This window comes from Hippopotamus amphibius, chromosome X (genome assembly GCF_030028045.1).
Source record: "Hippopotamus amphibius kiboko isolate mHipAmp2 chromosome X, mHipAmp2.hap2, whole genome shotgun sequence".
Taxonomy (NCBI): domain Eukaryota; kingdom Metazoa; phylum Chordata; class Mammalia; order Artiodactyla; family Hippopotamidae; genus Hippopotamus; species Hippopotamus amphibius.
In genome coordinates this window covers 4012862-4084069 of record NC_080203.1, presented here as the reverse complement: position 1 = coordinate 4084069, position 71208 = coordinate 4012862, and the positions used below count along the sequence as shown (strand labels likewise).

The 71208-nt window shown below is 44.4% G+C and overlaps 2 protein-coding genes across 4 annotated transcripts; one reads left to right on the top strand and one right to left on the bottom strand.

The window, feature by feature from the left end:
• Positions 1-31556: 31556 nt before the first annotated feature.
• On the bottom strand, positions 31557-35706 carry CETN2 (centrin 2). Of its 2 annotated transcripts, none has more exons than XM_057719354.1 (5): positions 35608-35706; positions 34561-34719; positions 34174-34302; positions 32625-32762; positions 31557-32198 (listed from the first exon to the last, which is right to left on the bottom strand). In XM_057719354.1, the coding sequence occupies exons 1-5, from the start codon at positions 35704-35706 to the stop codon at positions 32109-32111; spliced, it is 615 nt and encodes a 204-aa protein (XP_057575337.1). In that variant the 3' UTR covers positions 31557-32108. The 2 variants fall into 2 exon arrangements, with proteins under 2 accessions (XP_057575337.1, XP_057575338.1); XM_057719355.1 differs by lacking the exon at positions 35608-35706 and adding an exon at positions 35471-35603.
• A 155-nt stretch (positions 35707-35861) lies between these two features.
• NSDHL (NAD(P) dependent steroid dehydrogenase-like) lies at positions 35862-67308 on the top strand. 2 transcript variants are annotated; one of them, XM_057719369.1, is made up of 8 exons: positions 35862-36009; positions 46114-46225; positions 51899-52057; positions 58980-59126; positions 62022-62150; positions 64018-64160; positions 65371-65473; positions 66316-67307. In XM_057719369.1, the coding sequence occupies exons 2-8, from the start codon at positions 46154-46156 to the stop codon at positions 66646-66648; spliced, it is 1086 nt and encodes a 361-aa protein (XP_057575352.1). In that variant the 5' UTR covers positions 35862-36009; positions 46114-46153; the 3' UTR covers positions 66649-67307. The 2 variants fall into 2 exon arrangements, with proteins under 2 accessions (XP_057575352.1, XP_057575353.1); XM_057719370.1 differs by having other exon boundaries at positions 35912-36016; positions 66316-67308.
• The last annotated feature ends 3900 nt before the right edge of the window (positions 67309-71208 follow it).

Here is a 71208-nt window from a genome sequence, read left to right as displayed (position 1 = left end):
AGAGAAATAAAAGTTAATTCTTACTTCTTATGCCTTCTTTTCTGTCATTTCACACAACTAAAGATGTAAGTATATCTGATTTGCATAGGTTACTTAAGAAATAGCAGAACATTAATCTGACTGAATAAGCCCCTGCTCACTGGCTCATTAATTTCACAGACCTTCATGGAGCTTCTGCCCTCTGGAAGGCCCTGTGTTAGTAGTGGGGACCCTAGGAAAAGCAGGACCCAGCCACATATAGAGTGATGGTTTATGAGCTGCAGTCACATGAGGGAGATGCTGAGATGTCCCCTAAGTCCCACGGAGCGAGGAATCATGGAGGGTGAGGCTGTGGGACTCCAGAAGTGAGTGCTCACATGTAAGTGCCCTGAGCCAGCCCAGTTTGGGGCCTTGGGAAGCTGGGCTTCCTTCTCTGGGAGGTGATTGTGATGAATTTGGGTAATGGCAGCCATCAGACATGCAGATGGTGTGTCTTGAGGGTGAGAGGAGAGTCTGAAATGGGACATTGCTGTGAGATGTCCTTTTTGATCATGGATAAATGTGAGAGAATTCTCATCCCGGGGCAGGAAGGAATGTGTCTTGGCTCTTGTAACATTACAGTGGACCACAGTGAAGAGGTAGGTATTTTAGACCCATCATCTGCAACGATTTCTGGAGAAATGTGGTCACATTCCTTGGGAGTGATGCCCAGAAGTCCTTCAGCAGGCACTCTTCCCTGGTCTGGGAGAACCAAAGTCCATGGCATTAAAATGACATTATTATTAAGTAATCTTAAGAGTATTTTAGACAACTCTAAGCTGTGTATAGATTTTTGGTGGAGTGGAATGAAACAAAATCATGGTTTGGGTGGAAGAGCAGCTGGGAGGCAGTTGGTTGTTGACATAAATGCTAGGAGCTTTGAGTTGCATCTGGAGAAGTCTCCTCCACACCTGAATTAAACAGTAGATCCTCTGGGAAGGAGATTGTGCTGAGTTTTATTCACAAAGCAAAGTTTCTGGCTGAATTACTATTCCCTGTCCTATTGTGTTGCATGCTGTCAGAGATATCCGAGATAACAGCAACAAGAAAAATTCCCAGAGCCGGGAGTTGTGGGATATGAGGTCCAAATACTAATACAAACAACTGCTAATCATAAAGATGAGAGCAGGCCCGGTGAGGTGCTTTACGTCCCTCACGTACATCCCTGCAGCCCTACGAGACAGGGCTCATCACTGCCACCCGCTTCACAGGTGAAGAACCTGAGGCCACGGGCTGGGGAATCTTCCCAGGGTCCCGTGCTCGTCAGTGACAGGGTCGGGACTAGAGCCTGCGCTGTCCCCCCCACCCCCACCCCAGCCCTTGGGCGACCTTCTGACTGGCCATTCGTTTCTCTTCTCAGTGCTACGTGATGTCTTTCAGGTGTCAAAAAGCAGGCCCAAGAGAGGAAGGTGACAAAAGGACAATCAGACAGTGTGGGGCATGTCTGAGCTGTGTTGAGAGGTGCCTCTGCCAGGTGCCGGCCTTTCTGTCCAGTCCCAGCAGCTTCCCAGGGGACAGCTCCCCGTCCCTGCTCCTGCCCCGGGGCCCTCCTGTCCAACTGGAAGTGGGCCTGCTGAGCTGCTGATCACTGCTGCCCCTTCTGAAGGCTGTACCCTGCTCCTAGTAAAACTGCCCAGAATCACCTGCCCTCCCCTAACGGTACTCCAACTCCTTGCAAAAGTCTCCTGATGGTTTGTCTCTCACCATGGAACCCCTCTGATGGCAAAAATCCCTTTGAATTTACACAGTCACCTTTAGATGTTTGGTCATCCTACTGGACATCTTCAACATGCTCTCAATATTTTTTCCCAAATGAACTGGTGAGTAGAGTCTGATTTGGCCCATAATCGAACAATTCTTGGGATATAACCCTAAAGCGAGAGAGTTTTTGAAAATATCTGATATTTACAGTAAGATTTTAATGGGGTATCTTCTTTGAAACTGGCCACTGAACACATAAATGGATGAATCAGCTTACCTGGGTGACTAAAACCCAAAGCCTCGTGTATTAGTCTGCTCAGGCTGCCATAACAAAATACTACAGACTGTGTGTATCTGAAGCAACAGGCATTTACTTCCCATAGTTCTGGAGCCTGGAAAGCCAGAGATCAAGATGCCAGCATGGTGGGTTCCTGGTGTGAGCACTCTACCTGGCTTGTGGATGGCCACCTTCTCACTACATCCTCACGTGGCAGAGGGAGAGAGAGAGAGGAAGCAAGCTCTGTGGTGTCACTTTGTATAGGGGCACTGATCTCATATTGAGGGCCCCACCCTCATGACCTCATCTAGACTTCGTTAGTTCCCAAAGGCTCCATCTCCAAATACATCACATTGGGAATTAGGCCTCAACATATGAATTTTGGGGGACACTATTGAGTCCATAGCATCTCCCTTATAAACAGTAGATGAGGAAAGACCATGCAAACATCTACTAAAGCTGAATTTCTAAAACTTTAGAATACTCCTAGGAAGTGAAAATGCTTCTTCAGTTGACATGCTGGCTTTGATTTAAAAAGAGAAAGTAAGTAACCATCCTCCCACTGCCTCTTTTGTGTGTGTGTGTGTTATTTTTTTAAGAACTTTTATTGAGATATAACTGACATACAATAAACTGCATATATTTAAAGTGTACAATTTGATTTTTTTTCTTATTGGTAATGTATATATGGCAATCCCAATCTCCCAATTCATCCCACCCCAACAGCTCCCCCCCCACTTTCCCCACTTGATGTCCATATGTTTGTTCTCCACATCTGTGTCTCTATTTCTGCCTTGCAAACCGGTTGATCTGTACCATTTTTCTAGATTCTGCATATGTGTTAATATACGATATTTGTTTTTCTCTGACTTACTGCCCTCTGTACGACAGTCTCTAGGTCCATCCGTTTCTCTACAAATGTCCCAATTTCGTTCCTTTTTACAGCTAAGTAATATTCCATTGTATATATGTGCCTCATCTTCTTTATCCATTCATCTGTTGACGGACATTTAGGTTGCTTCCATGACCTGGCTATTGTAAGTAGAGCTGCAATGGACGTTGGGGTGCATGTGTCTTTTTGAATTATGGTTTTCTCTGGGTATATGCCCAGGAGTGGGATTGCTGGGTCATATGGTAATTCTATTTTTAGTTTTTCAAGGAACATCCATACTGTTCTCCATACTGGCTGTATCAATTTACATTGCCACCAACAGTGCAAGAGGGTTCCCTTTTCTCCACACCCTCTCCAGCATTTACTGTTTGTAGATTTTCTGATGATGCCCATTCTAACTGGTGTGGAGTGATACCTCATTGTAGTTTTGATTTGCATTTCTCTAATAATTAGTGATGTTGAGCAGCTTTTCATGTGCCTCTTTGCCATCTGCATGTCTTCTTTGGAGAAATGCCTATTTAGGTCTTCTGCCCATTTTTTGATTGGCTTGTTTGTTTTCTTGATATTGAGCTGCATGAACTGTTTATATATTTTGGAGGTTAATCCCTTCTCTGTTGATTCATTTGCAAATATTTTCTCCCATTCTGAGGGTTGTCTTTTAATCTTGATTCTAGTTTCCTTTGCTGTGTAGAAGCTTTTAAGTTTCATTAGGTCCCACTTATTTATTTTTGTTTTTATTTCCAGTACTCTAGGAGGCTCCCACTGTCTCTTGTACTTGCCCCACAGAGAAGTCCTGGCTTTCAGTGTACCTAATGGCACCTGTGCAGGTGCTCGGGCAAGTTCAGTCACGTGGAGGGTGAACAGAGACTCAGAGGGTTAGGACTGTGAGTTTGCATCAAAAGGAAGGAGAACATTCTCAGCTTAATGAAATTATTGAGGTTGTTGCAAAAAGTGCCCAAAAAGGGCCTTTGAGTGAACAAAGTGAATTCTCCCTGCTAAGATTTACAGAATCATTTGACAATTAGATGTGATCCTGTATTTGAAAGCATCTGTCACATAGTGAATGCTTGAAACTTTCAGAGAATTTCAAGGCAGCTCTGACCTCAGAAACTCCTGCAAGCAATGAAGATGGTTGTCATCATAGCAAATCATGATCGTTGCTTTTTGTTGAGCATCTACTTTGTAACGGTGCATGGGAGAGGCTCCAGTGCCAGTCCACATCTTGGCTTGCTCTCTTTCCTGCACACAGGGGACACTACGCTGCCAGTGCACTTGTAGTTAGGAAGGGTCACGTGATGACCCTTTGCCACTGAGACAGGAGCAGAAGCGTCGTCTGTCACATGCAGGCACTTGAGAACCAGGATGCCGGTTTCATGCTCTTTTCCTCAATTCACCAGCAAACATGGTGACCCCATGTTGAGGGGTTGAAACCACGAGACAGAAGCAGCCTGGATCCCTGGGTCCCTAGAGCTGAGGGCCCCTGCCAAACCACCCGAGAATTTAGCAGCACATAATCACACTGTTCTTGTGTTAGTCTTTCAAATGTCAGGGTTTGCCTGTTGTATCAGGTTGCAGTAACTTTAATGGACACAGCTACTATTTCTGTTGTTAGGTTTATATAAATATTTTAATTAGAAAGGTAGTAGTGTGTATGTTCCTATTGCAAAGATTTCTAAAACTACAGAAGAATCACAGTATCCCCTTTACAAAGTTTTTCCACAATTCAATCTCCTGCTCAGAGGTCACCACGACTAACAATCTAATGTGAGTTGCTTTAAAACTGACTATGGGCTTTTTCACAGATATGCATACTATAAAAATATATCAGTTTTATTTGACATACATAGATAATGATGTACATATTGATCTGCCACTAGCATTTGTCACTTAATAACAGGGATGCAGGATCTTCCCATGACAGCACATACAGCTCTATGTCGCTTTTGAAACTACCCCCTGAAATGCTAAAGTGTGTATTACCATAACTAAACAATTTCTTCCTGATAGATGCATAAGTTGTTTTCCCTTTGTTATATGATTAATAAAATGAAATCAATCAGGGCTGGGTAAATGTGGATGTTTTCTTGTAAGATATACATATTAACATAAAGATTGGGTTAGTGTGGAGAGGGTGCAAATAGTTAAATATTTTATAAATATTTCTCAAATTTTATTCCAAAACTACTATAGCAATTTACATTCTTATAAGCATCACAAATGATTAAGAGTCTGAGATATCAATGGGGAATTTCCCCTTTACTTTGGGAAGGAACAGTTTGGTCAGAATAACTAGGAGCCAGGGAAGAGGACCAAACAGGACACCCTCAGCCAGGGAGGGGCATTGAAAGCATCCTGGGGAAAGCTATTGCCAGAGACATCAAGTGTAAAGCCAAGTCCAGAGCGCCCCAGGCAGGCTGGCAGCCAGGGCCCTGAATCCAGAGTTCAGTGTAGGGGGAAAAGAACCCCAAAGGAGAGAAGTTGCAGAGGGGAAGGGATACAGGACAAGGAACATGAATAGGCTGGGGAAATCTCTGGACCCTCCTCCCCAGCTGGAAGTTGCAGGGTGGTCTGAGTGGTCAGGTCTATTGGATGAATGGACCAGGGGCATGCCAGGCAGCCCACCCTAACCTTAGTGTCCCCCTACGTCTGTCAGGAAGAGTACACCTGGCTCCCTGCATCATTCTGGGGAGCTTCACCTCTTGACTATACTAGTGGTGCGTGCACCCTTGCCAGTGTTTCAGGGCTGGGCTGGGAGCTGTGGTGATGCCTGCTGGAGGCTAGGGACTTTCCCCCTGGGTGCAGGGCAACTCTCCACAGAGGTCGGGGCCACGTGAGTGAGTGGGGTTGGTGACTGGGGACAGACAGCTGAGATAGGCGAGGAATACCCATGAGCCGTGGAAGGCAGTGTGCAGCTGCGAGGAGGGTGAAATTGGAAGGGAAAGCCATGGGACTAATCTTCTCAGACTCTCCAGCTAAAAGTCTGGGTGTGGATATGCTTTGAAAAACTGTCCAGATGGTGTTCCTTTCTCACACTGCTTCCTGGGGTTTCTGAGTTCTTGGCACACCAGAGGCAAGTGTCCTGTGCTATGATGGCTGGCCTAGGTTGCCGCTAGATACTGTCTGAGATACAAGACTGGCCCAAGTTGCAGACATTTGCAAGATAAATGGAAAACCCATGGAGATGACACCCTTCTTTATTAAACTGATGGAGATGTGTGGGGCCTGATGCAGGAAGTACCATGGACCAATCAGTTGAGAGCATACCCACCTCTAAGACGGTGTTTGTACCTGGAGAAGACGCACCCATAATGACACCCTCAGTGAGTTTCCCATGGGAATTATGAGTTATGTGAGCAGTTCTAGCACTAGATGTTTCTTTCATGTAGGCAGAAGGCCCAGGCAGGAGAGAAGGCAGCCTCCACATTTTGAATCAGTGAATGAGACCCTCCAGTAATTTGATTCATTCATCCATTCGTTCATCAAATATTATTGAACATGTGCTGAGAAAGAACACTAAGTAAACCAAAAAAAGAAAAAAAGGATAACAACATAAGGCACTTAATTCAGTCTGGGTGGGAGGATGGTGAGGTATAGACAGATGTGAGAGAGCTTTAGGAAGTTAAAAACCATGACATGGTGAGGAGAGTCTATAACGACCTTGAATTCTGAGGTTTCTGACTAGGCAGAAGCTGTTTCTCTCAGCTGAGATTGAGGAAGAGCTGGTGGTGAGTTGATGAGGAAAGGTGTGAAGGATGTGGTCAGTGTGGACCATGTAAACCATGAGCTTCTGCCAGCTGACCATGTGGGGCTGTCCAGTGAACAGTAGGAAACATGTCTATCAGGAGAGGGGCCTGGGTTTGACATTAGGTTAGGCTGCATCAGTAGGGGTCATTGGAGACCATAGGTTTAGGTTAAAAAGAGTTGCTTACATGAAAAGATACTGAACATCACTAACTATTACAGAAATGTAAATCAAAACCACAATGAGGTATCACCTCACACTGATGGGAATGGCTATCATTAAAAAGTCTACAAATAATAAATTCTGGAGAGGGTGTGGAGAAAAGGGAACCCTTCTACACTGTTGGTGGGAATGTAAATTGGTACAGTCACTATGGAGAACAGCATGGAGAGTCCTTAAAGAAATAAAAATAGAACTACTATATGATCCAGCAACTCCACTCCTGGACATATATCCAGAGAAAACCATAATTCAAAAAGATACATGCACCCCAATGTTCTTTGCAGCACCATTTACAATAGCCAGGGCATGGAAGCAACCTAAATGTCATCAACAAAGGAATGGATAAAGATGTGGTGCATATATACAATGGAATACTACTCAGCCATAGAAAAACAATAAAATAATGACATTTGCAGCAACATGGATGGACCTAGAGATTATCATACTGAGTGAAGTAAGTCAGACAGAGAAACACAAATATCATATGATATCACTTATATGTGGAATCTGGAATATGACACAAGTGAACTTATCTACGAAACAGAAACAGACTCATGGAGAACAGACCTGTGTTTGCCAAGGGGGAGGCGGGTGGGGGAGGGATGGGTTGGGAGTTTGGGGTTAGGAGATGGAAACTGTTACGTATAGAATAGATAAATAGCAAGGCCCTATGGTATAGCACAAGGAACTATATTCAATATCCTGTGATAAGCCATAATGGAGAAGAATTTTTTTAAAAAAGAATGTTGCTTAGATAGTGGCTTACATGCTATAAGATGCCACCTCTTCTCCTGCAAACACAGTTGGAAACTAAAGTTGCACAAAGATTAAATTTAGGAGAGACTTTAATGGGAGAATGTACTCAACCAGAAAATCCAATTATAAAAAGTTTTCCTGTACTTAAATATATTTTTCTGTGTACTTGTGGTTCACATATACAGTTACAATAATGACCTTTCAATCTTACATTTGCTACATCAGGTCACTTTTAAGACTTTACTCTTGACAGCCGTTGGCAAGACTGAGCTTATATTCTCTTTGCTTCCCCCAGTATCCAGACACTTATCTCCTCAAACCTAGTGTGTGAGTTTTAAGCAGTTGGCAGCTCTTTGGTAACAAAAGTTGTTCATGATAAACAGATCAAAGACCTGGAGGCAAGCTTGGGCTCAGATACCTGGAGGCTGGGCTTCCATTATACATCATTTATCTACTGGATAGCGGTTGTCAAAATTTTAGATTTTGGACCCCTTATTCCAGCTGAAACCTTCCACAGAAATCCACTCCACAAACATGAACGAGGCAGAGCACTCTGGTGGAAGTGAGGACTGTCATCCCAGAGTCCTGCCTACCCCCTTGAAGAAGTTGACACTGACACCCAGCCACAGACTTCCAAGGTCCCCCTGAGCACAGCTGGTAAAGCTCTGTGCTGGAAGACACTTCTTCAGACATGGAATTTTATCCTCTTGCCCAGGCACCTATCTGTGTGGGCTCCATTCTGCCCAATGCACTGACTCCTGATTTTTCTGTCTGGGTTGCCAGCACTGCCGACACATATCACCCTAACCTCTGCATTCTCAACATAAGTTATCATCCCCTTTCTTGTTTCCCAAACTCTTCATTGCCCAATGAGTCTATTTCTGGAGTCTCCAATCAGCAACACTGATCTATGTGTTTACCCTTTAGCCAATACCACACCATCTTGATTACTATAGCCTTTTCTTAAAATCAGGTAGTGTGATTCCTCCAAATTTATTCTACTTTTTCATAATTGTTTTAGCTATTCTTATTCTTTTGCCCTTCCATAAACTTGTTTTTTTGCCTTTCCATGAACTTTCTGAATCAGCTTGTTTATATCTACTGAAAAAATCCTGCTGGAATTTTGATTGGCATTGCTTTAAATGTATAGATCAGTATCATGAAAATTGACATCATCACTAAGTTGAGTCTACCAGTCCATGAACACAGTGTGTATCACTATTTATTTACTGTTCTTTTAGGTCTTAATTTCTTTCATTAGCACTTTGTAGTTTTCAGCATACAGATCCTGTGCATGTCTCGTTAGATTTATACCTAAAAATATTGCAATTTTGGAACTATTGAAAATGGTAAGCTTTTTTTTTCAAAGAGGAAATTCACATATTAATGGAGATAATTTGTGAGATTTCTTGTTACATATGAAATGAAGCTTGCGGTGGATATCTCTGGACACATAACTTTTCAACTGGAAGGAAAGCTTTCTACAACTTTAAATTTTTGTAATAACTTAAGAATCAGTTTGGTCACTATAGAAGTAACATATGCTCATCATAGAAATCAGTCAATAATAAAATCACCCATAATCTCACCAGAAAATGGTAAGTTTTTAATTTTTGGTTTCCAAGTTTTTTCCTGTAGTTGTATATAAATATAGTTAATTTTGTGTGTTGATCTTGTATCATTCAACCTTGCTGAATTTGTTGCAGTTTCCTTGGTATTTTCTCTGACTCCCTCCTAGGCTGCCAGATGTGAAAAATTCCACAGGATGCCAAGCCAGCAAATGAGCCCCATGCCTTCCTGAAGCTGTACCCTCACTACCGGAGGTTCTTCCAGATACCATGGTGCCAAGTGCTTCACCCTCTGAAGAGACCATGGGCTGGCCAGCCAGGCACCTGCCCACTCAGTCTAAGCCCTTCAACCCCAGAAAGTAGAGGTTAGAGTCATGATATGATTTTGCACCAGAGAGGAGACTAAAGACAGCTGTACCAGTACTTACTGTGTACTGGACTCTGACTGGTGCCCAAGAAGGCTGTTAGAGATGGGAGGAGGCAGGGTCAGGCCTACTCCTTGACTAAGGCAAGTTCTCTGGAGTATTCCATTCCCATCATTCTGGATCCACCGCAGCCACAGCCTCCACTCTAGTCACCTTCCAGGAGAAATAATGGAAAGAAAAAAAATGAGAAGAGAGAAGAGGAAGGAAAAGTAGACCTGATCTCTAGGCCGAATATGAAGACTGCAGAAACACACCAGCCATATAGAAGCGCTGAAGAAGTAAAGAAAGGAGAAGCCATTCTTTGTGTGTAACAGAGAGATCCTGGAGCTGATAGTCTCTGCTGTCATTTTATTTCAAATACAGACTTCTGATTTAGTAGTGTTTTAGGGTGTTATTAAAGGGAAAGTGAGGATCTCTGACAAGCAGAGAGACAGCAGGAAAGTCAGAACTGGACAGTCAGCCCAGATCTGGTTTCCTGAAGAGGACACCTCCCTAATTTGTGGGAAACACTGTTGGGGCAATGTTACCCTACAGAGCACCCACCCCTACCTAAGACCCCATGTGTCACCTTAGGACAATCTGCAATGGCAAGACTTCAGGCATTAATGAATAAGTTTCTCCACACCCTCTACCCACAACGCTTTCTCCTGAAGGTCTCTTCTCTCCCTCATTCCAACAGCTAGACATGAGTCACTTTCTAAATAATGAAAAATAAAGACTGTAAGTAAAAGACAGAGTAGTAAGGAGGAAAAAATAGCGGTCCTTGGCCCAAGCAGCAGACAGAGTGATTTAAATGCATGCTCCCTGATTTGAATATAAAGACATTCAGCAGCACTGAGAAGATGGGGGAAGGAGAAGATTAAGAAACCAAGAAGGTACATAGCCTCAGACCTGTGTGGAATGGTAATTGCCCCAACCCTCTCCAACTCTCATTCTTGTGTGACAACCTTCCCCCACCCCCTCCCAGATCTGCAATCCTAACTGCCTGGGGCTCGTAATGCAACCCCCAGAGATGAATCTGGCACTTTGAGGAATGATGGGGATTGAAGGGAAAGCCTGGCCTGGATTACAGTAGACTACAAAGAACCAATTGAAATCTCTCCCTGAGAAAATAGTAGACCTGTTTTTTAAAAACAGGAAGGAAAGTAAGATAGGAAGAGATGAAGGGATAGAGGAAATGGAAAAGGGAGGGAAGAAAGGAGGAAGGGAAAGAGGGAGGGAAGAAAGTTTTTTTTTTAAATCTATGAAGCAAATAATTGAAAGGGCTGTTTTGGAGAAGGGGTGAGCAGAAAGGAGGAGGAAGCAAAAGGAAGTAAGAAGGTTAATGAAAAGTTGTCCAGTGGTAAGAGCCTTGGACAAGGGGTTAGGAGATTCAAATTCTAGTCACTGCTCTGCCACTGCCTAAGTTGCAAGTGCCATCTTTCTCTGGGTCTCAGTTTCTTCATCTGTGCAATGGGGATGTGTGGGGACTTAGAGCTGCCAACAAGGTCCTTGCCTGCTCAGTTTTCACAGGAGAAAGGCAGACCTCACAGAATTAGGCTGTCAATAGGGATATATGTGACATTTAATTAATTTAGTAATGGATTCAGTAAATATAGATGTCAGCTGTTTATAAAAAGTTTCTGATACTCCCAAACATCCATCAACTTACATAAATCACATCATATTGCTCATATTATACCACAACTTGCTTTTTCAAAACAACAGCTTTATTGAGACATAATTCACATACCATGAAATTCACCCATTTAAAGTGTACAATTCAATAGTTTTTTTCACAGAGTTGTGCAACCACTACCACAGTCAATTTTAGAATATTTCCATCAACCTAATAAGAAACCCTGTATTCATTAGTATTCACTCATCATTTTCTCCCAACCCCGCACCCCAACTACAGACAATTACTAGTCTACTTTCTGTTTCTATAAGTTTGCCTATTCTGGACATTTCATGTAAGTGGAATCATGTATGTGGCCTTTCACGTCTGGCTTCTTTCACTTAGCAAAATGTTTTCAAGAGCTTCATCCATGTTTTCACCTGTATAATATCTTTATTTTTTATGGCCAAATAATATTCCATTGTATGGATATACTACATCAAGTTGAACTCATCTATTGATGAACATTTAGGTTGTTTCCAACTTTGAGGTATTGTAAATAGTGCTGCTGTAAACATTCACGTTTAAGTTTTTGAGTGAACATATGTTTTCATTTCTCTTCAGTATATTTCTAGGAGTGCAATTGATGGTCAAACAATGACTCAATGTTTAACTTTTTGGACGACTGTCAAACAGTTTTCCAAAGTGGCTATACCACTTTACAATCCCCACAGCAATGTGTGATGGTTCCAATTTCTCCACATCTTTACCAACACATTATTATCTGCCTTTTAGATTCCAGACATCCTAATGGTTGTGAACTGGTATCTCTGTGGTTTCGATTTGCATTTCCCTAATAACCAAAAATCTTGAGCTTCTCATGTAGTTATTGGCCATTCATATATCTTTTTTGAAGAAATGTCTATTTAAATATTTTGCCAATTTTGAAATTGCAACATTTGTCATTTTCTTTTTGAATTGTAAGAATTCTTTATATACTCTGGATACCAGTGCCTTATAATGTATATAATTTTTAAATATTATAATTTTTCAGGGTAAATTTTGTTTTCCTCTACCCAATACCAAGGCCATAATAAGCAAATTTCCTTCTCATTCCATCTATCTGTCAGGCTTATTATTATTTATCCTTTTAGTAATAGTGTAATGAGTTCCCAAACAGGGGATCTTCTATTAGACCTCCTATTAATCTCCCATTAGACTTCCCACTTTGGGCAGGCTCTAAACTTCATCTCCTGCCCTATGTATTTTATGGAGTCATCAAAATGGAAACGCAAAGCCTCCAAATTTTTCAGAAACCTCAAGGATAAAAGCTGACTTTGATACCCGCTCACCTCCCAGGAGTCCTGCTATCATTTCACTTATGGCTTCTATGAATTCCATACTTGAATACCAAGAAGTGATGCATTTAAGACTTACTTACTCAGTGTTTTAGTTGTTTTCAGTTGTTTTCATGAGGATGCTTATTCAGGGTATCTTTTTAAATATGTTATTAAAAATGGAAGTCTACATTCACTTTCTTTTAAATTTTATTTTGAAATAATTGTAGATTCAAGGAAGCTGCAAAGATAGTACAGAAACGTTCTGTGTACCCTTCATCCAGTTTCACCCAGGGGTTGCTATAATACCGTATCAAAACCAGGAAACTGACATTGGTACAATGTATTAGTATAGTTCTATCAATTTATCACAAGTATAGATAATCAAGATACAGAACTATTCCATAATCACAAGGACTTCCTTTTTGCTGCTCCTCTGTAATCATATTCATCCCTCTACTCTCACAATTCCTACCCCTGGAAACCAATTGTCTCTTCTCCATCTCTATAACTTTGTTATTTCAAGAAAACTATATACATGGAAGCATACAGTATGAGACCTTTGGAGATTGGATGTTTTCACTGGGCCTGCTTTTCTTTTGTGAGATGACGGACTTGCGCTATACAATTTCTTGGTTTTGACATACAGACATGCAGAATCTGACTACAGAAGTATACTAACATTGAGTCCATACCCCTTAATTGGCCCCCAGCTGGAAGCACAAATCTGTTGGTAATATCAAAGCTTCACCCAGGGACCTCTGAGACTTCCAGAGTGTGGTGCTCAGGAACTCACAAGCAAGTCTCTCACATACTCTTAGCTTGAAATGCAAGATATGTTCTTCCTTTGCCATTCTTGCCCCCGCTATGCACTTCCATGTCCAGGGAAGCCAGGTTAGGGCAGCCCTTGCACAACAGTAATGATGGGTTCACCAAAGGTGCTTGTATATTTACAAATCCATATTTATATAAATTATAGTTATATTATAAGTTATTTTTCTAAAAATACTTAAATCATACTTAGATATTATAAATTGTATTTATGTAATTAAATATATTTGTAATAGAATTTATTTTTTATATATATAAAACAACAAGAACAATTGTGGTGATGACAATAATGAATGATGAACAAGAAAATGCTTAATTTGAGAATAGACACAGGGCAAAATAACTGAACAACAATAACATATAAGATGCGAAAGGGGAGTTAGAATTAAAATGTTCTAAGATCCTTGTGCAGATTGAGAGGAGTGTAGAGATAGTGATTAACTTTAGATATTGTTTACTCAGTTGTGTATGTTGGATACCCAAGGTTATACCACTAAAAATATAGAATGTATAGCTTCCAAACTAGTAGAGGGGAAAAAAGGAGTTAAAAAATTTTTTAAACTTAGAAAAAAAATTGATGACAGGAGAGAAGAACGAAGACACATAGAAAGAGAAAGCACAAAATAGGATGGTAGAGAGAAATCCAGATATAACAATAATCACAATAAATGGAAACAGAAGGAAGGCAGAATCAGTGGGTTCTCCCTGGGCAAAAGCCATGCCACCCAAGCCCTGGTATGTCATTTTGTGGTGTGCTAGGTCCCAGGTCACTGTCCCTGGACACTACTGCATGCTCTGCAGGTGCCTGTGATGGACCTGTGAAGGCCAGGCTGTGGGACCTGATCACCAAAGTTGCCTCAAATCTTACCCTGACTCCCACCAGCAGGAGGGGGTAGGGGAATGTCTCTCTTCCCAGCTCTGGGCTCAGTCTCCTTGAGCCCATCATCTCCCAGGGTCCTGCCACCTGGGCAAGCGTGCTCATGAGAAGGCAGGTGGATTGGGTCATATGGGTCCATTGGTAGGGCTCATGGCTGCCAGAACATCTTTTAGGAATTGAGAGGGCAGAAGGAATACAGGTTTTGTCCTGGACTTTCTCCTTTCTTTGAAACCTGGCTCCTTCCCTGTTCTTATGGTTCTTTCCATTTTCCTTAACACCATGCCTGTCACGTAGCAGATGTTCAATACATTTTAGTTGAATGAATGTAACCTCAGCCTCCACTGTCTGTTTGTTGCTAAACACAGTGGATAGTTTGCAGCCCTTTCCTTATTGGATAACTCTGCAGAATGCGACAATGGTGATGGCCAGAAATCAAAATCACATAACTTGGCAGATGGTGTCCCTAGAAATACATGATTTGCACTGTGAATTGAGCCCATAGTGCTGGAGGTAAGGAAGCAAAGTTTCTGGCAGGAGAGCCTGGGAAGACACATGAGGCTAATGTCTTAAGAGGAGAGAGCCTCTTCCTGAGGGTAAGGCCAGCTTAGGAGAGAGAAGTGGCAACATTTATATCTGCCCCTACCACCTCTCCACTTTTAGTGGCCTGATTGCCTCTGCCACTAAGGCATGCTGCCAGCCATCACCCTTGCCCTACAGCAGTCTCACCAAGGAGGCATTCCCTACTTTCCCAACTGGCCCTCTCAGCTGCCCCTACTTGCCCAAGCCCACCAGGAGCCCCTTGCCCTCATTAACTTTACTCGTTTGCAACTGATGCCTGGTCCCCAAGCCCCAACTTCCAAATCAGGAGCCCAAGCCAACACAGGAAGAGGATGGCAGAGATCACATTTCCCTCCTGTTTAAATCTTCCAGTGGCCCCCTACTTTCCTCAGAATAAATTCCAAATCCCTGGTATTTTTGTATCATGTTACTATGGCAACAACTTTCTCCAAATATTCTTTACACTTGTCACTACTCCTTAATTACAGTAATTATTAGACCTACCACTCAATCATATTATTTAATGCATCAGTGAAGATGCACATATATTTTACAATATCACAATTATGTTTTTTAATATTTTGATAACTGTATTTCAATAAAATTACTTTCCTTTGTAACCCTAGTTATTTTGTTTCACTCATTCAAAAACCATTATTCTGAGACAGGCCCCCCTAGGCTTCCCCAGATGAGCAAGAAAGTTAAGAAGCCTTGCCCTATGTTGGGCCCTGGGGACAGCAGCCCATAAAACAGCCACAGTAAGATGCAGCCACTGGGAGTGGGAGGGCACACATGTGTATAGATGCAACATACAAGGTGACTTCTGTGCCAGGGGCACCAGGTACTGTAGGAACCCAATGCGCCACTCAACTCCCAGTTGACCAGCCATTTCTTGCAGGTCTATGTAAAAGGAGAGATCATCCATTTGTCAGCCTTGAGGAGTGATCCTGTCCCTGGTGACTTTTTTGCCCCTCTTTGTGCCCTGCCCCCCTTGGCAGCAGAACATCGGCTCTCCTTTATCCTCTTCTGCTGACACCAAATATATTCAGCTGTGGGAATGGAGATGCTCACTGAGCTCTCGGTAGCTATGGAAATCCCAGGGTTTCCCTAGCAACAGCTCTGGCTCGGCTTTGTTGCTAGGGAACGCTGGGATTTCCCAGGCTGCCACAGAGAAAGACTGCTCTAGCCCAAGGGCAGAGACGTGAGCACAGCTGTGGGTCTGAGCCCCAGGGAATGGATGGTACCCCTTCACTCTGGTCCTTTTAGGTCACCATGGCCCATAGCCAAGTGAAAGGGGGCTGCACGATGGACAAGAGGTCTTGAGAGCAGAATGAGGAAGGAGTGTAGTGAGGTAAGCGAACTAATTAGAAAAGTCCAAATGAGCTCCAAAGATGCCAAGAACTGGAAGATGCTAGGTTTCGGGAAGCTCTTCAATCTTCAAGTCCAGCACTTGGCTGTTTGTAAAGCACTTTCCCCAAGATTATCTCATAGCACACACTCGTTTGGGTTAAGGAGAAAGCCCAAGGTTAGAACTAAGGCTAGCCTCATGGATGAGGGTATGCAACCTAGGCGGTCCCCAAGGGCCCCATGCTTAGAAGGGCTCTGCATGCTTGGTATAATGCTCTGTTGTCATCACCTTGAAATTCAATTTTTAAACAAGCAGCCCTGAATTTTTATTTTGCAGTGGGCGCCACAAATTAGTCAAAGTTATAACCCCCTTTTTATAAAAGAGAGAACTGACCTATAAGGAGTAGATGTAATTAGCCCAAGTTCATGTATTAAAAAGCACCCCTTAGGAGCCACTATATTTTCCCTTAGCTGCTTTCAGGCACCAGCAGCTGGAAGGGTTTGACCCAAACAGGCATTCAGCATGGGAAGGCACCCCTGGGATCCCCATGGCAAGAAGATAGGGATGGCTAGAGATATGGTCTCCTCACTTGTTCTAGGGGTTGAACAGAAAACTGAAGAAAGCAAGGTTTCGGGGAGCTCCCAGTCTAGTAGAGGATACGGCCAACATTAAGGAGATACAATGGGAATAAGGGCAAGATGGCAGTGAGTCCATAGTTGGTGGTAGCAGGGCTGGTTCTGCCCATATTTTAGAAAACTCTGGAGAGGATATCTGCTTCTTATTGCCCTAGATCCTTTAGAAAGTGGACATTTCCCATTTCTTTATCCCCTAGGCACTAATTCTATAGTAATGGGGAAAGCCCCATGCAACAGTACACACATATTTAGTGAGACTTCCTGTTTGCCAGACCCTGGGATGATATCTGCTCTAGGCTGATTTGTGGTCCTCCATAATTCATATGTTGAAGTCCCAACGCTAGTACCTCAGAATGTGACTGTTTTTGCCGATAGTCTTTAAAGAGGTGAGTAAAGTTAAATGAGGTCATTGCGGTGAGCCCTAATCCAATGTAAGTAATGTCCTTATGAGAAAAATAGATTAGGACACAGACAGGCAGAGGGAAGACCATGTGAGGACACAGAGAAAAGATGGCCATCTACAAGCCAATGAGAGAGGCCTCAGAAGGAACCAACTCTGCCCACACCTTGATCTCAGACTTCCAGCCTCCAAAACTGGGAGACAATACATTTCTGTTGTTTAAGCCCCGTAGTCAGTGGTATTTTGTTATGGCAGCCTCAATAGACTAATATAATATCCTTCACTGCTCCCACTGATGTGAGGTAAAGACTATGACTATCTCACAGAGTAGTGACCTGCAACTCTGAGGGGTTAACTGTCTTGCTCAGGGTCACATAAGCTACCACACAGTCCAGGCCAGGACTCCAACTCAGTTTAGTCTGACCCCCAAGCCTGTGTTTACATCTCAGGCAGCCTGGGTGGGTTGCATCCCAGCTTATCCAATTCAGAACATCCAGATCCCTTTCCCTCGGCTGTCCGTGGGCTAAGGGACTTCTGGCATAACTCTCCTACTGCTGGGCCCATGACCAGCACATTTCTGCCCAGGGTTTCAGTTTCTCAAACTTTCTGGTTGTTGGCACTTGTGCCTCAGGCTGAGATGATCACCCTGGATGGATCCTTTCACAGAAGGACTCTGAGGCCATATTGACATTTACTGTCCTGAAGACCAAACAAAAAAGTGGATATGAAAGGCCTTCACAAAGTGTCACTAAGCGAAGTAACAGTCTCATGGGGTCCCTAAAACGTTTAACACTAGGGAACACATTCCTTTAATGTTAAAGTGGTTGCACCAGGAAATGACAGATTCTGCTACTTTCATGTGGGAGAGCAATTCAGCTCTCTATGACTCTATCCTTTCATCCCCAAGGCAGCTAAGTATCTCCGTAAGCAAAGAACTATCTACCCAGAGAAAACCATGCCTCTCCCCTAGAAAGCAAAAGCAGCTGCAGGTGGTTAAGGGGATGGATTTTTCTCTTTTAAAAAAAGATTTAGCTTAACAGTGCTTTATCAAGGTACAACATACATACAAAAAATTGCACAGATCATAAATGTAAAACGATGAGAAATTTGACAAATGTATACTCCCATGTAATCATCATGCAGATGGAAATGGTAGTTGTGGTTTTAAGTGGAAATCCCCACCTCTGTACTACAAGGTTTCCACACATAGTGTGACAACTCTGATCATGCCAGGTATTGGGCCTTAAGGATGCAGAGTAGAAGCACAAGATCAGTGGAGTAGATGACCTTGCTAATCTAGTAGAACCAGAGCTATGACAGAGAGGACAGGGGCTAGGGAAGCACAGAGAGGAGCACCGATCCAGGGCAGGGCAGTCATGAAAGATTCCCCTTGAGCATGTGACAGGTAAGTTGGATCTTTCAGGGTAAGAATTTCTTCTTTTCTCTGCTGGGGAAGAGAATAAATAAGGGGACATTGTAGACATAAGGACATGCAAAGGCTTAGGGGTATCAAACAGCTTAGGAGAAAGACTTCAGAGTAAATACAGCATAGGATGGCTCATAGCGTGGCACTTGGGATCAGAAATAAGATATGATTATAGAGAAATGAAAATGAGGTTCTTGTGTGACTTAGAAGCTGTCTCTGAAGCCAGAACAGTCAGTGCCTGTCTAATGCTCATGTCAGGTTTTATTGCTTGCTGTCAAAGGCTGTTGCACAATACACAGGGCAAAGAGCAGGGACTGCATGATTCTCATAGCAACGTTCAGAATAAGTGCAAGTCTCTGCCTGACAAGTGATATTTCAGAGCAAGTTACATAAATGGAACTATCCATCTGATATACCTCACGATAAATTGATCAAGGCATCTAAAATCAGCTTAGCACCAATGTTTAAAGTGGTCAGAGATGTTTAAAGTTACCATACCTAAATCCATGTTTCACCTCATTGTCCCAGCATGTCATTTTCTACCTCTTTAATCATTTGTTTTATTTTCGTCACCAGAATGTATCTTTTCAAGTGTTCTTTAATCCTTTCTGAAAAAAAGAAAAATATACATATAGATAGCCACATACATACATGCAGCAGAGATTCTTTTATTCATTCAGCAAATATCTATTGGGTGCCTACTGTGCACCAGGCACTGTACTAGGTGCTACGTTTGCAATGATGAACAAAGATGGGTCCAGTCATCGCTCTCGTGGAGTTTAGCATAAATTGGATGACAGCAAATCCTCACATCTCCTTATTATATTGCAACTGTCAGAAACTCTCTCAGCACTTGCTGCTTCACACAAACACACCATGCATAAAACCTAGTCTGCCCTTTTGTAGTCCCTAGAAGCGACTCTTTTCCCCCTTGTGAAAGGGTACATCTGGATCTAGTAGTAAATACAACACCCCCTCTCTTAAGAATTGTTCAGGTTATTTTATTATGGTAAAATATACATAACATGATATTTGTCATTTTAACTTTTCATAAGTGTACAATTCAGTGACATTAAATGTATTTACAATGTTGTGTAACCATCACCACTATCTATACTCATAAATTTCATCATCACCAGTGAAAACTCTGTCCCCATTAAATAATATCTCCTCTTTCCCCTCCCCCACCAGCCTCTGGTGACCTCTTTCCGGCTCTATGTATTTATCTATTCTAGGTACATCATGCAAGCAGACAAATACAGTATTTGTCCTTCTGTGTCTGACTTTTTTCACTAAGCATGTTTTCAGGGTCCATCCATATTACAGCATATATGAAATTTTAAGTCTTTTGTATAGCTAAATAATATTCCACTGCATTATATAAACCATGTTTTGTTTATCCATGTATCTGCTGATGGGCACTTGAGTTTCCACATTTTGGCTATTTTTAATAATGTTGCTATGAACATGGGTGTGCAAATATCTTTTCAAGTCTGTACTTTCAATTCTTTTTGTACACCTAAGAGTAGAATTGTTGGGTCATATGGTAGTTCAATGTTTAATCTTCTGACAAATCACCAAATTATTTTCCAAAGTGGCTGCACGATTGTGTGCTCCCACCAGCAAAGAATCAGGGCTCCACTGTCTTCACATCCTCACCAACACTTGCTATTTTCCATTTTTTCTGGCCACACTAGTGCATGTGAGGGGTTATTTAATAATATTTTTAAAAAGGAAAGTCATATGTGAATACAATCTTGTTTTAAGAAATTCAAACACAAGTTAAAAGGAGGAAGCAGGTTAAAAGGTTAAAAGGAGGAAGTCCATTTCACTATAGCCCCCTCCAGGTGCCTTCTTCTCTCCAGAGAAAACCACTCTTAAAAGTTTGGTGTGCATCCTTCCAGACCTTGTTCTCTGCATTTATATTCTTACATAGGTATGGATGTAAGATTATACATAATGTACACACACATTGTGTCATTAATATCAATTTCTATCCTTCTTTCCACTCCTCCCACTGTTCTTTCTGTTAGAGAAATTCCACTTCTGAAATCTTACCCTATAGTTTATCCCACTGGTTATAATGTGGTCATTGGTGTCCTGGAAGAGTAAGCTGTGTTGATTAGTTTTGTCACTAGCAGCTGAATTTTAGTATCTTTCTCATGCAGAATGCATCACCTGGGAAGTCTCAGGCCTGTTTTGGAATGACCTTCTCCTATTACATATACGAACAACTCTTTATGCTCCTTTCCCTCTCTGAAATTGTTTCTTTTGTCTGGGGGAAAAAAGCAATTAGAAAGATTTTCTCCCTTTTGAAGACAACAACTGTCCAACAGTTCTAAATGGGAAACAGGTAGTGTTTGAAAAGACATTGCCCTCTGCTGGCTGTACTAGTCAAGGTTCTCCAGAATAGATTATATATACATATATATGTCAAAAATTATCCACACTCTGGCTGTAGAATTTATTTTAATTAACTTTTAGAAAAGACAAATGCATCATTTTTTGACATAATCTCCTTGCTTTTCAATACACTTTGTCCATCTGTCAACAAGCTTTCATATTCCCTCATCTAAAAATGTTTTAGGCTGAGCTGTGAGCCACAAATGCACCACTGTCTTCACTTCATCAGAAATGAATCTTCGTCCTTGTAGGACTGCTTTCAGGGGACCAAACAGGTGAAAGTCCAATGGAGCAAGATCAGGACTGTAGGGAGGATGCTTTAACACCTCAAAACGAAGTTTTTCAGTGTCAACAGTGTGGGCAGAAGTGTGTGGACGTGCATTGTCATGCAAGATCACAGCGCCCTTGGATAGCAGCCCTCTGCGTTTAATCCAAAGTTTAGGCTTCAGCACAAACTTTTCAAAACCTAAGTCTGTCATGGATTATTTCACAGGCTGATTTGCAAATGATTTGCCACATAATCCACTGTCACTCGTCTATTCGACAAAATCATTTCACGTGTACGCTCAATGTTGTCATCAGCCATGGACGTGGACGGGTGGCCAGCTTCTTCTTGATGGCTAACACCTGTGCGACCTTCCCTGACCTTCTCTATCCATTCATACACACTTCTTCGAGACAAAACACTTTCTCCATATAAAACACTTTCTGCATACTGCGCACAAAGTCTTTGGTAAATAATGGCACAGGTACACACTCAGATCACAAAAAACAAATCACTGCACGCTGCTCTTCTTTTGTGCAGATCACAAGTGGGGCATCCATTTTTGCTTGCACTACAGTTACAAATGAACTGATGTAACACGTTCACACCTGCACAGCAGTAGCTGGGGAGACAGTAGCCTTGAACGGAAAGCGCTAATAAGACAGTGAGGCCAACAGAAGTTTTCATATAACCAGAATGCAGATAACTTTTGACTCACCTGAGAGAGAGAGAGAGAGAGAGAGAAGAGAGTGATTATAATGAATTGCCTGGAAAGATTATGGAGGCTGACGAGTCTCAAGATCTGCAGGGTGAGTCAGCAAGCTGGAGACCCAGGAGAGCCAATGGCATAAATTTTAGTCTGAATGTGAAGGTCTGGGAATGAGTAGAGCCCGTGGTGTAGTTCCAGTCTGAAGGCTGGCAGACTCAAGACCCAGAAAGAGCTGATGTCCCAGTTCAAAGGAGGAATTCATTGTATCTTACTCATGGGAACGATCAGCCTTTTTGTTCTATTCATGCCTTCCGTTGATTGAATGAGGCCAACCCACATTAGCGAGAGCAATCTGCTTTTCTCAGTGCATAGATGTAGATGTTAATCTCATCGAAAAACACCCTCACAAAAACACCCAGAATAATGTTTGACACCCCATAACCCAGTCAAGTTGACACATAAAATTAACCATTGGACTAGTCATGTGAACTGCTTTGGAGACCAAACCCATAGCAGAAAGCTGTGGTGTATTTAAGCAATTGCCCTGATGGGTGTTGCAAGCAATCAAAATTCTAAGTGAGAAATTAAGAATAGAAAACATGTAAACCAACCCAGAGAGAAAAAGAATAGGCTCAACCATCTAGTTTTCACTTAAAATATTTAAACTAATTGAAACAAGGAGCATGTTGTCCTAGAGAGCAGAGTGATAAAATAGAAAGATCATGAACTTTAGAGTCAGAAACTCTGAGCTTGAGTCTTGGCTGCCGTGCTTAACATACCTGAGCCTCAGGTACTTTATCTGTAAAATGAGGAAATAATAATCCCTGCCCAACATTGATAATTCAAGGATCAAGATTTTCCAAACTTTTTATGGTTTAGAAAGGACAAGAGTTTGGGAAATCTTGGGTCTGGGAGTTATAGGCCACTGTCCTAGAATGATTGATTAAACCTGACCAGCAAGAGAGAAGAACTGGCTATGGATGAGGAAATGACCAGAATTTGGGAGAAAATAATAATGATATTTTGAGGTTCATAATAATGACAGACAAGCTTGGGTGGACATCATACATGAACTTAGACCAGAGGACCTGAGAAAGCAGATTGCAGGAGAAAAAGAACCAAAAGCAAAATAGCACACAACACAATTTGCAGTCCTACTGCTAGAAACTCTAGAAAGGAAGTGGGTCTGAAGGATGAGGATTGTAAAAAGGGGAAATCTGCCTTCACTACTTCAAATTCCAGAGCAAAAATTGCCCCAGAAATTTCCCAATCTCAAATAATCCAAATGAGATTTAAAAATTTTTTAAAGTCAGCCACGTGGCTGTGCAGGGAGATCTCCAAATAAGCTCATATTACAAAAAGCTGCCAGTGTGAGACTTTCCACTACAAGGCAAGTTACTTTTCCGCTCAGCTCTCAGTGATGACAGCCCATCGTCTGCAGAACATAACCATTACTTATGGGGTTTATGAGGCGCTACCTTACCCGACCCCTGCCTCCTTCTACAACCTGACATTTTTCACTTTGTTCACTTTGCTGCAGCCACACGGACCTCCTCACTGTTCCTCACTTATGCCAACCCTACTGCTGCCTCAGGGCCTTGGTACTTGCTGTTCTCTCTGCCAGGATACTCTTTCCCCAGATCTCCTCATGGCTTCAGTTCTTTGCTTGAATGTTATCCCCACAGAGAGGCCTTCCCTGACCATCCTGTCTAAAATAGCACTTGTATATCCTTTTCTATCTCCTTTTCCTGCTTTATTTTCTTGAGATTTTTTTTTTCTGTCTGTCTCCTTCACCAGAATGTAAATCCCATGAGGCTAAGGTCTGTATTTTGTTTACCTCAGGGCCTCAGTCAGAATAGATGCTCATTGTTGCTGAATAAATGATAAATAAATTCAAATGATAGAAGGAAAGAAAAGATCTAATGATAGATTTTAAAAACACACACAATGGTATGGATCCTAAAGAACAATTTCAGGAAGGCTAGACCTGAAAATGGATTGAAGCCTTTGAAAACTGCTGAAGACAGATAAGTAAAAGGCCTTTTAATCAGTATAAGGAAAGAACAACTTCTTAAAGAAAATAAATCCTCTTTTGTTGGCATTTTCCTTCAAGACGATTCATTTTCAAGCTGAAAAATGCTAAAAGCGTTGGGAGAGGAGATGACCAGAAATGCAGGCAAGTTCTGAGACTGCTGGAATCCAAAGCCTCCAAGGAGTGGAAGGTTCCCAGAAGGTCTAGACAGAGACAGACATCACTGTAGAGATTCCCAGATCCCGGAGTGGCAAGAAAGCATCAGTCTCAGGCCCTCAGGCACTGCATGGAAATGGTGTTGGAGCTCCCCCAGGTAAATACCCTGGCAGAGCTATGAAACAGGCAGATCTCAGGGAATGCCTATATGGACAGAGGGCAATAAAACTGGGTCTTACTATTGTACATAATCTTTTGGACTTCCAAATAAATATTATAATCAATTTGCAAACTTCTACTAAAAAAAAAGCCTGCTGGATAAAGAAAAAACAAACTGGGTCTTACACACTGCTACTATTACTACAGCTACTACTTCTACTACTACTACTACTACTACTACTACTACTACTACTACTACTACTACTACTACTACTACTACTACTACTACTACTACTACTACTACTACTACTACTACTACTACACAATGCTATGGTTTTGTGTATTTCTCTCCATGCCCCAAATGGCAATGCCCAATTCCGAGGCAGTGAGTCTGAATCTCTTTAGGCTCATGGATCTTTGAACAATTCTGATGAAAGTTGCCCACCTGCCTGTACCTACAAATTATGCATGCTATTTCAGGAGATTTAAGACCTTCCTTGAGGTAATTCGTGGACCTCTGAAGTATAAGTGTCCCAGGTTAGGAATCCTTGTTCTAATGGTATCTTCTTAAATTGCACCACTGGGATGAATGGTGTAACTCCCAAATCCTATAGTTGAGGATTTTAGCCAAATTCTGAATTTTTTCATTTACCGAATATTTATTGAGTCTGCCATGTGCTAGTCTCTGTTCTAAGCTCTTTAGATATATTGGATTATTTAATCCTTACAACTGCCCTTGAGGTGGGTTCTATTAATAAACCCCCTTTGAACCCTTCTACACTGTTGGTGGGAGTGTAAATTGGTACAACCACTATGGAGAACAGAATGGAGATTCCTTAAAAAACTAAAAATAGAACTACCGTATGATCCATCAATCCCACTTCTGGACATACATCCAGAGAAAACTATAATTTGTAAAGATACATGCACCCCAATGTTCATTGCAACACTATTTACAATAGCCAGGACATGGAAGCAACCTAAATGCCCATCAACAGATGAATGGATAAAGAAGATGTGGTGCATATATACAATGGAATATTAGCCATAAAAAAGAATGAAATAATATCATTTGCAGCAACATCGATGGACCTGGAGATTATCATACTAAGTGAAGTAAATCAGAGAGAGAAACACAAATATCATGATATCACTCATATGTGGAATCTATTTTTTAAATGATATAAATGAACTTATTTGCAAAACAGAAACAGACTCACAGATTTCAAAAATAAACTCATGGTTACCAAAAGGAAAACGGGGCAGGGAGGGGTAAATTGGGAGTTTGGGATTAACAGATACGCACTACTATATATAAAATAGATAACTAATAAGGACCTACTGTATAGCACAGGGAACTCTACTCAGTATTCTGTAATGACCTGCATGGGAAAAGAATCTGAAAAAAAATGAATATATGTATATGTACAAGTGAATCACTTTGCTGTACACCTGAAACTAACACAAGACTGTAAGTCAACTATATTCCAATAAAATTTAAAAAACAAAAACAAAAACCTTTGACAGATGAAACCAATGAAGTACTGAGGTTTTAGGTAACTTGCCAGAGGTCACGTAACGGAATTTCACTTGTCCAGCTCCAGAGATATTTTACCACTACTGAACAGTGCCCCTCACAATGTTGGTGTCTGTTCTTCAGAGAACCAGGTTCATCCTGAAAGCATTGCTCTTAAACTGTATGTAGCAAGTTAGAAAGAACAATCCCACCAACAATGACATCTGAAATTCTGTCACAGTGCCTCTGGTCAGTCATCTCTGCAATGCTTTTCAGACTTAGTTTGTAATCATTGGACATATTTGTTTCCTTGACATCAACATGTGCACTTCTGGTCAGGACACTCGGGGCAATAAAGGAAGTTTTCAGTAAAAGAGAGACATGTATGAGTTTGCTGGGGCTGCTAAAAAAAAAAGTTCCACAGATTTGGGGGCTTAAACAATAGACATGTATTCTCTCCCAGTTCTGGAAGCTAGAAAGTGCAAAATCAAGGTGTTAGCAGAGTTGGTTCCTTCTGAGGCTGTGAGGAAGGATCTACTCCAGGCTTCTCTCCTTGGCTTATAGATGATTGTCTCTCTCTGTCTCCTCACTGTCTTCCCTCTTTGCATGCCTGCATCCAAATTTCCCTTTTCTTCTAAGAACTCCAGTCAGATTGGATCAGGGCCCACCTTGATGAACTCATTATAACTTGGTAAAGACCCTATCTCCAAATATAGTCACATTCTGAGGTCCTGGGGGCTAGGACTGAAACATATGTTTTAAGGGAACACAATTCAAGCCGTAAGAAGGAATAAAGGTCGGAAAAAAAACCCCACAGAATCCTGGGATTTTTAATGAGTTAATAAATCCTTATTACAGGATCAACAAAGCTGGCAAATGAGGAGGCCTTGTTGTGAACAGAGCATTTTACTGGGCACAAAGCATGGCTATGAAGGAATCAAAAGCACACCTGTGCCCTTCCCTTGAGAAATGTTCATTGTAGCTAGGGTATCTCAATAAGGTCATGTAGCAGGTACACATTCTTCCCTCAGACACTCAGAAATGCAAGCATGTCATTTTATTCTCTTTTAATTAGACTTAATCGAGCATCCAGCCAGACAAGCTATCATTCCATCAGTGTATGCATCTGGCAGCTTTTCTAGGGGGTCCACAGCCCCGCCAGAATTCTCGGCACTGTGGCATCCTCTCCATCATACTCAAAGGCTGTTGGGGACCACAGCCCTCTCAGGGCACCTGGGTATATCCAGCTTGAACCATTGGACACCAAATGACTCAGTGCCTTGGAGCCTCTCTGTCCTAGCACTCCACCTAGTGGCAAGGGATAGATCTGCAAGGCTGCTGTCTCAGAATTCCAGATAGGAAGCTGCCCACGAATCCTCCTGTAGTCAAACAAAAGTTTTTCTGGAAGGAGGGAGCTCTCAGACTGAGTTTCACAAGAAGAGAAGAATGCATATTTGGGGGGAAATGGGGGCAATATTTCAATGGGACAATGGCAGGGGCAGAAGTACATGTATAGAAATTAACTCTGTACCAAGGATGACACACATAGGCACTTATTAAGGACAGAACAGTCCAAGTTAAGGAGGAAACTGAGGCTCAAGACAGTTAAGTCATGTCCCCTGAGGCCACAGCTGCTGAGCAGAAGAGTTGAGATCTGAAGCAGGTATGACTGAATCTAAAGGCCAGGCTCCTTCCCTAAGCAAGATCGTGGCACAAGGAAGATAGTACCACAGATCATCTTGGGAAAAGACAGGACAGAAAAAGCAACTAGGAGGACATTACAAATTTGGGTTGGGGTGGTGGCTTCAGAAATGAAAAAGGAAGAAAAGGATCAGAGAGACTACTGTAGGGAAATCTTGGTGACACAATAGATGTTCAGGGCAAAGATGAGAAAGGCAATGAAAATGACAAGCCTCTAAACCATGGCAATCACAAAGGAAAAGGGAAAGGCTTAGAAGACTGAGGGTCAGCAGGGAAAATCAGAAGAGGTGACTTGGCTTCCAGATACCTCAAGTTCTGATGGTGATGTTTTTAGAATTGGGCTTGGAGCCCCCACGACAGTTTTGGGCACTGCTGATAGAGATTTGGGTCACTAAATAGGCCCCATATGTCACAGCATGGCACATCAGGATGGTGTCATTGCTCCACATCTGCAATTAATGAATATTGATAATTTTTGCTATAAGTAAAGATGCACAATATTCCAGCAACTTTGAGAATATAGGATGTTGAGCTGAGCAGGTCATGAGACATGGAATGGAGGAGGGAGCCACTTGCTGCAAGGCACTTATCACAAAGGCTATGGAGTGCTCAAAAAAAGGTATTTCCTGGCCTGTGGAGGAACTTGGCCTCATGGGGTGAGCTATCATAAGGTAAGCTGGTCTAGGCAAACAAAAGAGTTATTAAGCGTGTAGTGAAATAACTACTGGCTGTTTTTTACAGAAATGTGATGAGCTGTAATCGTGGGTTAAGTGTTGTTTTGAGTGTATTGTCCCTTTGAATGTGCTTCCAAAATTCCTACTATTTGACAGTGTGACAAAAACAAGAATTTAAAATCTGATAGATGGTGAAAGGACTTCAAAAGGGCCCCCTAGGGCAGCCAATGTGCGTTTCTGCCCTCCTATGCCTGGTCAACATTCTGGGTTCAGCAGCTCTTCCACATCTAAAAAGACATGAAATGAGCTTCCTCCTTTCTTTAAACAGCTTCCTTGGGTAGATTCTACTCATATCAAACCTGAGTGTGGCTACCGATGAATCCGGCTGTTTCTAGTAGCTGGAACACTTTGAAGCAAAGAAAAGACTAACCCCCTGGAGAATTCGTTCAGGGAAACTTAGTATGTCCCTGAGTTACCAGGGAGGCCCACAAAGCCCAACAGGAACTGACTTCTCCATCCCCATCCCACTCCCTTTCCTCCCTTAAAGCCCCCATTTCCATCACAGCCCCACTCCCCCGCCCGCCACCAGTCTCTCCACAGCATCCTCATGGGAACTGACAGCAGCTCGCTCTCCAACCCCACCCCTCCATCTCCAGGCCCATATGAAGGCAATTCTGCTCCCTCTGCATCCACATTCCTGCTACCTCCCTATGATCCTCTCTGGTCCGACATCTTACATCAACTAACTTCAGCTCCCCCTCCTTCCCAAAACCCAGCCCAATATGGAATGCCCTCTCTCACTCACCATCCTCCCACACCTGTGTGCTTCTCTACTCCACCCTCACATTAACTAACCTCTGCTTCGCTTCCCCCCAACTCCACCTGCATATCTCTGGTCAAGCCCCACATGCAGGACCCCTGCTCCCTTCTCCTCCCCCTTCTCCCAACTCCCAGAGAGCTCTCTGGTCTATCCTTCTGCGAACCAGTCTCTGTCAAAATCTTGTATTATCAAAATCCCACCTCCACTCTCCCAAAACTCTCTGGTCCAGCCCAAAATGAACTGAACTCTGCACCCTTTCCCTCCCCATCACCTCATCCCACTATAGTTCTCTCTTCCAGCTGAACATGATCTAATACCTGCTCCCTTCCCCTCCTCATCACCCCCAAGCCCCTACAGCTCTGATCCAACTGTACAGAAACCAACCCTTGCTCCCTCTCCCTCTGCTTTCCCCTCCCATCACTTTTTCCTACGCATGTGGATAGACCTCAGTCCCTTACTTTCCAGTCCCCTCTCAGTCCCCAATGTCTTTCTGATCCATCCCCAGTTGACCTGACCTCCGCTACCTCTCCCAGTCCGCCCGTCCTACTCCCTCTACATCTCTCTGGTCCACCCACAAGGGCTGACCCCCGTTCCTTCTCTCTCCCTGCCCATCCCCCACCATCCCTCTCCAGATCTGTAGACCATCCTGGGGAACTGACCTACCTTGTCTCTCCCTACCTGTCCACCCCCATACTGCCCAGAGTTTACCCAGTCCCTCCCCTTGCATCTCTTGGTCCTGCCCCACATGAACTAACCTCTACTCCCCTCCCTTTTCATCCTGCACTCTCTGCATCATCTACACCTGCACTAGTCTCGCCTACCATCCCCCCATCCTTCCCATCCCCTCTGTCTATCTGATCCAGCCCCACATGAAATGACCCCAGCCTCCTTTCCATCCACATCTCCCCACCCCCTTGCAGCTCTTTTCTGCTTCCACATAAACTGACCCCCAGATCCTTCTCCATTCCCGTCTTCCTGACTCTACTGTGACTCTGCTCCAGTGCCACATCCACTGATTCTCATGCTCTGTCCCCATCCTCTCCACTGAGCAACTGCAAATCTATCTTAGAATGGCTGCCAGGCACAGATACGGCAAGCACATTATGTCTGTCCTTATCCTTAGGGATACCATGTTGCTTGCCACTCTCCCTCCGTCCAAGAGATTCTGACTTTATTTCATTTAGAAGAACATCAAGCAGGTGAAGAACATCAAGAATGTTTCCAGGGTGACAGTTAACAGTGGAATGGGAAGTAGGGCCCAGTCTTTTCACTCCTTTCCAATACTGTGTGTCTTTTATCAGATCATATGCCTCTTATTAGAAAACAGCAATATGGCAAAGGTCAAATCTTCACAGGAAATGCTGTCAACTCGACTTTGGTGACAATAATCATAAAAGCTTCACGGATCCACATTCAACAAAAAGCTTATGTGACAACCATACCAAAGGAATGAATGAGAACAAATACTTCTGAAATGCCTCCTTCTTGGACACTGTAAATCCAGGTCCTTTTTGTTAAGTTTTCATTGGACCCCCCGAGATTGAGTTAAGCACCACTCTTCTCCCTATCATACAGAAAAGGAGCCTGAGGCACCCAGAGAAGTAGCTTACCCCAAATTACACAGCCCAGAAGTGGTGGAGCCCATGTGAGAATTCAGGTCTGAGGCTACCCTGGGCTGCCCCCACATACCTGTTTCTCAAGGAGCAGTCCCTCTTCAGGAGACTTGTCCCCAAGTCCTCCAGGATGCCAGTGTCCACATATGAGGCCCAGGGTCACATCTCTTTAAGAGGCACCCCACGTAGGGCTGCTAGTTGAAATACAGGACATCCATGTAAAGTTGAATTTCAGATCAACAATGAATAAACAACAAAATGTCCACATGGGATACACTTGCACTTGAAAAAAATTGATCTGAAATTCAAACTGACCTAGGTGTTCTCTTTTTATTAGCTAAATCAGGCAACCCTATCCCAGGATTAGGATGCCCCCCAGAAGTTTGAAACCTATGTGTGGGTGTCAGTTGTTTTCCATCCCTCCTCATCCCTTCTTGCTCCCCACCCTCAGCCTGGGGCAGAGACTTTAATGCCATCTGCCAGGATTTCTCTTATAGGTCATCCCATACAGGGCCAGGAGGGAGCTGGACAAAGTCACTGGACCAACCCACACAGAGATTCTGAGACACCATCCAGCAAATAAGCTGACCAGAGGTTGGCTAAGCTCAAGCTACTGTCATCATCACCTGGCTTTCCCCAATTTGTCCCAAGCACAAATTACCAGTAAGACTCTTGTCCAGCTGTACACTTTGCCAAAACTATTTTTTAGAGCATCATTTAGGTTTATGCAAAATGGTCAACTAGTTTTACAAACTGACAAGTTCCCAAGGCAAAAAACAATTCATGTCAGTAGTAAAGGATTATTTTGTTTTCTGTTCATGGGCTGGCAAGGAGTTTGGGATCTACCAGGCTGCCTTCAATGAAATGGTTTAGAAGCTGAACTCATAGTCAAGGCTAAAGAACTCATCCTTAGAGAACAAGAACTCAAAATAAGAAAGACTTTATTTGAAGACAAAACAAATGGTGCGCACACACGCACATACACCCAAATGCAAGTAAGAGAGTTCACTGGGTTTTATAAAAGAGAAAACTGCACTCAGGTGCCAGTTAAACTTGGAAGCATTGAGATGCCCCCTGCTTGTGGTGACACAGGTACAACATGTGCTCGTGAAGAAGTTGTTCTGCAGTGGCATAAATGTGGGAATGCAGGACAAGAGTTAAGCGATACAAGGCAGAATGGCAGGCGGGCAAAAGCTTGAAGACCCTTTTCTCCACTCTAACACGCTCTCGTTCTGCCCTGGAGAATTACAGCAGTCAGCAGGTCACCTTACAAAGAACCTCGATTTCAAAGAACACTTTCAAAAGTCGAAAATAGATTCAGAGCTGTTACTAAAGTTATAGAGAGGTCAGTGGGGGAAAAATAATTTATGTTCTCAAAAACCAGGCTTCACACAACAGCAGGCACTAAATCGAGTTCCATGTGCTTGCTGCAGAAAAGACAAGACTGATCTTAATAAAGGCTGGTCTTCTTCATGATGCGCAGGAACTCTTGCTCATTAACTTCTCCATCTCCATCTCGATCAGCTTCATCAATCATTTCCTGAAGGGCAGAAAGGATTCCAGTTAGATTAATTCATAAATGAAACAAAAATGTGACTAAGTAATAGGATTTTATAATGCTACATGAATAGAAAATTGTGGTCCACCTGATGCAAATGTGCTGCTTTTTATAATATTTTGGTTCCTAAAAAGTCATCTGAAAACCAAGTCACACTTTGCCACACGTGTATCACCTAGAAGGGAGCTCAGAGATCATCTTGACTAGGGAGATTCCTAAAACCTAAAATAGTAAGTAAAATTGTCCATGTGTGTATTTTTCTGAGAGCAGCGTCCGTACGTTTGTCACACTATCAAAAGAGAAATTAAGTGGTCAGCAGATTGACAAGAGAACACTAGTTTTCCTTCACATGTAACCAGAGAAAATGTAACTCAGAAAAGTCACACTCCAGGCTGATGTATCACAAACCTGCAGCTCCTCATCGGTGAGGTTTTCACCCAACTCCTTGGCTACACGTTTTAAATTTTTGAATGATATCTTCCCAGTTTCATCATCATCGAAGAGCTTGAAAGCTTTCAGGATTTCTTCTTTGGTATCTTTCTCAGACTTAACAAGCAGAACATAAAACACATGAATAGGGAGATACTCGTGACTCATACTGACTCATGTCCTGCAGTGCCATGACCGCCCGTCCCCTCTGCCCTGTCTGGACATCACCACATGGGCTTGGTCACAGCCTTCATGACCATAAGTGTTAGATCACAGAAGATCACCTATCAACCAGGGCAGAAAAAGAGGACAAATAATGAAATTATAACAAACCCAAAGGCTAAATAGGAAATATAAAGAATCGCATTTAAAACATTTTCTGTATAAACCAAAGAGAAAGTGGATTTGTTTTTAAAATATAGGAGCAGATGGTGGAGTTAAATTTAAGGGAATTATACTGCTTAAGCTGGTAGAAGAGGGATCCTCTTGGTGGGGGTGGAGGGGAAGGGAGAAAAGAGAAAGCTATTTCACTTGTTATGACATCACATAGCATTACCGGGATCCCAAGTACTCTAACAGAGGAAAAGAGTAAAGTCTCCAAGAACTCCAACTCCAAATATTTCTGAAAGGTAGCTAAAGACAGAGACAGCCCCTAATAAGAGCAATCTGGGAACCAACCTTGAATGTCGTTGTTATAGAATGCTAAGCTTCCTGAACTCTTAAATTAGTCCCTGAAGAAAAATATAGGTGTGATTAGATGATTTCAAAGCAACAGGATTATCAGAGTAGGAACAGACCTGTGCCCTGGGAAGCACACCTGAAACACTGATGGAGTTACTTTTCCAGAGGCCAGCAGAATGTAGATGAGCCACACTAAGGAGGAGCCAGGAGGCCAACGAACGTGAAATAGACCAATGGGAACATCTTTCCTGGATGAGACACTAAGGGGACTGAGGTGGACTGGTGAGGTGTCATCTTAGAGTCTCTCTGGACCATTTGGACCCTTTAAAAGGGTGAAAAGGGTGACACCCCAGAGACTAGAGAATGGGTAAATTCAACCTTGGAAATGGTGAAAGACCAAATCCTCAGTGCAGTAAAATCACAGCCTCAGGCTGAGGATGCCCAGAATAACACAAAATGGGAGAGAAAAGAATTTCAAACTTTAAAGTACATGGACTCTGTCCTGTCAAAATGCAAGACGCTGTAATATTGTTGGTGTTATTAAAGGTTTTCCTGCTGTGATTATCACACTGACATACTGGTTGGAGAAAAATAATAGCAAAAAGGTGACAGCAAGAATACTTTTACTTCTTTTCAGAGGGTAAAATGACTTCTCTTATGACTTTGTGGCCTTGAAGAAAGCCAAGTAGAACCTAAACATCTTAATTCTCAGTCACAAATACTCTCCTTTATCAGCTGACCTCTCCAATTTGCATTAACTTTTCTTCAATGAAGACATTTTTATACCTAAATTCAAATTTGTCCACCATTATTGTGGAAAATATGCTGATTATCTTAGCTAACTTACCATTTTCTGAGTCATCACAGTCAAAAAGTCACTAAAGTTCATTTTTCCTGTCCCTTCCTTATCAATTTCGCTTATCATTTTCTTGATCTCTTCTTTCTTGGGTTCAAAGCCCAGTGCCCTCATTGCAACCTACAATGAAAACAGGATCATCTCAATATGCACATCTAAACCCAGGAGTGAAAGAATGCCAGTGCTGAGAGCGTTAAGCCAGCATCTGCCACAATCCTGTTAAAATGACTAGGAAAGACTGTAACATTAAGCAAATTGATATGTACACTCAATTTTACTTAATAATTCTTGAGGTAAGTAAAGACAGGAAAACACAGCACAGAAGACAAAGAGGCAGAGTCAAGTCAAGGCAGCAGAGCAGGAATGTAAAGGGCTTGCCTTAAGTTCCTTAACATCAATTGTCCCAGTTCCATCAGCATCGAAGAGATCAAAAGCTTCTCGAATTTCCTGTTTCTGCTCTTCAGTAAGCTCCGGTTTAGGACTCATCCTTTTTCGCTGGGCAGCTGATGCCATGTTTGCCTTCTTAAAGTTAGAGGCCTTTATATGTTTTACAAACACAAAAGCACAATATTAAGTAATAGAGTCTACATCTTACATAAATAGTTACAACCATATCTATTTTAAATAATTTATACCAACGAATTCCAAATCTTTGCTTAACAGGAAAGATATCAGGGTTTGCTGGAAAGAGCAATGAATCTTTCTGCGCACTTCTATCCCTGCTTTTTTACTAATGTTTGTAGGAGCAAGGAGATCCCTTGCTCTCTTGGACGACACTTATTGAAAATCATTCCAAAAGAGAGCTACCCAAGGATCTGACTAGGGAGAACTGTACAGATAGTCATCTCTCCCTGAATTTGGGGATCCTAATTCTAAAAATGTCCTTATAACGCTATTCCGCTTGGTTCTAAGCGCTCCGTTTTAATGATTACTTCTAGATTTGGCCAAATATCACTAAGGTAAGATGTATACTCTGTCAATATCGAATAATAAAATTCAATCCCCTCGGTACATCTGAGCCTTCTCCAAGAAGCTCAAACCGTTTCCCTAAGCCCCTATATTCAACATTTTAAATGCACATTAACAATCAAACATAATAAACTTCCCCAGGAGACCAGAGGCAGAGAGGCGTCGGGGCCTGCGGGAAACCCGAGTCTTTTTTGGACGGTCACCGAAGGGGCTGGAGAAGGCCAGGGGAAACCGAGGGGCGGGTGGGGGTTGGCTGTGGCTGAAGGAGAAGCAGCGGCGAAGAACAGGCCCAACAGGGCTGCCGGCATCTCTACCCTACCCTTCCGGGAAAGCTCTCCGAGGAAGAAAGAATGTGCCAAAGCCGAGAACCGCGCAGAAGAGGCGACGGGGCCCTGCCAAGGCCTGGGAAGGGCTCAGCGTCCGGACGCGGGGCTCGAGACCACGGCACGCACTCACCATCGCCAGCGGACTCCACTTCCCGTTGTTACGGCAACCGACGTACACGCTGATTAGGCGCCGTTCCCACCGCCCCGCGCGCGCGGCGTCGCTCCCCATTGGCGGACCGCTCGCTGCCGCTCCCTATTGGCACAGGGCTGCAGTGGGTGGGGCTAACCCGACGAACACCTGGCGTAGGGCGGGGGGCGGTGAGCTCGCGGCCTGACCTTATTGGGCAAGATCACGCCGCTAGCACTGACTGGCTGAGGCAGCACCAAACCGAGCCAATCCCATTGGTGAAGGACCCTCTGCTGATCCTCGGCTCACCTGGGCGGGGAGAAAAGGGTGGCTGCAGACCGCGGGGTCTCTGAGGGTGCAGGCGGCGGACGCGCTGGGGCCGGCCAGGGGGGAGCCTGCAGACTGGTAAGGGGTACGACCTCGTCCTTGTGTCGGCGACATGACTGGAAGGGTTGGCTGGGGGGATCCGGGTCGGGATTTTCTGGTCTGGCCTGAGATTGAGTTGGGGTCAGAGGAGCCAGAGAAGACCATGACCTTTCGTGTTGGAGCAGACACTGTGCTCACGGGTCCACTGAGACCCAGAGAAAGGAAGGGACGTGCCGAGCCTTGTCGCAGAGGTTCGGTCGTCTGGGACTTAGAAGCCGAATCCAGCGGAGGCTCTGGCTCTTTCTTTGAGCGTGTCCGTTGAAGAGCACCCCACACCCCCCACCCCTCAAGTAGGTTCTAAGACAGGATCACTTTAGTTCTCACCTGGCTAAAAGCAGCCCGGGAAGGTGAGCTGGGGGCCTGGGAACGGACTTCGAAGGAATTGAAGGAGATATGAGTGAGCGTGAGGGGGCAGGTCATCAAAATATACTCTTTTTGACCCCCAAACACTCAAGGCGGATAGTGAGGAGCATTGCAGGTGGAGTCACCTCATGAGCAAAGTCACAGGAGTTTTGGAAGTTGAGACCTGCTTGGAGAATTACAAGGGGGCATGTGCCAGGGTATGAGATGAGACGGAGCTGCAGCACTGGAGCTGGAGGTCCACGGTCTGCCTTCAGCCAGTTCAGTGTAAGGGTGCTTCTTTGCTCTCAGCCTTGACCTCCTTCCCCTCTGGGCACTGGCTCAGTATTTAGGAAGGCAGGGGACAGAGCATACGTTTCTCAGGCTGAAAAAGCCTGAGGTTTATTGACATTCGTTAAATGAAAGTGTCGACCTTATGCCCTTTACCCTCTTCCTCTTTGAGCATAAACCAGGTCCAAAACCTTTCGGTCATATTTGACTCTTGTCGTGCCCGCTTCCCATTAACCAGCCTCCAGATTCTATCCATTTTCCTCCATAAGTGCTGTTTCTTTTCTCTTTCCCACCTCTGCTGCCCCTATCCCCTGGCTCCCTCCAGCCCCTGGACACTAGCTTCCTTGCTAGACTCAAAAGCACAGACACACTCCTCCCTTCGAACTTTTGCTCCGGCTACCCCTTCTGCCTGCTTGCTCCACTTCTTTCCCTCCTCTAGGTCTTTGCTCTACTATCACCTTCTCAGTGAGCCCCGCTAAGCCTCTGCTTTAGCACTGCAGCCCCCAGGACACCCAAACTCCACACCTTGCTCTACTTTTATCCCATAGTATTTGTCACTGAATATTTTACTTATTCATTTTTGTTCTTCATTGCCCACCCACTAGAAGGGAAACTAGGAGTGCAGACATCTTTGTTCTGTTTACTGCTGGCACTCCAGGACCTGGAACAGTGAGGGGCACATATTAGGTACTCTATAAATGTTGGTTGAACAAGTGGTGAGTGGTCCCCCTGTTTCCTGCTTCTTACCTATCTAGTCCACCCTCCTCCACCAGGTTAATCTCCTTGAAGAGTTCTGTTCAGGTCACCCGCATGCCCTTAAACCTTCAGAGGTTTCCCATGACTACAGACCAAAGTCCAGAAAGCATGGCATCTGAGCCTCCTACCCAGTTTTGCCCTTGTTAGGCCTTCCAACTTCATGTCCTTCCACACGCTACTTCCCAGTGAGTCTGCAGGAGACAGCCTGGCAGTGTAGAAGGAGCAACCACAAGTTCTGCCTTGGCCTTGTACCAGCAGTGTGACTTTGGGCAAGTCACTTGACCTCTCTGAGCCTCAGTTTCTTATCTGTTGAATGAGACCACTACTGTCTTCCCAGCTGCATGCTTTTTGGATCTTAATGGTATAACATACAGTCAGCCCTTCATATCTGTGGGTTCCACATCCAGGGATCAACCAGCCATGGATCAAAAGCGTTGAATAAAAAATTCCAGAAAGTTTCAAAAGCACAACTTGAATTTGCTACATAGGCAACAATTTACATAGCATTGACATAGTATTTACAGGTATTTACATAGCGTTGATATCGTATTAGGTATTAGAAGTAATCTTGAGATGATTTAAAGTATACAGGAGGATGTATGTAGGTTATTTGCAAATACTGTGTCATTTTGTCTGAAGGATTTGGGTGTCCTTGGATTTTGCTATCTGCGGGGGCTCCTGGAACCAATGTCCCACAGATACCAAGGACCTATTGTGCTCATATGTAAAAGGGCCTGACATTTAGCAGGTTTTCAAGCACTATTAATTCTTTTTTTTTCTTTTCTTCGTTTTTTTTTCAATCTTTATTGGAGTATAATAGCTTTACACGGTTGTGCCAGTTTCCGCTGTACAACAAAGCAAATCAGCTTATTTATACATGTAGCCCCCTTTTTCCCCCCCTCTTGAGCCTCCCTCCCAAGCCTCCTTCCCACCCTCCCTATCCCACCCCTCTGGGTCATCAGCAATCATCGGGTTGATCTCCCTGTGTTAGGCAGTTGCTATCCACCAGCTATCTATTTTAGATTTGGTAGTATATAAATGTTAATACTACTCTTTCACTTCATTCCAGCTTCTCCTTCCCCACCTCTGCATGTCCTCAAGTCTGTTCTCTACGTCTGTGTCTTTATTCTTCCTCTACCACTGAGTTCATCACTACCATTTTTTTAACATTCCATATATATGTGTTAGCATACGGTATTTGTTCTTCTCTTTCTGACTTCACTCTGTATGACAGACTCTAGATCCATCCACCTCACTACAAATAACTCAATTTCATTCCTTTTTATTGCTGAGTAATATTCCATTGTATATATGTGCCACATCTTCTTTATCCATTCATCTGTTAATGGGCATTTAGGTTGCTTCCATGTCCTGGCTATTGTAAATAGTGCTGGGATGAACATTGTAGTACATGTATCCTTTTGAATTACAGTTTTCTCTGGGTATATGCCCAGTAGTGGGATTGCTGGGTCATATGGTAGTTCTATTTTTAGTCTTTTAAGGAACCTCCATACTGTTTTCCATAGTGGCTGTAGTAATTTACATTCCCACCAACAGTGCAGGAGTGTTCCCTTTTCTCCACATCCTCTCCGGCATTTATTGTTCCTAGATTTTTGGATGATGGCCACTCTGACTGGTATGAAGTGATACCTCATTGTAGTTTTGGTTTGCATTTCTCTAATGATGAGTGATGTTGAGCATCTTTTCATGTGTTTGTTAGCCATCTGTATGTCTTCTTTGGAGAAATGTCTGTTTAGGTCTTCTGCCCATTTTTTGGATTGAGGGTTTGTTTTTTTTTGATATTGAGCTGTGTGAGCTGCTTATATATTTTGGAGATTAATCTTTTGTCAGTTGCTTCATTGGAAAATATTTTCTCCCACTCTGTGGGTTGTCTTTTCATCATATTTATGGTTTTTCCTTTGCTGTGCAAAAACTTTTAAGTTTCATTATGTCCCATTTGTTTATTTTTGTTTTTATTTCCTTTACTCTAGGAGGTAGGTTAAGAAAGATCTTGCTGTCATTTATGTCACAGAGTGTTCTGCCTATGTTTTCCTCTAAGAGTTTTATAGTGCCAGGCCTTACATGTAGGTCTTTGATCCATTTTGAGTTTATTTTTATGTCTGGTGTTAGGGAATGTTCTAAATTCATTCTTTTACATGTAGCTGTCCAGTTTTCCCAGCACCACTTATTGAAGAGGCTGTCTTTTCTCCATTGTATATTCTTGCCTCCTTTGTCGAAGATAAGGTGACCATATGTATGTGGGTTTATCTCTGGGCTTTCTATCCTGTTCCATTGATCTGTATGTCTGTTTTTGTCCCAGTACCATACTGTCTTGATTACTGTAGCTTTGTAGTATAGTCTGAAGTCAGGTAGCTTGATTCCTCCAGCTCCATTTTTTCTTCTCAAGATTGCTTTGGCTATTTGGGGTCTTTTGTGTTTCCATATAAATTGTATAATCTTTTGTTCTAGTTCTGTGAAAAATGCTATTGGTAATTTGATAAGGATTGCATTGAATCTGTAGATTGCTTTGAGTAGTATACTCATTTTCACAATGTTGATTCTTCCAATCCAAGAACATGGTATATCTCTCCATCAGTTTGTATCATCTTTGATTTCTTTCATCAGTGTCTTATAGTTTTCTGCATACAGGTCTTTTGCCTCCTTAGGCAGGTTTATTCCTAGGTATTTTATTCTTTTTGTTGCAATGGTAAATGGGAGTGTTTCCTTAATTTCTCTTTCTGCTTTCATTGTTGGCGTCTAGGAATGCAAGAGATTTCTGTGCATTAATTTTGTATCCTACAAGTTTACCAAATTCTGTGATTAACTCTAACAATTTTCTGGTAGCATCTATAAATTTTTCTGTATAAGCACTATTAATTTTTTTCTCTTCTTAGCTCTTATCATTCCACCTATGTGGCATGCTCAGAGCCTTAGACTCAGCTAAAATCCCTTCTGCACACTGCAGCCAGAGTGATCTTCCTAACCTTAACACTCATCCTTGCTTACAAATTCCAAAGCCTCCCCCATCTCCTCCTAGGGTAACTCCTTATCCTGACACACAGCCCCTGTACATTCTTAACTTTGCTCCCAGTCTTGCTTCACACTTGATGTGTCACAACTTGTCACAAAACGGGCTGGCTGTGCCATCACCTCGTGCTTCCCACCCCTGGCCTTGGAATGTCTTTTAGGACACCCAGCCCTTCTGTTTGCCTCATGCCTCCAGGGCCTTAGAACTTGACTTAGGGATCGCCTCCCCACCTGGGTTTACCCTCATCAGAACTCAAAGGCATTTGTGCAATATTCCACTAAACCTGTCTCCCACCCCAGATGCTGGATTCCCTGAAGGTCGGTGCTTTGACTTATACAGGTTCTGTTTGGCAATGGCCTTGTGAATGAGGGAAATGTATGAGTGAGTGAGCTGACACCAGGGTGCCTTTTTACAACTTTTTTACAACTTGCAGCTCCTCTTTTACCCTTGGGGCTTATTTCAGCTGTACAGCAACTCTGAGGTCAGTGTGAAGGATCGCTGCTCTGCAGATGAGACCTCTTAGACCAGCTGCAGCAGCACAGTTCATATTCCATTCCAGGCTTCTTGCTGGCCCTCCAGGGCCAGGACAGACATGAGCAGAAAAAGCCTAAAGCTCTGTGCTCTGTTAGAGTGAGAACAGAAACCAGTGCTGAGGAAGCAGCTAACCTTGCCTGGGGAGGGGGAGGTTTCACAGAGGTGACAGCTGAGCTCGGCCTCAAAGGCTGCACACTTCCCTGTGGAGAGGACAGGGAGGATATTCCAGGTGGAGGGAAGAGCATAAGTTAAAGCTCTCAGGCAGGCTGATGGCTTTGTCAGTGGCCACCACAAATTCAAAGCCAGGGCCTTTCTGTGTCCTAAAAGTAAATAGAGCAGTGGAGAGATGAATGACAGACAGAAACACAGGGACACCTCAGGTCCATGAAAGGACAAGATTGAGCTGATCAAGTCCTTTGGGGAAGTGGGGGGGGGGGGGAAGCCTCGCATGCTGTTAGCGTTTTTCTTGCATATACAGGCATCGTCTTTCCACAGACTACGGTATCGAGCTTGCAGTGCCCACAGTTTAGCTTCCCACACTGACTCCATGGACAGCAGCAGGCCGGGCCCTGACTACCCCAGCACACCCCTCTGAGCTGCTCTGGATTTCCCCTTCACAAAGAGCCTGGTCTCCCACGTTTGCGAAGGAGGGAACACTTGTCTTTATCTGGTTTGAAATGGACAGACTATCCCATCCTTTTGTCCCCAGGATTCACTGGCTGGGGACTCTTCCCCAGCAGGAAGGCAGCGATGGGCTCACTCCCTTCTCTCTGTATCTAATCCTACCAGCGGCCTTCCTCCCCCTTGCTGGGAAGTGGAGCCAGGCGCTTGAGTTTCACTAGTAGAAGGTGGGTCTCTTTTCCTAGATTCTTTTTAGCTAACGACCTGTCCCAGTGTGCATAGAGGAACAAGGACATACATACTGCTTTTAATTCAGAGACCTACCATTTTAAAGGAAAAAGACTTGAGGCTTCTGATGTGTGAACCTTAACAATCCCAGCCCCTAGAACGTTGCTCTTTGGGGTCTTATTTTCCCATTCACAGCTGTTCATGTGAGTGTGTGTGGTACAATAGACAGAACCGAAAATTTGCCATTTTAACCATTTTCAAGTGTACAGTTCAGTGGCATTAATTACGTTCATATTATTGTGCAAGCATCACCACCCTCCATCTCCAGACCTCTTTTCATCTTGTAGAACTGAAACTCTATACCTACTAAGCATCACTCCCTGATTCCTCCTCTCCTCCCAGCTCCTGGCCCCCATGCTTCTACTTTCTGTGTCTATGAATTTGACTACTCTAGGGACCTCATATAAGTAGAATCATATAATAGTTGTCCTTTTGTGTCTGGCTTCTTTCACTTAGTATAATGTGTCCGCAGTTCTTATTTCATTTAGCATAAGTTCATCCATGTTGTAGCATGTGTCAGAATGTCTCTTTTTTTTATTTTATTGTTGTAAGAACGCTTAAGATGAGATCCACCATATTAACAAATATTGAGATGTACAATAGGTACAACACACCTCTAGAACTTACTCACCTTGCTTAACTGAACCTTTCTGCCCATTGACCAGTAACTCCCCCTTTCCCCCTCCCCCAGCCCCTGGCAACCAATTTCACTACTTTAGATACTTCATATAAGTGGAATCATGCAGTATTTGTCTTTCTGTGACTGGCTTACTGCATTTAGCATAATATTCTCAGAGTTCATCCATGTCTCATATTGTGGAATTTCCTTCTTTTGTCTCATATTGTGGAAGTTCCTTCTTTTTTAAGGCTTAATAGTATTCTGTTGTATGTATCTACCACATTTTCTTCATCCATTCATCCATCAGTGAACACTTAGGTTGTTTGCATGTTGGCTACTGTGAATAGTGCTGCAGTGAGCTTAGGAGTACCCATATCTCTTCATGATTCTGGCTTCAATTCTTTTGAATATATACCCAGAATTGGAATTGCTGAATCATATGGTGGTTTGGTGGTTCTATTTTAATTTTTTGAGGAACCTCTGTACTGTTTTCCACAGCAGCTGTATTGTTGCATTCCCACCAACAGTGTACAAAGCTTCCAGTTTCTCCACATCCTCACCAACACTTATCTTCTAACTTTTTGATAACAGCCATCCTGACAGGGTGGAGTGGTATCTCACTGAAGTTTTGTTTTACATTGCCCTGATGATTGGTGATGTGGAGTATCTTTTCAGGGGCCTGTTGGCCATTTGTATGTCTTCTTTGGAGAAATGTCTGTTCAAATCCTTAACTCATTTTGTAATCAGGTTATTAGTTTGGATTGTTTTCCCTTTTTTCTTTTTTTTTTAACTATTGATTTGAAGTTCCTCATACAGTTTGGAGATTAACTCCTTATTAGATATAAGGTTTGCAAATATTTTCTCCCATTCCATAGTTGCCAGAATTTCCTTCCTTTCTGAGGCTGAAAAATATTCCATTTTATCTATTTATCCATCAATGCACACTTGGCTTGCTCCCACTTTTTGGCTTCTGTTCATAGTGCTGCCATGGACATGGGTGTACAAATATCTGTTCAAATCCCTGCTTTCAGATTTTTGGAGTATGTACCCAGACATAGAATTGCTTGATCCTATGGTCATTCTATGTTTAATTTTTTTAGGACCCACCATACTGTTTCCCACAGCAGCTGCACCATTTTACATTCCCACCAACAGTGAACAAGGGTTCCAGTTTCTTTCCATCCTCATCAATGCTTGTTATTTTCTGTTTTCTGGGGGTTTTTGATAATAGCCATCCTAACAGGTGATATCTCATGGTTTTGATTCACATTTCCTTGATGATTAGTGAGGTTGAGCATCTTTTCATGTGCTCTTTGGCCATCTGTGAAGTATATCTCTTTTGGAGAAATGTGTATTCAGTCAGAGCTATTCTTGGTGTTCATTTGGACCTGAACATATATCACATGGGGGATTTAGGTTGTTGTGGTGGGGAGGGGGTTGTTGCCAGTGGATCTGACTCATTCCCTAGGCTAGACCTGGGTACCCAGCCACTAGAAACAACTAAAGTATCACCAGAATTCTTATCTACCTCATAATATTTACAAACTTTAAAATAATTTGTATATAATTTGAGACAAATTAGATTTGTTTTTGTTTTTATTTTTACAAGAGGTTGGTTTGCTGAGAATTGTATATGCATTATTTGAAAGTTACGGATCCATGGGGGCAGGACGGGTTTCTTCTTTCACCCCCAGGCCTTCCCATAGAGATCAAGGGAGGGGAATAGGCTTTAAGGCTTCTTGCCTTTCTAGTAGTACAGGGGAGCTGTGGAATTGGTGGCTGTGCTGATTGGATTTCAGGACTGCAAAGAATACTGTGTTGACTTCCTGTGGCTGCTGTAACAAATAACCACAAAGTAGGTGGCTTAAAACAAGAGCTATTTATTTTTTCACAGTTTCGGAGGTTAGCAGTCTGAAATCAAGGTGTTTCAGTGCAGGCTCCCTCTGCAGGCTCTAGGGGAGTTTCCTTCCTGCCTCTGCCAGCTTCTGGTGGCTCCGGGCATTCCTTGGCTTGTGGCCACAGCACTCCACATGCTGTCTGCCCTCCCATTTCCTCATGCTTCCCTGTGTATCAGGAGAGATTGAGTAAGAAACCAGCAGTGGGTTTTGGCACGTCTAACACCATCAGAAAAATAACAAACCCATTTGCCCCCAGTGAAGCTCCTGCATCTTAGGTGGGTGTCTGTGTGTATGCAGTTGAAAGCAGTAAGCATGTGTGTGTGTGCACACACCACGTACTCATGAGTGCAGTGGATGTGTGAGTGTCGAGCTATAGCTGTGAGCAAGACAGGACCCCTAGGCACGCTGTTTGCTAGGCCTTGGTGCAGGTGCCCAGATCCTTGTTCCCTGGCTGATGCACGTTGAACCAAAGGAATAAAAAGTTCACCAGCCACATCTGTTTAGGGAAAACAGATGACAGGGCCACCTGCCAACACAAAGAGGATTATGGTGTAGAAAGAGGGCCAGGATAGGCATAGAACTACAGGTTGACTTTGCTTATGCATTAATGTGCATTCTAAAAAGTTCCATGAAAAATGAAGTTTTGAAGTGTATTTCCTGATAACTTCCATTACAATTTCAGAAATATGTTTCCCCAAAATGGCTCCACCAGACATTGAGGATCGTAACATCCATTTCCAGGCCACAAAATCAGCTCCTACAGTGACACATGACCGTGTGCGTGCGCACGCCTGCGCACACCTGCCTGCCACCTCCTTACTGAAGAGCGTTCTCTGAATCTAGCCTTTTGTGAGCAGTTAGACTTTCTTTGTCATGGATTTTGCCGTCTCCGGGTGTTAGGGAGTCTGTGACTTAGGTAAATTGACCACTACCAAGAAAACAGATGGAAGACCAAATGCATTGTAACTGCAAATTGAATGGCTTCCCTTTGTTTGCAGTTCATTGGTTTGGTCTTGTTGTGGGACTTTGTCACCTGATATGCTTTGCTACTGTCTCTTGGTTGTGAACGCCTGGTTCTCCACCATACTCTGACCACTTCCCAGGGGTTTTTCATGGCCCCAGACACTCTGAGTTCTTTATGTGGTCAGGGTGGCTTTAATTCCACCAGGAAGGAGAGTTCTGTCTCATCTTTCTCTTCTTCCTCCCAGCGTCCCATGCCCTGGCATCACGGGGATGAGCACTGAGTCTGTTTTATTGAACTGCAGCAAAGAGACATGGCTTGAGCAGATTGATACACTTTCGGACAGTGTCAGGACTGCAACCCGGGCCTCCCCGGGTCTGTGCATTTTCCCACTGTACTGCCGCAGTCTGCTAGTCGACTGATCGATGCTAGATAAATAGAGAATAAGTGTGGTGCATGAGTGCCGTGGGAAAAGCTGTGATGCTAGAGATAGTCTTTTCGTTGTGACTGGTGAATGAGGTTATTTCACTGGCTTCCCATTCTGCGTCTAGTCCAAGCGAGTTATGGGCAGCCTGCATCACAGGAATGTTCACTGAGTGCTTCATCCAGCAGCTGCACCTGTGATTGAGCTCTTTGTGAAAATTCTGTGTGTCTTTGGGGTGGGGGCAGGTGCATCCACACAAAACACTAACAGCTAAATGATGTTTCAGTTTATATAACATGTCTGTCTCCAAATATGTCTTTAAAGAGAGAAGTTGATTGCAGACGGGGCCATATTTGAAGCTGAAATGGAACAAGCAGCTGGTGAGCCCGTGCAAGACAAGGGCACGCGGACACACTTCACAGAAGACTTTCCAAAAGTGAGTACTGATACGAAAAAAGTTAACCAAAACAAGATAAGGGGAAATTCGAGCACATACATACAGCAAGGCATTGATATACAGCTATGGGTTACAAATCATATTTGATTCATTTATTAAATCAATCAATGTTGAGTATTGTTTCTTTATTGAAGATATATATACTTAAGGCACTGGTTACTTATTGCTGTGTAACAAACGCTGTTAGCATGTAGCGGTTTAAAACAACACCCATTTCTTTGTTCACAATTCTGCAGGTTGGGCTGGGCCCAGCTGGTAGCGGAGTGGCCGGGGGTTCCTTGGTTGGTCTCCCCTGGACTCGCAGTCTTGGGGACCCTGAGGTGTATGTTCCAGGCAGCCTCACTCACACACATGGCAGTAACTGCTGGCTGTCAGTTGAGTGCCTTGGTTTGCCTTCACGTGGCCTCAAGCAGGTTAGACTATGCTTCTGGATAGACTAGCAGAAGCCTTCCCAGGGCCAACAAGGGCAGTAACAAGGCCTCCTAAGTGGGTTGGATTCACTTTTGATGAACTAACAATTCAGAAATGAAAGCATGCCAAGGTAAAAATGTGTTTGTATCAAATGTTAGTAAATTAAAGATTCCCAGGAGGTTGCCAGAGGTCACCAGATCACCCTGGTTTTAACATACAGCTCAGAGTAAGGCCTTCTCTATGCCCTGTAGTTGAGGGTTAATCAGACAAACCACCAGAGCTCCTGGCCATCTGTAGTTCATTATTTGTGTGAATCGGGATTTTACTGATTCTCAGCAACCAGAAACAATCTAGATTCGGATGGTTGTTCTTTCTCATTGACTGACTTTATAGGAAGTAAAAGTTATATATTTAAACTACTAAAATAAAAAGAACACTTTCACCCTAACTTACATAGACATTCTGTGTAAGACTTCTCTGAGAAAAGGGCCCATTGCTAAAGACAAGGGAAAACAGAAAAGGTTGGAAGAAACCCAGTGACCTAGAGCATTCTCTTATCTCACGGTCATATTGCAGTGAAATTGTTTGTCTAGATGGCTTTCTTTCCTATTCTTAAAACTGTCTCCAAGATGCTGATTTTATAACTCCCCACAGGAACCCATTCTTGAGTGTTGCTATCTGTTGCCAGTCTGGAGTTTGATTCTCACTTGTTAGTATGTATTCCTTCTTGTCTGCTGGGCCCACTTGCCCCACATCATTCACGACCATGAAAAGTGAGTGGTTATTTCACATGATCTCCTGTAACCAAGTACCATGGTCCTATCACACATCTGACTTCTCTGGGGTCAATGCCAGCTCTTTTCACATCATTACAAAACTCTCTGGCACAGCCAGTGGCCCACACTTTCCAGGCAATATTGGCGCAACATTTCAATATAATCAAAGAATCCTCATCACTCTGTCAGAGAGGAATGCAAATTGCTCACATTTAAAATCATGAAATGAATTTGCACTGAACATAATAGGAGGGTTATTTGATTTTTTAAAAAATTAGACAATCAACCTTTTTTTTTTCTTTTTATTTTTTTAAGCTCTTTATTGGAATATAATTGCTTTACACTCTTGTACCAGCTTTTGAGGTACACCAAAGTGAATCAGCTGTATTTATACATATATCCCCATATTGCCTCCCTCCCACGACTCCCTCCCGCTCTCCCTGTTCTGGCCCTCTAAGGCATCACCCATCATCGAGTTGATCTCCCTTTGTTATACAGCAACTTCCCCTAGCTATCTGTTTTACAGTTGATAGTGTAAATATGTCTATGCTACTCTCTCACTTCGTCCCAGCTTCCCCTTCGCCCCCCGCGCCCACAACCCCATGTCCTCCAGTCCATTCTCTGCATTTGCATCCTTATACTTGCCCTATCACTAGGTTCATCCCTACCATTTTTTTCTTTTTTTAGATTCCGTATATATGAGTTAGCATACGGTATTTGTTCTTCTCTTTCTGGCTTACTTAGCTCTGTATGACAGACTCTAGGTCTATCCACCTCATTACATATAGCTCCATTTCATTCCTTTTTATGACTAATATTCCATTGTATATATAGGCCACATCTTCTTTATCCATTCATCTGTTGATGGGCATTTAGGTTGCTTCCATGTCCTGGCTATTGTAAATAGTGCTGCAATGAACATTATGGTACATGTTTCTTTTTGGATTATGGTTTTCTGTGGGTATATGCCCAGGAGTGGGATTACTGGATCATATGGTAATTCTATTTGTAGTTTTTTAAGGAACCTCCAAACTGTTTTCCATAGTGGCTGTACCAACTTACATTCCCACTAACAGTGCAGGAGAGTTCCCTTTTCTCCACAGCCTCTCCAGCATTTATTGTTTCTAGATTTTTTGATGATGGCCATTCTGACCAGTGTGAGGTGATCCCTAATTGTGGCTTTGACTTGCATTTCTCTAATGATTAGTGATGCTGAGCATCTTTTCATGTGTTTGTTGGCCATCTGTATGTCTTCTTTGGAGAAATGTCTATTTAGGTCTTCCGCCCATTTGTGGATTGGGTTATTTGCTTTTTTGGTATGAAGCTGCATGAGCTGCTTGTATATTTTGGAGATTGATCCTTTGTCTATCGCTTCGTGGGCAAGTATTTTCTCCCATTCTGAGGGTTGCCTTCTTGTCTTGTTTATGGTTTCTTTTGCTGTGCCAAAGCTTGTAAGTTTCGTTAGGTCCCATTTGTTTATTCTAGATGTTATTTCCATTATTCTAGAAGGTGGGTCAAAAAGGATCTTGCTTTGATGTATGTCATAGAGTGTTCTGCCTATGTATTCCTCTAAGAGTTTTATAGTGTTTGGCCTTACATGTAGGTCTTTAATCCATTTTGAGTTTATTTTTGTGTATGGTGTTAGGAAGTGTTCTAATTTCATTCTTTTGCACGTAGCTGTCCAATTGTCCCAGCACCGCTTATTGAAGAGGCTGTCTTTTTTCCATTGTATATTCTTGCCTCCTTTGTCAAAGAGAAGGTGCCCATGTGTGTTTGGGCTTACCTCTGAGTTCTCTATTCTATTCCATTGATCTTCCTTTATGTTTTTGTGCCAGTACCATACTGTCTTGATCACTGTGGCCTTGTAGTATAGTTTGAAGTCAGGAAGCCTAATTCCACCAACTCCATCTTTACTCCTCAAGATTGCTTTGGCTATTCAGGGTCTTTTGCATTTCCATACAAATTGTAAGATTTCTTCTTCTAGGTCTGTGAAAAATGCCATTGGTAATTTGATAGGGATTTCATTGAATCTGTAAATTGCTTTGAGTAGTACAGTCATTTTCACAATGTTGATTCTTCCAATCCAAGAACATGGTATGTCCCTCCATCTGTTTGTGTCATCTTTGATTTCTTTTATCAGTGTCTTATAGTTTTCTGCATACAGATCTTTTGCCTCCTTAGGCAGGCTTATTCCTAGGTATTTTATTCTTTTTGTTGTAATGGTAAATGGGAGTGTTTCCTTAATTTCTCTTTCTGCTCTTTCATTGTTAGTGTATAGAAATGCAAGAGATTTCTGTGCATTTATTTTGTATCCTGCTACTTTACTAAATTCATCGATTAGTGCTAGCAGTTTTTTGGTAGAGTCTTTCCGGTTTTCTATATATAATATCATATCATCTGCAAAGAGTGACAATTTTACTTCTCCTTTTTCATTTCTAATTCTGTTGATTTGCATCTTCTCCCTTTTTTTCCTCATGAGTCTGGCTAATGGTTTATCAATTTTGTTTATCCTCTCAAAGAACCAGCTTTTAGTTTCATTGATCTTTGCTATCGTTTCCTTCATTTCTTTCTCATTTGTTTCTGATCTGATCTTCATGATTTCTTTCCTTCTGCTCACTTTGGGGTTTTTTTGTTCTTCTTTCTCTAATTGTTTTAGGTGTAAGGTCAGGTTGTTTATTCGATATTTTTCTTGTTTCTTGAGGTAGGACTGTATTGCTATAAACTTCCCTCTTAGAACTGCTTTTGCTGCATCCCATAGGTTTTGGGTTGTTGTGTTTTCATGACTATCAACCTTTTGAAACAACTGTAACTAGAGATGAGATAATATAAACAAGAGACTCAAATCCTTTGGGATGCCCTTAGACATACCTAGTTCAGACCCCCTTTGGGTAAGGCAAACTTTTTCTAAACCAAGAAAAAACAGTTTGGGAAGCACGGAGGCTTGGAGTTATTCTAAATAACTTCATTTGCCTGTGCAGCTGACTTGGGAGTGAAAGGAGAAGGGATTGCCAAAAGGGGAATCAAGTGGGATTTGTGTGTTTCATTTGCCTATGCCCTGGGGGCCTGTTAGAAATGTTAGTAAAGGTGCAAATAATGTAGTGTGCTGTGATTACATGTCTATGGCAGTAATCAAAGTATAGACAAGAATGGGCTTAAAAGATAATTTGGTGGATGGCAGAGTGAGGCTGACTCTGTCAGGAGATTATGAATGCCTGAACAAATGATGCTAAAGCTACAGAACCATCTCCACATGGCCCGGTGGACTCCAGTAACAAAACCATTCCAGATGGACAACAGGTTGAGAGGCACAGATCTATAGGAGAGGCTCTGGCACCCCTTCAATATCCTGCATATCTCAATTATATAAGTATTTAAGGACTACGTAGCAGGTTGATTGGTTGGTTGGTTTTTTAATCAGGTTAGAATTTCTTTAAGTTCTGTACTTTCCATCCCCAACTTTGATTTACTGTGCATGAGATCAGGGAAGAATGGTGGTTTGTCATCTTAAGGAAGCCCAGATATGGTTTTACAAAGACCCCAGGGAGGAGGGATGTAACAGGTCTTTCATCGGGCACCCTCGTAGCCAGCTTCATCAGCATGCAACAGCTACGGTTTTGCATCCACTCCCTGGAGTCAGAATATTTAAGTGCCTGCATGTGGTGCTTTGCCCAATTACCAGAGTTGGAATTTAGCCAAAAGAGTGCATGTGTCGTGGAAGCTGAAATGTAAACACCATAGCTCTCCTGTAATTTGTCAACTTCCTCAGAGCTCAGAGAAGGGAAAGCAAAGCCCTGGGCCTGGCTGATGAACAACTCACCGATCCTCCCTGCAACCCCACCAGGAGATCCCATCAGAGGACAGCACAGTCTTGGATGTGCTAAGGCGAGAAAGGCATGCAGCCTAGCCCTATAGTGATTGGGGAGCAAGGGGGCTGACTTTCCCCTGCAAGTGTGTGAAAACTCTGCTTTCTTCTTTTTGATGTTTTAAGTGCACACTGTCAGTTGAATGGGTGGCCTGTTTCGTTTTGATTTGTTTTTTCCTTTGTGTGTGTGGTTTGTTTATTTGTTTGTTTTTTGCCTTAGAAGTGCCCAGGGATCACTTATTCAGAGCAAGAATGTATCACTTTTTTTTTTCCCTGACCAGGGATTGAACCTGGGCCACAGCAGTGAAAGCACCAAGTCCTAACCAGTGGACCACCAGGGAACTCCCCTCAGGTCATCCAGTCTAACCAAAGTCTGCCTCAGGATCATTTGCTATCTCTTCCCTCCTTACTGATCCCAGGAGAGAAGGTTGCCATTGGTGATAGAACACCAGAATTATATGAAGCTTCCAACTTGGTTCAAGAAGAGTTTCAAACTAAGATGGACCCACTATAGCAGTGGCTCATGGTCTGTGAGTCCAGGCTCTTAATAGCTTCCAATTCTCAGCACACCCGTATCCACTTGCCATCCCTCTCTTTCTGCAGGCCAAGAAGTGCACGGTGATCGGAGGCTCTGGGTTCCTGGGGCAGCACATGGTGGAGCAGTTGCTGGCAAGAGGCTACGCCGTCAACGTATTCGACATTCGGCAAGGGTTCGACAATCCCCAAGTGCAGTTCTTCCTGGGCGACCTCTGTAGTCAACAGGTAACAGACCACCCAGCCTTGCCGATTGCCCCAGGCTCCTGAAGGGAGACCACCAGACTCCCCCTGCTCAGAGGCCAGCCAAGTTGTTGTTTCCAAAAGAAAAAGATGTTTTTTGAAAAATTGTAGCTTTATGAAAGAATTTAACACACAGCCACATTGTTACTAGTGAGAATGAGTAACTATCATCTCTGTCACTACTACTTCACTCTGCCCTGGTAGTTCAAAGCAACCATGGCCAATATATAAATGAATGGGTGTGGCTGTGTACCAATAAAATTCTGTTTACAAAAAGGTATCCACAGGCCGTAGCGTGTCAACTGCTGCCCCAGAGTGTATATCCAGAAGTGCAGTTGCTGGACTTTTTTTTTGAGATATAATTCACATTCCATAAATTTCACATTTCTAAAGTGCACAATTCAGTGGTTGTTAGTCTGTTCACAAAGTACTGTCTAATTCCAGAACACTGTCATCACCCAAAAAGGAAGCCCCGGGCCTGTTAGCAGTCACTCCCTTTTTCCTGTCCTCCCGTCCCAGCCCTTGGCAACCCCACATCTCCTGTCTCTGTGAATGTGCCTATTCTGGACACTTCATATAAGTGGAATCATAATTGTTGTTTCATGACTGGCTTCTTTCACTTAATGTTTTCAAGATTTACCTGAGTCATAAGGGTGTTAATATTTTGAATTTTAAAATGTTAACCAAATTGCTCAGCAAGGCTGTGTTGTCATTTCAGTTCACAGCAGCAGTGTGGTAGGGTCCCCATTGCTCATGTCCTTGCCAGCACTTGGTGTTGCCATTCTGGAGAGTGTGAAGTGCTACCTCAGTGATGCTTAGTGTCACATGTCCTCCCTGCGTGGGTGGCCAGACTCCATGCCTTCTGCTGATCCTCCTCTGTGAAATGCCTGTCAGCGACCTTTGCCCATTTGTCTTTGGTTTTATCTTATTTTTCTATTTGGTACAGTCTTTTGCATGTTGTATGTATCACAGTGGCTTCCCTCAGGCTGTCACTGGGGTCTTCTTCTTGGCTTTGGCATCATTGGCTATAATTTGTTTGTTTATTTGTTTGTTTTGGACTTTAAGGCCATGGCTTCCCCTGCAGCCCTATCAAATTCCAGGCTGTCGTCTTTCCCCCACCGCCCCCGCCTGTGAGCCTGGGGACGGTGTAGACATCTTCCTTGTTCATCATCACTGCTTCTCTCACCCTGCCCTGAGCGCCCTCCAGCTTTGAAGATGCTGCCAGCAGGCTGTATGTACCCCAGTAGCCTTCCTCGCGGCCATCATCCACAGCCACCCTCACCCTCTCCCTCTCCCAGGTGACTCCATCTCATTTCTTAGTAATTTTAGCTCCTGGCTGAGGTCAGCCTTATCATAATTGTTGGCAAGTTCAGTATTCACACATATGATCCCACCAGTACCCTCACCTCAGCCTCCACTCTTGTTATCATTCCCCAGACACGGGCCTCGCTCATCCCCAGTAAGTGTCCTCTCCATGATCTCACTTGCAGGCATTGCACTGTGAGCTCCAGCTCCTATCTTTCCAGTTCACAGCCTCTAAGACCTACACTCTACCAGGTTTGTGACCCCACTCAGACATCCGGCCAGTTTCCACTATCACTCACCCAGCTCAGAGGCCCGCTGCTGTCAAGTCTGTGGCTGGCTTTTTCTCTTGCATGATTCTCAGCCCTCTTACCCTTTTCTTCTCATTGTACATATCAGTCAGAGTTCTCCAGAGAAGCAACCATGAGGGGGTGTTCTGTGTGTGTGTATGTGTGTGTGTGTGTGTGTGTGTGTGTGTGTGTGTGTAGAGGGAGAGAGAGAAAGAGACTGAGAAAGAAGGAGATTTAATTCAATGAATTGGCTCGCATGATTGTGGGGGCTGGCAAGTCTGAAATTTGCAGGACAAGCCAGTGGGCTGGAAACTCAGGCAAGTCAGTCCTGAGGCAGAATTTCTTCTTACAGAAACCTCAGTTTTTGCTCTTAGGCCTTTCAGCTGATTGAATGAAGCCCACCCAGATTATCGTGGATAGTCTCCTTTGATTTTAAGTCAACTGATTCTAGATGTTAACCGCAGCTAGAAAATGTCTTCAGAGCAACCCGTGGACTAGTGTCTGCTGGAAAAATGGGACTGAAGCCCTCCCCAACATAAACCTCCCCTTCACGTTGTACTTCCTAGTTAAACCCCAGCCCTGGTTAAACCCCATTCTACATCCCTGGTGGGGGGGGGGGGGTCTCTGTGCAGCCAAACAGGGCTGGAGAAGAAAAGACAAGCTTGTTGTCTCTTTCTTCACAGTCTAGCGGCCCATGGTACCTCCCAGAACCGTACCCACAGACCTACACTCTGCACATGTTTAGCCCTGGAAATGGTCCAGGCACCAGCTGGAACCTGTGTCTTCTTCCCTACAAAGTGATTCCACTAGGGATTCTCCCCTTCTCTCTGTCATCAGGAAGTTGTCCTTCTACCAGATCCCAGCCATCAGCACAGTATCACCATCTTAAGAAAGCAGAACACCCTGCTGCAGCTTTAGCTATTGCTCCACTCCTCTCCCCGCCTCTCTCTGCTTCCCTCCATTGTCTCATAGCAGCACTCCAGCTGGATCTTCACCTGACAGCCACTGACGCAGCCACCAGGGACCTGGAAGTGACCAGATCTGATAGTTTCTTTACTTGCCACCCTCTCATTTCTCCTCCTGCCTCACCAATTGCCCCGCCTCAGTCTCCTTATCTCTATGATTTGTAAACTCGGCAGGATCCAGGGCTTATTCCTTAGATGTCTTTTCTCCAAGCACACTTAGTGTCCTGGTGAATCCACTCCGGCTCACAGATTAAATACAGTCTAGTTGCTGACAAGCTCCAAGCTTGAGATCTCCAACTTGTAGCTGTCCCAGCCTCGTATGTATCTAGCTGCCTGCTGGACATCTCTCTGTACATTTCAAAGCTGCCATATCTAAAATTCAGCTCCTGGCTTCCTGCTGCAAGCCGGCCCCTCCCCCACCACAGCCAACTTACTCCTACTAAAGTCCTCGCCATCTTGATAAATTCCCACTCTGTCATTCTGATTGCTTTGGCAAGAAACTTTAGGTTCATCCTTGATTCCTTTCTCTTTCATACCCTCCATCCCATCCATCAGCAAATCTTGTTGACTCCGCTCTCAAAGTAGATCCCCAATCCAGCAACTTCTCACCCATTCCATCATTACCACCCTAGTCCAAGCCACCACCCTTTTAACACATAAATCAGACTGCAGTGCTCCTCTGTTCAGAAGCCTCCAGTGGTGTCCAGTCCTATTTATAGCAAGCATACAGGCCTGAATAATCACCCACGGGGCCCTGCGTGATCTGACCTCACCCATTCCCCCTCATTGCTCCGGCCCAGGTACACTGGCCTCCTTACTGCTTCTCAAACTCACCAACTGAGTTCTTGCCTCAGTACCTTTGCACTCGCTGCTCCTTCTGCCAGGAATGCTCTTCTTGAACCACACAGCTTGTTCTGGAAATTCTCTATGTCTTTGAGTAGCTTATGCTAAGTATGCAGACCTCCCTTACTCTGCTTTGTGTTTGTGTAACACTTGGCACTAGCTGACATACTTTGCGCAAACTTCGGTATGTCCGTGCGCGCGCGCACACACACACACACACACACACACACACACACAGAGAAGGTACCTTCCTTGATGGCACAGATATGGTCTCTTTTGATCACTGACATATCCACTCAAAGGAGACAGGCTCTTTAGCAAACTTCAGCTCCCCTCCAGACCACTCGTGCCAACCCCCATACTATCGTTGCCAGTATTTTCTTCACCCTGAAGAAAATGGCAGGCATAGACTGAAGTCTCCACTCATCAGTACCTCTCATAGCCCATTTCTCTCTCCCAGGTTTCTTCTTCTTCCTGCGAATATCTGTAGGCAGTAAAGTCTCTGAGTCCTTTTATGCCTGAAAATGTCTCTGTTTTCCCCTTCACTCATAAGGGCTAGTTTGTAGGTCAGCTGCGTTTTCCTCATGACTTTTAGGATTTTCTTTTTTATCCTTTATGGCCTATAGGGAATACATCTAGCTCAGAGTTTCAGTTTTCTTTTTGAATCCTACTCAGCACCTAGCGGGCCTCATTTCGAGAAAATTCTTCCAATATTGACTCTACCGCCATTCTTTCTTTTCTCTCTTTCTGGAAGCCTTACTGGACATACAGTAGAGTCTTTCATTATATTCTATGTCTCTTAGTCTCTCCTCCATATGTTCTTTCTCCTTCTGTCTTTATAATATTTTATAGATTTCCTCTATTCCGTATCCACTCACAGCCAGTCCTGTTTCATCTATATCCCCTGCCCACCCTCAGATTATTTTGAAGCCAAACCTAGACATCGTCATTTTTTTTCTGTAAATATTTCACTATTTGTCTCTAAAAGATAAGAATCCTTTTAAAAAACACAACTCCATGACCATACCTAAAACATATTGGCAATTCCTTAATTTCTAACCAGTGTTCAAATATCTCTGAATGTTTCATAATGTTTTTATATAGTTGTCTTTCCAAACAATGAACCAAAAAGGTTGAAGAATATTGCAGCTGATTGAAGTGTTTAAGTCGCTCTTAATTTATATTTAAAAATGTAAAATGTTTGTTTTACATTTTAAAGCTTTAGATTTTCATTGAATAACTGATATTTATCATAAACCATGGATTTTGCAGCTTTCATCCCCATGGTGTAGTTGAACATGTCCATCTAGATTATATTAAATACATTAAAATTATTTTCACCTTTTTCTAACTTTTTAAAATTTTTTTAAATTTTTGTTAAATTTTTATTTATTTAATTTTTTGGTCATGCCACACAGCTCACAGGATCCTAGTTCCCCGACCAGGGATTGAACCCAGGCCCCCCACAGTGGAAGCACAGAGTCCCAACCACTGGACCACCAGGGAATTTCCTTTTTCCTTTTTTAATGTGGCTACTATAAAATTTAAAGTCATATCTATGCTTTGTATTCTATTTCTAGTGGAGTAGAGACTGGATCTGATTCTGGTTTGGTTTTTCTCCTTTGGGGCATCACGGATTGATACCCCAATAGCAATAAGCACACCTAGTGCTCAGATTTTGTTTTCTATACACCATTGCCCATAATAGGAACCACAGCTCCTTGGGAAAATAGCGTATTCGGGACTCTGGGGCAGGGTTAGGTATCACAAGGTGAGCCTGGGACATTTTCTTAGGACAGAATTAAGAAAGTACTTGAAAACTACTGAGAACGTGTCAAAAGGACACAGGAACCAATTTGAAGAGCTTCCACTGGCCAAATTTGGGAAATTTTGAGTCTCACAAAAGATAATTATAGTGGATTATAACAAGAATCAGTGCATCCATGGGATTACTAAAAGGGAAAATTAAGGTGGAAGAAAGAGAAGGTCTGCATTACAGAGGAATGCCAACTAAAAAAGTAAAATGTCACCGTTTTGCAACCAGTACGTTAGTAACTTGTTCCAAACAAGGATCATCACTGAATGCTGAAGTCAGCCGGTGGAAGGTTGCTGGGGAGTAAGCTATTCACAGAGTCTCAAATGATCACCCCACAGATTTTCAGTTACATAGAGGGAAAGGTACCTTTTTGACGGCCAGAATCTGGCAGGCATCACCTTAACCAAATGATTAGATCAACATCACCAACAACGGGACAAACTGCTGTCTTGCTCCTGCTGGGGTGATGCCCTGAGAAGGACATAACGTCGCTGGTGTGATGTTCTTGCCAAAAGTATTAAATCTAGAAGACTAATCCAAATTGAAGGGACATTATTGGGACAGTTGGGGGAATTTGGATAGAGACTAATTATTGGATAGGAATGTCCTCTCACATTTCTTGCGTGTGCTCATTTTGCAGTTATTTAAGAGGATGTCTTTGTTCTTAGGAGGTGCCTGGTGAAGACTTGAGAGGCAAAGTGGCATCATGTCTGCAGCTTATTCTCAAATGGTTTCAAGGGAAAAAATCATATCTACATAGAGACAATTGTGGCAAAATGCTAATAATTGGTGGTTCTAGGCACATAATTCATGCTTCTCTTTCTTTTGGTGATGTTAGTATCTGTTGATCATTCTCAGATCTTATTACTTGGTTAAGGTTTCACAAAATGGTGACATGCTATTATTCTCTTTATTTCTTAGCTCAAATATTTGTACCGTGTGCAGATTAAATGCTTGACTCTTTCCCTTTATTTGCCACTTTGCAAAAGGAACTCTTATTCTTTCTGGTGATCAAATTGTCCCTTCTTTTTTGGCCAGTGGAAGCGTCTTCAAGTTGGCTCTTGAGTCCTTTAAACAGGACTTACTTTCTGGTGCGACAAGGTGTTCCTGGCTCATCTTGTCTGTTTCCTGCCCCAGATCTGCAATCAGCCATTGATCTCAGGAGCTCTGCTCCCTTGTAGCAATAGATTAAGCATACAGGTTTTTAATCTGTCTCAGGTTACTGTTTTACGTCTAGTTTCACAGAAAGGAATACTCCTGTGTATTGGGTCCTTACACTGTCTTTCACAGTATGGGAGATTTTCATATGATTCATAATTTGGATCTATGGGCTCATCTTCCCCAGGACTTTTACCTCCAGGTGCCCTGAGTTGTCCCACCCCCCACCCATAGGGCACAAAGGTACAGATGTTGCCTTTCTCTGGACCCCACAGGCTTCTCATGCCCCAAACCAGTTTTTTCTGGGGCCCAGGTAATGGGGAGGGGGGCAGTGAAAGAGACAGTATGGTTTCCGTCCCATGTACTTATGTGTTGGTTGTATCTTTTACAATGAGAACGTATTTCTGTGTTGATTATGGAATTATTAAAGGGCAAGACACCTACATGTCCCAGATTGGAGAGTGGTAATGTGAGGAGGCTGTTTACTTGTCTAAAGCAGGAGTGATTTGTTTTGTCTTTGTTTGCTTTTCCAGGATCTGTACCCAGCTCTAAAAGGTGTAAGCACAGTTTTCCACTGCGCGTCACCCCCACCATCCAGTAACAACAAGGACCTCTTTTATAGAGTGAATTACATTGGCACCAAGAATGTCATTGAAACTTGCAAAGAGGCTGGGGTTCAGGTAAGGGGAAAGCTGGAGTGAGTGCTGTCAGGAACGTGTGATGGCCCTTTCCAAGTGTGTTGGGGCCAGGGCTCTTGTTCTTTTCCTGGGCCTAGCCAGGCTTGCTTCCTAAAGTGTTGTGAAGAGCCTAGAAATTCAGCCCGAGGAGTTGCTGAGCATCTGAACAGACCACCTGATGACCCTAAGGCTTATTAGTCTTTGGCTAAAGAGCTACAAAATTTAGAAATTGCTTGTATTTTTTAATGGTTTAAAAAAACATATATAACATAAAATTTACCATTTTAACCATTTTTAAGTGTACAGTTCAGTGGCATTAAGCACATTCACATTGCCGTACAACCACCACCATCATCTGTCTCTAGAGCTTTTTCATCATCCTAAGCTGAAATCGATACCAATTAAACACTAACCCCAATCCCTCCTTCCCTCAGCCCCTGGCACCCACCATTCTGCTTTCTGTCGCTATGAATTTGACTACTCTTAGGGACCTTATAGAAATAGAAACATACAACACGTGGCCTTTTGTTTCTGACTTACTTTACTTAGCATAGCATCTTCAAGGTTCATCCATGCTGTAGCAGGCGTCAGAATTTCCTTCTTTTCTAAGGCTGAATGACACCATATTGGAGGGATACACCACATTTTGTTTCCTCATTCATCCCTTGGCAAACACCTGGGTTGTTTTCAGGTTTTGACTATTGTGAATCATGCTGCTATGAACATGGGTGTGCAAGTATCTGCTCCGCTTTCTGCTTTCATTTCTTTGGGGTAAATATCCAGAAGTGGAATTCCTGGATCATGCAGTAATTCTGTGTTTAACCTTTTAAGGAACGGTCATACTGTTTTCCAGACCTTGCTTCTGTTTTCAAAGAAAAACAATTTCCTTTTAGCCAATAGCAACCTGCGATAACACAGAGCCTCACGAGGGGCACAATGGCCAGCACGTTGTAGCTGGCTGCATTGTCATAAACCCTGGTTCTCTGGATCACCTTTATGGGGCACTAGCCGCTGGACAAAACAGCTTCCTATCAGCCAAACCCCCAACCCTCACAGTGACATATGCCACAGATGCTGTATGAACAAGTGAAAAGACTGAAGTGAGCCAGGGGCTTTCTCTCCCAACAATCCCTGGTGCTGTTGGCCAGCCCCTGGCATCATCAGTTGGCACAACAAGAACAGGCAGGGAAGGAGCTCTTCTGGGCTTGGTACCCTGGAAAGGATCAGTTCTAGTAATCATGATCCCTTACACTTTGCAAATGACAGGACCCTTTGTCCTGCAGTTGTCACCTGATTTGCTCCTCCATAGGTAACCAGGGGCTACTAATGTTGCTTAACACATAAGGAACCAGATTTGGAGAACTAAGTGATGTCTCTTTGCTAGTAAATGAAAGAGGTGGGATTCGAAGCAGACCCTCTGATGCCAAATCCCAGCCTCCTTACTACTCTCTCCCGTGCTTGTATAACTGGAGCTCTCTGAATTACACTGCTGCTGTTTTTTAAATGGACTATCCCAGGCGTCCAGAAAAGATCTGAGAATAATACAGCACCCGTACACTCATCACAGAGCTTAGGTAACAATATTACTAGTGAAGCTATCCTCATGGCCATTGCTGTCCTTCCCCACCCATGGGGAAACACTGTTCTGAATTTGGGTTTATCATTTCTATTTGCTACATGTGCAGCCAATAGAAGCTATTGGTCTGCATGTTATGAAACTTTGTAAGGGACTTCCCTGGGAATCCAGTGGTTAACACTGTGTTTCCACTGCAGGGGGCACGGGTTCGATCGCTGGTCAGGGAACTAAGATCCCACATGCCATGTGGTGTGGCCAAAAAATAAAAAGAAAGAAAGAAAATCTAAAACTTTGTAAAAATAATATCATATTGAATATATCCTCCTGCAACTTCTTTCCCCCAACATTATGTTTTTGAGATTTATCCATCTTCATATACATAGCTCTGGTATATTCACTGAAGTGACAGGATAGCTCAGTGGGTAACAGTGCAGGAAGTGGGGTTTTTTATGTAGTATTTAGGGAATGTCTCTCAACAGAGCAATCAAAAGATTGTTTACTATGCTTTTCTTCTCAAAGATTTAAAGTGTTACTTCCCACATTTACATCTTTAATCCACCAGTAACTTATGTGTGTGTATGTTCTGAAGTAGACAAACGATGTTTTGTGGGTATCCTTCCCCCATGGAGAATCACTCCCATAGTGAGATACCGTGAGTAATGGAAGTGTGTTCTATCCCTTGGTTGTGATAAGAGGAGAGAAATGTGAAATCCACTGTTTTATAGTGTTAAACCATAGTGTGTCTCAAATCCCCATACCTGCAAAAGACAGTGATCTTTGCATTATTTTAAGAAGGCCTGAAAAGGGAAGGCATCATAGTAAAGAATTTGTATGGGGCCTTGTAGGTGAGGGTTGTGAACACGTGCCATTTGATTCTCTTTTGTATATGACCATCATGGTGTTTAATTTATTTATTTATTTAATTGGCTGTGTTGGGTTTTTTGTTTTTTTGTTTTTTGCTGTGCGCGGGCTTTCTTTAGTTGTGGTGAGTGGGGCTACTCTTTGTTGTGGTGTGCAGGCTCCTCATTGCCATGGCTTCTCTTGTTGCGGAGCATGGGCTCTAGGCATGTGGGCTTCAGTAGTTGCAGCACATGGGCTCAATAGTTGTGGCTCACGGGCTCTAAAGCGCAGGCTCAATAGTTGTGGAGCACAGGTTTAGTTGCTCCGTGGCATGTGGGATCTTCCTGGAGCAGGGCTCAAACCCGTGTCCCCTGCATTGGCAGGCGTATTCTTAACCACTGTGCCACCTAGGAAGCCCCATCATGGTGTTTAAATAGCAATCATTCCTGACTCATTTTTTTAAATCTTTTCTCCTCTGCCAGAAACTCATTTTAACCAGCAGTGCCAGTGTCATCTTTGAGGGTGCTGACATCAAGAATGGAACCGAAGACCTCCCTTATGCCGTGAAACCCATTGACTACTACACGGAGACGAAGATCTTACAGGAGAGAGTACGTACCTGAGAACTGGTTGAGTGAGTGACAAACGAACGTGTGCAGAATTTAGATTCTTAAGAAGAATGTTTATGAACACAGGAAGTCAGTATTCTGAAGCCTAAATATGTAACTTGGGAAGTAAAATTTGGGATGAAATTCAATTTCAAATCTAATAACAAAAGGTAATAACAGAATAGCTTAATGTGGCCAGATGCTACTGTGTGTCTTTTACGGGAACTGCCTCATTTAAACTTCGCAATGACCCCATAAGGCAGGTACTATTATCGTCACCAGGTTACAGAGGAGGACAGTTGGCGCACAGAGATTTGGGAGCTCCCCATTGCCGTGCAGCTGTAGAGCCTGCACTCAACGTCTACACTGTGCACGTTTACTCAACTGCTCCAGAAGTCAGACAATTTATGATGATCCAAAGTGGCAGGCCGCACTTGGGCTAAACGCTTGAGTGTGTTTTCATTTGAACACACCTTCCTAGTGGCACTCTTGCACCCCCTCTCCTTTTTTTTTTTTGAAATTAAACCGTGGAAGGATCTGGGTTTATTTGAAGGAAAAGTACTTTTCCACTTGACAAGCCGACCTCATCAGGGAGCACCTGGTTTTAGCAGCATTCTGGGCCGAGGAACGGGGCTCTGACAGTAGCCAGCTCCGGGACTGATGTCCAGGAGAACATCACCCTGAGGACACCCTACACTGCAGGCTGTGGATGCTCCCCAGCCACAGGCAGCTCTCCTTAGCTGGGCAGCTGCGACTTTTCCTCTCCTGGCTGTTGGCAGTAGGCCACACCCACTGAGGGTTTCTTTTGCGGCCGGTAAGTGTGGAACCAGAGCTTAACACTGAATTGGCCTGGGTCCCCCTGCACGGCCTGAGCACCAGCCACCTCCTGTCTATTACTCCGACTCAGAAAGTCCCAAAAGAGCTCATCTGCCAGGAGACCCCAGGGCCTCCCAGTGCAGGGGACGGAGGCCTAGCCTTTTGCAAGCTGCAGTCCTGGGTCTGCCCCCCTGCTCTTTGGAGCACAGAGAGCCTCACGGAGCTCCTACCTGCTTGGACTTAACTCAAGGAGCAAGGACTGACGCTTCCAGTGGGCCCTGTGCACGTTCCTGCAAGGGTCCTGGGACTCGCAGCCACTGGGCTCAGGTGATAAAATAAGGTGACGTGGACCATGGCATTTTAGCAGCACACAGCCCCAGCAGGGATACCATCGTCATCCCCATTTTTAGCAACAACCTAACAGATCCTTCGGGGAATTTTGTTCCTTTTGAGACAAAACCTGTTTCTCTGTACTTTAAGCCCTTAAGTTCTAGCTTGTCCATTAAGCCACACAGAACACAGCTTTTCTCTCTTCCTTAAGCGTTCCCTGGGGACGAGGCACTGCTCTGAGGATTCACTCGTGTCAGCTCATCTGTTTAGCTACCAAGTCGCTGCCCTGTTCCTCCCAGTCCCTCCACCTTCTCAGCCCCTTTTTTATGGTCCACTTGGGTTCGTCAGAGTCCATTTCTAGGAGATGGAACTCCGTTCTGACCTCAGCAGTCCGGGGCTGGTGGAAACATGGAGCTTAAGTCACGAGCCGGTTTGGTGGCAGCAGCGTTACTGGAGGCCCACGGGTAACTCCTTCACTAGACCCCTCGGGTCTTTTCCCAGACCCAGGCCTTTCTGTTGGATCTTACTGGTTTTGATCCAGCTCTCTCCTGTGTTTTCAGATTTGGGTGTTGAGTGGGGAAAGCGATAGAGAAATAGTCCAGAATTATGTTGCTCATGTGGGTCTTAAGCCCAGGGCAGTGGGCGGTGTCCCTGCCCCTGTGTGAGGTCCTGTGCCCTGGGAGAGCACGTCTGCAGCCCCCACATTCCCTCTGCTCTCCCACAGGCAGTCCTGGGCGCCAACGACCCTGACAGGAATTTCTTCACCACAGCCATCCGCCCTCATGGCATTTTTGGCCCAAGGGACCCCCAGTTGGTCCCCATTCTTATCGAGGCGGCCAGGAAAGGCAAGATGAAGTTTGTGATTGGGTAAGTTGGCCCCCAACTGCTCTCCTCCGTGCCCCCAGACCCCCCTGTAACATTCGGCTCTTTTCTTATGTGGCCTTCTCTGCTGCCCACTGCTCGTTTCCTGGGGCCACCACAACAAATGCGGCTTAGGACAACAGAGGTGGATTCATGGCCAGTGCTGGAGGTGTGGGCAGGGCTAGCTCCCTCTGGAGGCTCTGAGGGCGAGTGTTCCAGGCCTCTCTCCCAGCCTCCCATGGCCGCCAGTAGCCTCTGGCGTTCCTTGGCTCATAGACGTGTCACTTCAATCTCTGCTTCCGTCTTCACATGACGTTCTTCTTTCTGTGTGTCTTTGTCCAAATGTCCCTCTTCTCATAAGGCCACCAGTCATTGTGTTTAAGGCTCACCCTACTCCAGTGTGATGCAGTCGCATCTTAACTAATTATGTATTAAAGACCTTATCTCCAGACAGGGTCACAGCCACACGTTCCAGGGAGACGTGGATTATGGCAGCACACTCTTCCGCCCCACGCACCCTCTCGGGCATGCTGAGAAAATGTTTGTGTCCCTGTTTGGAAATTCAGGAAACAGGCTCAGAGTGGAAACAATTGGCTCAGCGTTAAGGGCCAGGCCCTCTGCTCCTTGCATCTAGGAAAAGGCAGGGGGAGGTATTAACTTTTGTCCTTCGGGCAAGTGCCGGTGGAAGGGCCTCTACAGGTGAGGAGTGTGGGGCTGTGTCCCCAGTACATCCAACCATCCTTCCTTGCTTCCTTCCTCCCTCCGTCCCTTCCTTCCTTCCTGCTCTTTTCTCCCTTTCTTTCCCCACTTATCCCTGTGCCTTCCCGCTTTGCTTCGCTGCCTCTCACTCACCGTCCCTGCTGCAGGATTAGAAAGAGACAGTAGAAAACTCCAAGGCCAGAGCAAGGCATTAGCCCAGAGTGCCCTGGACTGAATTGAGAGCTGCTGCCCAAATTGGAGCCCAGAGCAGACCACACCAGTGTTGGCCAAGCTGATATGGGGCAGGCAGAGCGTGGGGCTTTCAGATTCATTGGTTGGCCCTTAAATATCCCACTGGCCCTGGGGGCCCAGCAGCCCTGGCCTCCTGCACATCTTCGCCTGTTACGGATGCCCAGCTGTGCCAGGGGCCAGCACTGCTGAGGTGGGTTGCGGGCCTGGATCCACATGCAGGGGCTCTGCCAGGTGTTCAGCTGAGCACTCCCTTGTGCACCCGCAGGAATGGGGAGAACTTGGTGGACTTCACCTTCGTGGAGAACGTGGTCCATGGACACATCCTGGCTGCAGAGTACCTGTCCCAAGACACGGCCTTGGGTGGGAAGGTAAGGCACCTGCTTCTACCTGCTCGACAGCAGCCAGCCCACCCGTTCCTGCCCCTGCATGTCCACCTGCCCCTGCAGTTCTCCCTGTGATTGGCCCATGGACAAATGGCTTCTGTGACCTTGCGTCCTGCATCCTACTGGGCCACGGTTGAGTCCCTCTGGTGGGTGAGGTCAGCTCTTGTGCAGAGATGGGAGAGCACACACGGGCCCCTTTCACTCTCACTCCTGGGGCCCCCCCTTTTCTTGTTTCCCACTCCTACCTTTGGAATCCCCGCCTGTTTGGGCCTCATTTTTTCTTCCTGGACCTCTGCCATTTTCCCACTCGTAACTCTCAGTGTGCTGGGGTAGGATGGGTATGACTTAGTTTAGACCAAACACAGCACGTTGGAGAAATGTCCTATGACCCATTCGTTGCATCTGAGGATGCTTTACCATGATTAACACAATTAGTAAATTAATAAACCTACCTTCCCAAGTGCAATCTAAGGTTCACTTGAAATCCCAGCCCATAGCTGAAACTGTCATCACCTCCCCAGTACACCTGAAAGCTGCCTGTAGCTACAGATCAAAAAGGCCTCTCAGCTACTGGCTGACATTTGCGGATTTGAGGACCACGTGAAATGCTGGGATCTATGTGGGTTTAGTAACTACCTCACTTTTGAGCTGCCCCACAAAGGAGCTGGGACCAACGGTGGGGGGGGGGGGGGGGGAGGGAGCAGCCACTGCTTTCAAAATATTGGTCCCAGTTAAGCCAGCAGCCTGCGGCTGAGCTCCAAGCTCCAAGCAGGCCTGCTCCCCTCTCCTGCTAGTGAGCAGTTCCTAACTTCTCGTTCCCTCTGCAGGCTTTTCACATCACCAACGACGAGCCCATCCCCTTCTGGACTTTCCTGTCCCGCATCCTGACAGGCCTCAATTATGAGGCCCCCAAGTACCACATCCCCTACTGGATAGCCTACTACCTGGCCCTCCTGGTGTCCCTCCTGGTGACAGTGATCAGTCCCATTATCCAGCTGCATCCCACTTTCACACCCATGCGGGTCGCGCTGGCTGGTACATTTCACTACTACAGCTGTGAGAAAGCCAAAAAGGTCATGGGCTACCGGCCACTGGTCAGCATGGATGACGCCGTGGACAGGACTGTGCGGAGCTTTCACCACCTGCGGAAGGTCGAGTGAGGCGCCCGGGCCCTTTGACGCGTCCCCCAGCCAATAACTCTCTTCCCTGCAGACCAATAACTCTCTCCCCTGCAGACCAATAAACTAGCCTCCTTCCAGTGAGTTTCTTCTGGGCTTAGGTCTCCTCTGCCTGGTTTGATGAGAGCACACCCGCCCTTACGTGACTGCGAGGGTGGCAAAATCAGACATTTCTTCTTCGTAGGACTGGATTTGGATGTCTTAAAATAGTTGTGAGAACACACTACTGTTTTGTGTTCTCTTCCTCTCCCCCATGCCCTTCCTCCTGGGTTCCTTATCATTCTGGTGTCCTTGTACACAGTCAAAGAAGCTGTAGGGAAGAAACAAGCCATTTGCTGTTTAGAGGGGGTCCTGAATTTATTTCCATGCAGACTGTTCAAGGAGGCACAGTTGAAAAATACCCTAGAGAAAAGCAGAAGTTATAAACATATGGTGAGGCTTCAAGTGTAGATTTCAAATAGACACAGAGTTTAGAGCAAAAACTTTTAAAAAGCTTGAGCGACTGTAAACCCCCCAAGTCCCTAGTGGGGAAGAGACTACTGGTTGCTCACCTCCTTACATGCGCCCAAGTTCTCTCTCAGGTGGAGCTGGTGTGCCTGCCTGCATTTTTTTTTTCATAAAACATTCTTTTGTGGACACCTTTCCTTTATCAGCAGGTCTCTGTTGTCCTTTTAATGGTAAGGTGGTGGTGTACCCAAGCTGTTGAGCACCTCTCCCAATGTGGGACATCGGGCAGATTAACAGTAGGCAATAGAAAAGGTGAGGAAGAAGAGTGTATCTTTTATCTACTTGGAGTTTGGGCAGAAACAGCATGAAATGCTGCAGAAAGGGCTACTTCCCTGCAGCTCACGCTCATAGAACCCTTCAGGCCAGTTTCTGAAAGTCATAGCACATAGTGATCCAGCATTCTTTATTTTCTGATGTTTTGCTTACAGAATCTTGTTTCTTCTCAGACTCATTGAAATGTAATCTTAAAGACTTCTGTTTTCTTCTCTGCCTTTGTCCAAGGGTGGAGAGGCACCTGGGGAGACTGAAGAAAGTGAAGGTATTGTACATGTTGTGCAGCTTGTGTGATATGAACTTACTCCCACCTGGGGAGAAACTGAGCTGCTAGGGTGGGTGGACACAGACAGAAATAAGACAGGGTCTTTGGCCCTAAGGCACTTAGAATAGAAGAGTTAAGATATGTTCGCAAGCCCCTATAATACACACATTCGAGACGAGGTGGTGTAAGTGCAGAGGAAGGATGACTTACAGCCAAGACCTTGAAGGATGGATAAAAAGTGCTTAGGTGCAGGCCCCTAGATGGTGTTTCAAGGTAAAAAGTCAAGTTCACAGGCCTTGGCTAGTCATAGTTTCATTAGCAATGTGTTGTCTCTCGGATTCAATGAAGTACAGGCGTGTCCATCGTGGCTTGGGGTGGGGGACATGGAGCAGTGGAGGTTGGTTGAGCTGAAGAGGTCAGCTGAACTGTATCTTACAGACATGGGAAACCATTAACAGTTCAAGCAGCAAAAATCCACAGACTCATTGCAGCCACTCTGTCGAGGCTGAGAGACCAGGTAGGAAGTAACAGAAGTCTGAGCCATGAGGCAGCCATCCATGGAACTAGACGTGGAGCATTAGAGGAAGGGCCTGGAAAGCAGTCAGGATTCTTCTGGGGGGTGAGAGGAAAGAGGATGCCAGGGCATTGAAGGGAAGGCGCCGCTTTCAGAGCTGCTGGAAGGAGGATCTTGGCCCAGGAAGACTGAAGACCCAAATGCTCTCAGCCCCCACCTGTTTGAAGAAAGTGTGAATGCCAGGAAACCACAGACTGCACACCCCTGGGAACTTGTTAGAAACTGCCCCCCTTCCCCCCAGACCTGAACCGAGACTCGGAGTGCAGGCCTAGCACTCTGTTTCACAAGCCCCCACCCAGTGGTTCTGAACAACTGAAGTGGTCTCCCACCGGGTCACTGAGTCCAGCTAGAACCTCGCCTCAGCCCCCCTAAGACTGGACTGGCCTGGCTCCCAGGCCCAGCTCCCCAGACTGCCATCCTCCCTCCACCTCCCCACCCCGTTCCTTTCCTGCCGGCCAGAGCCTTGCAGCACACGTGCCTAAAATGATACCCTGGGTAGCCGGCCCAGCCTGTGACTTACCCCCATGGCACATCCATCTGCAGAATCAGGCCTGGAGGAAGGCGGTTGTCTCCCAGGTTGGGGACAGCTACAATCCAGGCCTAGTTCTGCATGTCCATTGGGGAGCTCTCTCGTTTCAGGCCCTCTCCCCTCCCTATCCATGCTGACCTAGTTCCGCACCTGGCCTTGTCCGCACCTGGCCTTGTCCACCCCTGGGTCAGGTGTACTGGGACCTTTGAGCTGATCCGTCTGGCCCCTCTGATCCAGACTCTATACCCATCCATGTGTCCTCCCTAAAACAACTAGATCCCGCCTCTTCCCTGCTGAAAACACTCCAATGGGTCCTGATTTTGTCCTGAACACAGTCTGCAGCCAGTCCATAATGGCCTGCGCCCGGCTCACCTTGCCAGCTTCCTCCCCTGGGCTTCCCACCTGCTGTGCTCCAGCCAAACTTCTCTGGCCCTGTCTTCCATCCCCTTGCTCAGGTTGCCTCGGCCACCTGCAGTGTCCTGTCCCCCATGTGGCCCCAAGTCCAGAATGGCCAGATCCCTTGCCCCCAAAATGCCTACCCTAATCCTGATTGGAAATCATCTCTTTCCTCTGGGCTCCCAACCCAGGGCTCCTGAACTTTGCGGCATTTACTGTATTCTCTCTGTGTGCTTTCTCCTGCCCATATCAGGCAGAAGCTTCTTGGAGGCAGGGCCAACCAGTGTCCCCACAGCACAGAGCACTGCTCAGGAAGCATGGGTAAGCACCTGCCTGGCCTAGAATCCTAGAGTAACAGCTGCAAGTAAAGGAAACAGTGCAAGGAATGGGGAACAGAGCACCCAGCAGGCCTAGTTGGAGCAGAGGTTCCAGGCCTGGCATTCGTATGTGGACTTGGGAGGTCTGTGAACCCCATAAATTGGATGCGGCCTTTGGGGCATCTGTGAGAGTGTGTCTTTTGGCAGGAGAGGCACAGAGCTGTCATCAGCTTTTCAAACATGACTGTGGCTCAACACAAAATTCGTGCCAGTGGGATGGGAGCCAGCAGCTGCAGAGAAGCCTGCTTTGGGTGGAGGGTCCAAGAGAGACAAACCGAGGGGACAGAGGCCAGAGTGGGGCTCCCAGGCCTCGTCGGCATCCCCATCTGTGTCTTCCTGGGACAGGGGTTGTCTGTGGCCAGCTGTTCCATCTGTGGGGTCTGTGAGTCCAAACAGGGAAGGACTGGAACCAAGACAGAGGCTGGCTCAGCAGATAGGACAGGAACAGTTGAGGCCTTTGGCCACAGCCCTCCAAGCTCTAGTGTGCGTTTCTCCCCACTGACAAGGAGCTCTAGGCTTCCTCTCTACTTGCTGGGTGAGACAGCCTTGGTGCTAGAAAGTTGTCGCTTCTACTGGACTGAAATGCCTCTCCATGTGACTTCCCTCGCCTTCCCTCCCTCCGCCCAACCCCAGCGTGTTAGCCTCTAAGCCCCTCGTGGCTCCTCAGCAGGACTCCCTTCTGTACAGCTGGGCTCACAGCCTCTTCTTGCAAACCTCACTTCCAACACCATTTCCTCCTCGCAGCTTTCCCCCCGTGAAGATCTCTCTCTTCTGGCTTCGTACAAAGCCTGGCCCACATTGCTGTCAAAGCACTTCCTCAATCATACAGTAATCACTGGCTTAGCTGCCCAGTTCTCCTGCGAGCCACTGCACTGCTCTAGGGCCAGAGGCTTTTGATTCATTTCTCTGTCCCTGAAGTCCTGTGTGGTGCTTACTCCTGAGACGGTGTTCAGTAAGTCACCAGGCTGGAAGGGCATTGAGAGGAGAAAGCCAGTAACACCCACATTGACCAGCTGGGGGAGCCCCAGAGAAGCAGTCACAGCCAAGGGCACTCAGGCACTGAGCACAGCCACAACTAGACCATGGGCTCCCAATTCCCCATGTTACCCTCTAGATTCAGGCAGCTTAATGCACCAACGGACACAGGCTCTCATCTGAGGCTTTCCAAAGTGAAGGACTTGGGGGCTTCCCTGGTGGTTCAGTGGTTAAAAATCTGCCTGCCAATGCAGGGGACACGGGTTCGAGCCCTGGTCCAGGAAGATCCCACATGCCATGGAGCAACTAAGCCCATGTTCCACAACTACTGAGCCTGCGCTCTAGAGCCTGTGAGCCACAACTACTGAGCCCACACGCCACAACTACTGAAGCCCGCAACTACTAGAACCCATGCTCCGCAACAAGAGAAGCCACTGCAATGAGAAGCCCACCCACCAGAACAAAGAGTAGCCCCTGCTCACCACAACTAGAGAAAGCCCGCGCACAGCAACAAAGACCCAACACAGCAAATAAATAAATAAATAAATAAATAAATTTATTTATTTATTTAAAAAAAAAGTGAAGGGCTCAAAGAGCACAAATAGATATTTAGGAATGGAGAGAAAGAAAATAGGCATATTGGGAG

Bases quoted from the DNA above. Each gene is read 5' to 3' on its own strand.
- CETN2 (XM_057719354.1), bottom strand. From the start codon at position 35,706: ATGGGGAGCGACGCCGCGCGCGCGGGGCGGTGGGAACGGCGCCTAATC. The intron at 34,720-35,607 runs GTGAGTGCGTGC...AAACATATAAAG, and splicing joins AGTGGAGTCCGCTGGCGATG to GCCTCTAACTTTAAGAAGGC. The intron at 32,199-32,624 runs GTTTGTGATACA...TCTGCCCTTCAG, and splicing joins TCACCGATGAGGAGCTGCAG to GAAATGATTGATGAAGCTGA.
- NSDHL (XM_057719370.1), top strand. From the start codon at position 46,154: ATGGAACAAGCAGCTGGTGAGCCCGTGCAAGACAAGGGCACGCGGACA. The intron at 46,226-51,898 runs GTGAGTACTGAT...CTCTTTCTGCAG, and splicing joins TCACAGAAGACTTTCCAAAA to GCCAAGAAGTGCACGGTGAT. The intron at 62,151-64,017 runs GTACGTACCTGA...GCTCTCCCACAG, and splicing joins CGAAGATCTTACAGGAGAGA to GCAGTCCTGGGCGCCAACGA.